The sequence below is a fragment of the Pezoporus flaviventris genome, unplaced genomic scaffold (assembly GCF_033815535.1).
Source record: "Pezoporus flaviventris isolate CSIRO_AGI_PZ_B2104156 unplaced genomic scaffold, CSIRO_AGI_Pfla_v1 ptg000018l, whole genome shotgun sequence".
Taxonomy (NCBI): Eukaryota; Metazoa; Chordata; class Aves; order Psittaciformes; family Psittacidae; genus Pezoporus; species Pezoporus flaviventris.
Window position 1 is genome coordinate 3,087,956 of NW_026892566.1, and position 72,089 is coordinate 3,160,044.

A 72,089-nucleotide genomic window follows, 5' to 3' on the forward strand; every position below is an offset into this window, starting at 1 on the left:
GTTTTATGTGAAGGCTACACTAAGGAAGTGTATATAGCAAAGAACATTCTTGTTAGAATATTATTTCTTCACACATGATGGTCCTAGTGTCACTGAAATTAAAATTCACTTTACCCAGGGCTTTTAATTGCTGACTGTCTGCATTAAGTAATCTGCTACTCACCTGCTCTGAATCACTCTCAGAATGGGGGTATTTTCTTGTTTATTTTTTTCAATTTCCATGTGCTGTGGAAAAATTATCTCTTGTTGTGAGGCAAGTTAATTAGCAAGTTAAATTTAGATCTGCTGTTCAATGGCATAAGCAGCAACAGTTTCCTAATTAGAGATTAGCACTGCAGGCACATGCCATATGTATGTTTGTAATGGCATCCTCAGAGAAATCACCTTGCTTAGGTTATTATTTTAAATCTTGCATAGCTTCTTCAGAAAACTTGAACATTGCATACTTTTTGTTCTGCTCATCCATCTGAACCCAGTTTTGTGATAGAATAACCCATCTTTGCACTGAAGTAGAACAACAGAAAAAAATCACTCTCTTAAGGTGAAGGGTGACTGACCATCTCTGGTATGTGAATGAGCCAGATATCATAGAAACATAGAATCATTCAAGTTGGAAAAGACCCTTAATATAATTGAGTCTAACCATTAATCTAACACTGCTGAGTCTACCACTAAACCATGTCCCTAAGCACCACATCTGCACTTCATGTTTGTTAAATACCTTCATGGATGATGACCCAACCACTTCCCTGGGCAGCCTGTTCCAGTGCTTAAATACCCTTTGGGGGAAGAGATTTTTCCTAATATCCAAACTAAATCTTCCCTGGCGCAACTTGAGGCCATTTCTTCTTGTCCTATCGTGTTAACTAGGAAAAGAGACTGACACCTACCTTTTACAACTTCCTTTCGTGTAGATCACCTATTCTCTGCAACCTCTAATACCAACCTACCATGAAAACACTGTGTGCAAAAACTTTCAGGTTGGAAAATGGCAACCCTAATGATTTTACTTAACGTGTACCCAGCAAGAAACACTGTCTTGGAGAAGAGAATATAGACAGAGAGCATAGGGAAGAAACTTCTTGCATTTAATATTTATGGGTTTCCTTTAAATGGAAAGAAACCCAAACCAAACCAAAATCAAAAACCTGTTTGATCAGCTTTTAAGAAGCAGAGTGAAGACTGTATCAGTGTTGATATTAATCATCACAGGGAAATACAGGGGTGAAGGACAAAGCTACACCACTCAAGGACTTAAAATCTAAACTGTATTTACCAAGTGAAATGGGTAATAGCAAGTTGATTTCTATTCCAAAGTTTTCATTCTCTCACACACAAGATCTGCAGAGAAGAAACACCAGTCAAGGCATTAGGTTTGGTTGTGACCAGTCCCATTGCTTTGGGGAACAGGTCACACATTTCAGTCAGCTGAGGTGTCTGTGTTAGGGCTGGTGGCCTGCCTTTTATGTATTCATGCTTGAGGTCAGCTTTTTGCAAGGTATTGCATACCTGTGGATGTGTAAGCTGTGAGAGGGTCTTGGTTATGATATTTACTTCAGACTTTTCCTCTTTCATAAAATGTGTCTTTATAATGTCTTAAGAAAGAGGAATTGAGTATTTTTAACATAAGAAATAGCAAGAAACATCAGAACTTGGTTTTGCCTCCAAAAAACCCTATAGGAATACAAGATTCTTCATTGATATTTTTCTTCCTGAAGTGGGTATGATAGTGACAGTATCCTGATGCTCTCTTTCCATGCTTTTCACTCAGTAAATTCTAACCTCTCTAAATGAAGGAATTTACAGAAGCACAATGTAGCAAGAAACATTTAAATGATCTTTAAGCCACATAACATCTTGAAGAGTGAGCTACCCATGGAGTCTTTACAAAATTACATATTAATCTGAACTTTATTTCTTGTAGAAAGTGTCCTTCACACCTCTATAATTTATCAGGTTTTACAGAAATTGTATTGGACAGGTGTTAATTTTCCTCATATAATATTATAGTGATTAATTCTAGGCACTGGTGTGAAAAGCCTGAGTATGACACTACGAGTCTTTGCAATTCCTCTATTTTCATTGCATAATATTTGAGCCTTTCTGCATTTTTTATTTAATAATCCAAATGTAGAGATGAATAGTTTGCATAAATGTGGTATTTGGATACCTAACTTTAAGTATTCTGCACCCAACCTGTAGCTGTGCCTGAGATTACACCAACACAGGTGCAGAACTCTGCACTTCGCATTGAGCTTCACAAGGCTGGCACTGGCCCATGTCTCAAACGTGTCAAGGTTCCTCTGGATGCACCTGTTCCCTCCAGTGTAACAACTGAACCACATAGGAGAGAATAGAACCAATTACATAAAGTCCCAGGAATTAAAATATTAATTCTCTCTTGTGAAAGTTAAATTTCTATTATTTTGTTAAGAAGGTGATGAGGGTTTTCTAATTTTTTCAGAGTTAATTGTATCTTAAAACTATACATGCTCCACTGCAAAGACATTACAAGGGTAAACTTGCTGTCAGTCTGACTGAGATTTTATAATGTCAATGTTTCTGAATAATAGTCAATGTTTCTGAAATGTTCTTCTGATGCATACAAGGAATGAAAATCTGAAATCTTCAGAACTGGAAGCTTAGCAGAACTTTTTAAACTACCCTGCCTCCCGCTAAAATGAAGATGCACTTGAAAAACCACCATCTATGTATTTAAGCAGTGTCCCACTTTGACATTTGTTTAAAATTAACCCTAAACAAATCTATCCCTGATATTCTGCACAGGTATACCCATAGTTGGAGAGGCAATCTGTGCCTTGGAGATGTATTACCAGGCTCTGATGCAGGTTGCTCTTCCAGCCATTTGTGCTGCTGACAGGTAGGGTACACTACAAAATGACCACAAGCTATCTGTATAATATGCACAGTTTATTGAACAAGCACACTAAAGCGAAGAAGCACACCAAAGCAAACAAGCACACTAATGAGAATCAGGTATATATCTCCATATATACAGTAAATAATGCAATGAGGCAAATCACAGATCCATATGTGGAGAGTAAAATATGTAGGAAAATTAGCAGTGCGTCAAACCATTACTGCATAGAGAGAACAGAGATTAAGAAATACATCACCAATTACCACCAAATCATCATCCAGGCCCACACTTCAAGCTCAGAAGCCCCAGTGCAGCTGATGCCAGGAGTCTCAGGTAATAGGGAAAATTCCTATGCTGTGCTATGGATTCAACCACAAGAGGATACTGATTTTACACCCTTAGAAAAACAACAAGCATTATGCCAGATCTGTAATTGTTTACTCGTAGGGCCATGCAGTTTCTCATGTTCTCACTGTTGTCTGCGCTGAGAGACTTGACCAGGTGTCCAGTGTAGCCAAGTATGAAGGTCATAGAACATCTGCACCCCTATGTTTTCCTACCTCTTTCCAACAAAGAGTCATGATGAACATAAAAATATATACTCTTCCAAATACACTTTGACAAAAACATACTTTGTTACGTCTCTCAGTCATGAGAATGAATCCACCTTCATCTAGGTTCCCATTCATTCCACCATTCTTTCTTCTGTTTCCTTCGCCTAAGCATCTCCATTTATATTATTATTTATTACATACAATATTCTTCTGGTTTGTTTATCTTTAAAATGTTATGGTTCAGCATTTCTACTTTAAGGCCTAAATATAGTGTTTCAAACAGTTAGCACTTATGTCCCAAACGAGCCACAACAGTAACTGTGAAGTAAAGCACAAAACACTGAGTGCCCCTATAAGACACATTCTATCAATATTGACAGGCACACCATTGTTGTTAATTTGATTTTTACTTCTATGACTTCATCAGTGTCCAGAAAAGACCCACATAGTTACATTTTCAGCTATCATGGTAATATTTGTCCTAAGCCTATTCTTCAAATATGAACCCTGATTTCTGAAATTTCATCACTTACAAACTGAAAAATTAACAGATCCGTCTGCTGCTAAACTCACCATTGGTCTGTCATGGACATTCCTGCCAGATATATGATTCTCATTCAACTTTATTACATTAGTTTCTGTTTGCAACAAGTAACTTTCATTCTACTGTCCTGGGTTAATGTATCTAGTTCACAAATAATTTCAGTAATTTCCCTCAAATTGATATAGTCCATATCAATTCGATATTGACAGTATTGATAGGAAATGAAAAGTATTGCTTTATAAAGTGGTTTGCCAAGATTTAACTGTGGCTGGAGCCAAAGCCATTACTGTCTCTTTCAATAATATTGTTCAATGACCATAAATCCATGCTGGAATAATTTTATTTGTTTGGAACACAGAGATATGATTGTGATTCAGGATCAAGTTCCCTCTGGACCTTTCTGTTTGCTAGAACATTTAGTCTGTGCTCAGAATAAAATTTGGCAGTGATTTGTGTTTTGTAGACATTAACTGTACACAATATCTCTCTGCCCCACCGGCTGAAGAGATCTCTTTAAACCTATGCAAATGGATAATGTCCACTACCATACATTGGTGTTTAGCAGTCTATATGTGGACAAAGATGGAATTTTGCTCATGAGGACATTTTTGTGTTGTTCTTGAGAGGGATATTTCTCTTTACATGAGCAAGGACCTGTTAAAGTATGCCATTTGCATTTCTTCCTATTTCATATTGAAATCTGGTTTGTTTTTAAGAACTGTAAAGGTCTAAAGATGCAAGCACTACCTGTAATTTCAGAGTACCTAGATATTTCCTAATTCCTGTGGCAGCTAAGTCCACACTTACTTCAGGAGATGCATTTCATGCTTTGAAAGGATTCTGCCCCAAGCTGCTGTGATAATCTTAAACTCTTTATATATATGTATTCCAGGTCATGCACCCATTAGCTCACTGTCATGATTGCGTTTTCTCTCCTTTTCTATCCTGTGTCATCTGCCCTGAAATCAGAAAATGAGAGAAAGGTTGGGGTTGGAAGAGTTAAAGATCATCTAGTCCAACCCCCCTGCCATAGAGAGTGACATCTTTCACTAGATCAGGTTGCTCGAAGCTCCACCAATCTGACCTTGAACACTGACAGTGATGGGGTATCCACAACTTCTTGGGCAACGTTCCAGTATCTTACTGGAGTAGAGGGGCAGAATCACCTCCCTTGACTTGCTGGCCATGATTCTTTGTATGAAGCCCAGGATACAGCTGGCTTTCTCGGCTGCAAGCATACATTGTCAGTTCATGCCCAATTTTTCGTTCACCAGTACTCCCCAGTCCTTCCCTGCAGGGCTGCTCTCCATCCATTCATCAGTCATATCATTTTGTTATATCCAGGAAAATACCTTGAAAGAAGAGCAGACATTTCACAAATTGGGGAAAAAGTAGACGGCTTAAGGAAAAGTGGCTGGGTCAAATGGTGTCATCTAAATACATGTGGGGAAGATATTCACCATTGACAAAACAATTAGTTTTCATGCTTGGGGAAAAACACTGGGTGAAGGAGAGAAGGACATGGAAAATACAATTTCAAGTTTTTCAGCACCTGAGAAGTAGCAGCAGCAGGAAATGGAGCACTAAGTGAAAGACATATACCGTATTTAGGATTTTCCTGTGTGAGGGAAGATGGTGTGAGTTCTGAAGGCTGCATTCACCTTCTGCTGGAAGGATGATCTATAACAAATGACAGCAGCAAGTTGCAGTAGTATGCAAGAAAGGCTAAAAGTGCCTAAGGCAAAGAACAGCTGATACAGTGGAACTCTGCAGAGAGTAATAGAGATGGGAACAGCAGACACCACCTCAGAAGTGGCAACTTATTTTAGTTTTTTCTACCTACCAGGAAAAAAAAACAGACCTCTGAACTGGAAGACAGTGATACTGAAGGGCAGGAAAACAAAACTTGACCTACCGTGTGTTTTGCCACAGAACTGGAGAAAGGGGAAAATCCTTCTTAAAGCAAATAACAGGAAAGCTATCACACAGCCTGCTGGAGATTTGCAGCAGGCCAATGCAGAAAATAGGCAGGTTGAAGTGTGTTAGGTTAAAGGTTGTTGAGAGCCTGTCCGCAGGTGACAGACTGGTCCCATAGCAGAACAGAAACCAAAGCACCAGCAACTTACCTTCCTCTTCAGAAGAAATGGAGGAAGATAAAAACTTTTAAAACTTTGCTGCTTGCAAAAAGCAACCAAAGAGTCAAGCAACTTTCAAGAGGTCCGGCCAAAATTTGAACCTCAGCTTGACCTCAGGAAATAGTTTCAGAGGGAGAGGAAGACACTATTGTGCTTGGGGATTCACTTTTTTTTCATTTCCAGTGCATAAGAAATGTTTGTCTTTGTTTCTAAATGCTTTCCTGAAAGGATGATGCAAAAGAAGCACATTGAAATTATTTCTGTCTCTCCTTATCTGTTTAAAATTTCTTTTTTTCTTCCTCCTCATTCAACCTCTAGACTGAAAGGCAGAGGGCAGGGGACACATGTTTATTCATCTCAGCTGACAACGGACCATCTGACAGTAGGAAACAAATCAGTTAATCAGATGGAATCTTAATTATGAGGCAAATGCTCAATTCTAAAAAGACAACACCTGCACAAATCTGTGTTTTTCTCAGTTGCAGCAAATCTGGACTAAGCCCTGGAATAAGACAGATGATTACTGTGTCGTTTCTAGTAACACAGAAATAGCTTAGCTGCTGTGATTGCTGCTTTCAGTGGTGCCAAGGTGAGATGGTAGCTCAAATACTGCCCAATGTTGCCTGGGCTTGAAGAATTCCCTATTCCTTTGGTTATGAAAGGTTTATGATACTGCTTAATGTAGTCCAAAGTACAGTAATTCAAGGTGTTTCAACGTGTTCACCCAGCCAAGATAGTGCTGCATCCAAGGCAATGATGGGCATGATTTCAGGGAGTTCTGCATGGGGTTCTGCTTCACTTGAAATGTTCTGTTTCTGGTGTTGTTTCTGGAAATGCTGCAAGGTGCTGGTCCACAGGCATTTCACCCTTCCTTTGACCGTGGATAATTACCATGTGCGAGTGTGTATGTAAGCCTTGATGTCGATATTTCTCACTTAGGTGTTTTAGCATCTATTTTTTTATACAGGCTGACGTTACTGAGTTGCGTTGAGGCTTCAGGACTGTACCTGCCCCATTGCTGTCGTTTTGACTTACCCTGGGGTAACCAAGCTTTATCTCTCAAATTGCAAATTACTGCAAGATGGAAAGGAACTAAAGACTTAACTGGAAAGCTGATAAGTTTCCCAAGTGTTTTTCAGTTACCATTTATGAAGATGATTTCAGTCCCTGTCTAATTCCATTTACCTGCTGGTCAGCAGCTCTATCATTTGTCAGGGAGATCTGCTCTTCTCATGCTTCGCACCTCATTAAAATTTCCTTTGCAAGAATGAAATCCTTGAGCCTCAGATATTTCCTCCTCTTTGTGCAAGCATGTTGAAATAGTGATCAAATTGATTTCTACACACTCTGTTTTAACATAATATTTGTGAGGTTTTTGGACTTCTTTTCCCTCAGACCACTCATTAAGAATTTTTTTCCCTTCCCCCTGTCCAGAGGTTTCTTGAGCTTCCTTGATCCATTTCTGGTTACTTGTCATTGCTGAATGTGTGGTTGAATCTTGTTGGGATAATGAATACATCTATGTGTATGGATAAATGCAAATTCACACTTAATGATTATTTTACTTATTTGGTCTAGTGGAAGGGCAGATAAAGTAAGTTTTATTTGTGTAAAAAGGTTTCTGTTTCTTGACATTTGTTTTAAAAGTTTTTGGGGTTTGTTTTTTTTTTTTTCCTTTTTTTTTTTTTTTTTTTTTTGCTGCTGTTCACTTTCCTGTCTGAAAAAGGCTCTGTGGGAAACCGAGGCAGAATCTGGGTTTACACACATGTTTACACACATGTTTACACATACATGGAGTGGACCTCTTCACTTTTCTCAGACAGCAAAAGACATTTACACTTCTAGGTCAACTCTGGCAAAAGAGAGACTGTTAACTCTGCTCTAGATGAATGGCTAAATCAAATTTGAAAGTAGGGGTATTTAATTGCATAGGGAAATTTAGCACGTCTGCCATTGGCCCATGTAAATGGACTGATGATTCCTGGAGTCAATGACCAGTTTTCTGGTTTGGATGTGCACAGAGGAAGAAATACAGCCAAGCATCTAACTTTATAGGTTATTAGAGAGTTTCAGAATAGCAATTTCCCCTCCTTTGCCTGTGTTAGGAAGCCCATTAAAGCATTACATTTGTTTTCTTAATAGCAAAATGAGCGGGAAGTACAAGCCTCATTTGTTACTGTCCTGAAATGAAAAACGTTATCAGTTAAGATGGTGCATGTAGACACACTTCTGCAGTTATCAGAACAAAAAGGCTTTTGAGACTGATATCTGTGGCTCATACAGGCCCTATTGTGGAGATTCCCACAGCCATAAATCCTGAAAGAAAGGCATTCCTGAGATAAATGTGTGTATTTGGAATATGAGCATGTATGGGGATACACTGCCTAGTTCTGAGAAATACAAAGCCTTTTGATTGCTCCTTTTAATTTTACTTCTGTGATTCAATGCACCAGCTAGTTTTTAAAGGGGAAACTTGTCACTTGCTGATGCCACATGACCCCAACAGCTGAATCTTGCTGAGAAGCCTGATTCTGTGCATGCAAGCTCCTTTGTTCATGTGTGTAATTTCATCTGACTCCAAAAGACAGCCTGTAGGAATGAAGCTAGCTTCTGTTAGGCAGATTTAGTAGAGTTTGCCACTTCATTAGCAATCCCCAAACTGAAGCTGTGTACCTGGAATCACACTCTTTCAGTGAACCTAGGGAGAAATAGTTACAGCACCAGTGCATCCACTCAGCTTTTGATAACTGTCCTCTTTGTGTTGAGATAAAGTTAACTCTCTTTGCAACAGCTGTGGTCACTCACAGCCTGCATTATTGTCTGAGCTTCATGGGCACAGTCTTCGCCATTTCCATTGAGTATCCCTCCCCCTCCATTTCAGAGGTTTACTGATCAGTCACAGTAAATGGAATCCAGTGAGTAACGGGGCAATAATGTTTGCTCACTTTTCTGCAGATCTTTATGGGGATATTGCAGAGGTTCTGCAGCCAAATGACTGAAGAGAGAAGACTGAGAAGGGAGTTCCTACGGTGACAAGGAGCTGCTAGTTTTTAAGAAGGCAAAGAACTGTCCCTACATGTTGGCAACAAGCCTGGTGAATAGTCAGTAAAATGTGAACCAAAGTCCAAGAGGAGTGAACCAAAATGGACACAGAACAATAAAGCCTGTATGGGCAGAAAAGAAAGCTACAGTTTTGCTCTTAGTACTGTTAATATAAGAGTTAATGGGAAACACAGGCTGTGAAAAGATTCATAGTGTGATAAAGGACATTTGTCTAAAGCTTGAGGGAGCTCTGTTTATTACCTTTAGCCATGAAGTTTGGAATTGAGCATCCCCAGCTTACTATTCAGCTGCACTCTCTAATGTTTAGGGATTTGTTTAGTTTTTTTAATTTTTGTTTTAAATATACCTCAAAAACTGTAACCACAAAGATGCTTAATTGTTTCTCATTTCTCCCAACTTTCACTAAATCTGTCTTCACATGCACAGGTGATTTGTGCCTAAAAGCCCATGTGCCTTGAATCACATTTGAAGGTCTGCTTGCTACAGTGAGAACCAGGCAGATTAATTACTTTTGCTGATTTCCACTAGAAGTTCCTCTAGGTGAAAGGTGTTGCTTGTTTCTGTTTAAATGTTTCAAGGATGAGAACCCATTTATGTAAATACTTTGTGAGCTGCCCACTGTTTGCACAGATTACGAGATCCTGGCACTGGATTTCAGTGAGCTGTTAGCTGAAACGAAGCTTTAGTCCATGTTGCACAGTTTGTATAAACCTTTCATAATACCCATCTCTCAGTCGTTTCCAAAATCTGTACCTCACAGAGATTTTTGCTTCTATATTTTCTTTCTCATAGCTTTTATCTTCAGGAGCTTTTCCTTATAATAGGTAGTATTCTCTTCCAGCTCTCACAGGTCTTGGAGAAAACTGGTTCATCTGCGATGCCAAGAAACTGGAAAGCATTTCATTACCTAAATGTCTCTTACTGGTTTTGTTCTGGTAAAGTTTCAGCTAAAGTTCTTGGTCCCTAAAGGAGATAGCACTTACAGAATTATGTGTCCTTAAATATCAGTTCCAAAGCAGAGTTAATAGGAATGGCCATCTGCAAGACACAGCTGGGACTGTTAATCCCACAATCCTGAACAGAATGCAAGCAAATAAGGATAGTTTTACTGTGTCAGGCTAAGTATTCATTTAGTTCTATTGTTAATTATCCTGTTTTCAAGAGATAAAGAATAGGTATAGAGAGAAAAACTGATGAGCAGAGCAAGCAGAGTGCTGCTATCCTACATTTTTTACTGCATCCAAGATTAAGTATCTCCTCAGTCAATTAAAATGCTTCTTTATTATAAAATAATAAGCAGGGTTTTTTTTTTTGAAACTATTATGTGTGAAACCTTCTTATTTAGAGAAAGCGTCCTAGAATGAAACTTCACCTGAGTGAATAATCTGAAAATAAGTGTAAATAACTTTGAGAAGACATATGCTGTTCAAGCCATGATACTGAAAGTACTCATGGCCACTGGGGTGCTGTTTTTTTTTTTTTTTTGTTGGCCTGCTTTTGAAACTAAAAGACAATTCCAGCATGAATATGGGCTCATGAGATTTACAAAACCTCAGCTATGCAACAAAGAACCAGGAAACTTGAGCCTGACTGTCACTCTGGAAGCCTCAGGTCATTGTATTTTGACAGACTGGAAACTGGGAGGCTGAGGGGCTCTACCTCTGAAACATTGCTCCAATGTGTTTCATAAGTCTGTGATCAATGACTACAAGGTAGATCTATTTGCTGGATGGATTCCTTGAAATTAAGACCATGTATCTTGGGGGCTCAGTCTAAATCCAGAGAGAAAAAGATCAGAAGTCACACTTTGAAACATAGCTTCCACGAGCTAAAAAGACCCCAAACTAGTTAAATTCTTTATGTATGTGCCTTTTACTTTATGCTTAAGCTTCTTTGTGTCACAGCTGACTGTAAACTTTTGCCATATTGTGTGTAGTGATATCCTAAGTATGTTCATGTACATTGCAAATCCTATACCTGTCAGGAGCAACAAAAATGGACAACCAGTTTTTCCAAATATGGTTAAGCATTGAAATCAAAGTTTCCAGGACCTCAAAACATCCCTGTGCATGAAGACTTCAAGGGGAGGAGGGAATAGACATTAAAACCCCACTTATCGTTGTCTATTATTCCACCTGAATGAACAACTCCTTGCTGCGCAATGATTACAGCGTATATATAACAAAATTATCAGTGAGTGCATTTGAGATTAAAAGGTAATTTACTTTAATTTAACAGTGAAGTTCCTTCCTTCCTTCACTGCTGCTGTGGGAATTAGGCACATTGTCACTGGTTACTAATACAGTAGAGCAAGGTGTTATTTCAAGTGGATTCTGTCTAACCATGCAGACTGTACATACCATTCTCTATGAGGTGAATTGGGTTGTTACTGCAATTTTAAGAAACTTGTAGTAGTAAAAAATAAAATTCTCATTGCTATTATGTATTTAAATGAACTCTCTGTCAATATTGTTATCAATCCTAGTCAATTACCTCGTGTTTCTGATATTTTGGCATGGAATTATGAAGAAAATGAAGATAAATAAGGTGAATACACATTGCCCTGGGCTTCCAAAGAAGTTAAAGGAGAAAGACTGCAATGTGTTTGAACAAAAGCAAAACAAGAGCAAAGCTGACTGGTTTTCAAAGCCCCAGACTCTACTAAAAAAAAAACCCCACAATGAATCAGATGACTAAGTTTTAGCCTTTCAAGTTTTCAGAGTAATAAAATGTACAAAAACTGACAAAGGAAGATGAGGAGGCTGGAGTTAGTGATCACAGATAGTTTGTCTAAATATACAGAGAAAGTTATGTAGGTTCTATACAAATTCATACTCATAAAAAATATGGGCAGGTTTTCTTCTTTATTTGAAATGACTGTGACTTTGTTTTAATTTTGTCTTTTTATGTCTTTTTTTAATCTTAATTAGAAATAAAATTGTAACTAGGATTTTTTTTTTTCTTTAGATAAAAAAATAATTTTATAGAGAGAGGCTGGCTTCTGATTGCTGCTTCGTATCCTGATGGCACCACAGATATCTGGAAGACATGCTGAGTTCTCAGTGCTAGCTGTCACACAATGTTACTTTGAAGACATAAAAGCAGGCAAATTTTATAAATATATAAATCAGGCTGTGGACAAGGATTTATATAAGGTAAAAGTTAAAATACCCAAGTCTATCAATAATTTCTCTGTCAGCTACTCCCTATTAAGGAAGAATGGGAGAAAGAAGTAGCCGTTTCTATAACGTGAATTAATACTTTGAAAGGTACTTGGATACTCCATATAAGATGAACAAAAGCTATAGAAGTGAGCTGAAGCCACTGCTATACTTAGTTTATCTCCTGGAAAAAAGCCCCTGCAAAAGATGTGCACAAGTTGACGATCTGTTATGTCAGGTGACTGAGTTGAGAGAAACAGTTAAAAGGATACACAGTGTTAGAGGAGCTCAGATGGAGATAGGAGGTTTCAGAACCATTTTCATGTAGCAGACCCCACAGCAATAAGGCATCTTGGGCCCCAGTGACCCACAAAAGCAGGACTCTGCTTCTGTTTACACCCTTCAGTATCACAACCATAATCAGATATGAAACATTAACAGCTATAGACACTCATGAGAAAGGTCTGGGAGGAGAAACCGGACCAGGAGCACACAGTGTATACCACAAAAAAAAAAAACAACCCAAAACAGTGCTCACTGTGAGTGATTCTCTGTTAAGGGGCACTAAGGTGCCCATCTGCTGGCCTGACAGGGAGACATGAGGGTATGCTGCTTCCCAGGACCTGAAATCTGAGGTGTTGCAAAGAGGGTAACATGCCATGCAGTTTATGCTAGATCACCATGGTCTTTCCAAACTCATAATCCAGCCACAAAATCCGCTTTACAACCTGAGAGATTTCATACCAAATGTACATGGTTATGCTTGCCTATAAAAGCTTGCCATAGACATCTCTGCTCAACCTTTGTCATTTTAGGCACATGGTGGCTACAGCTTACATCTAGAACTTCTTTGCTCATCTTATATGGAGCATTCAAGTACCTTTCAAAGTATTAATTCTGGTTTGCACCATAACCTAGTTTTTCCAAGGTTGTTATTTTAACAGCTTCAGCTTTGTCTGGTATTACTGATGTGGTTGCCTTGATACAGGTGACCTTTCATGATTTTGCACCCCAACATTCTGTTAAAATCATCTGGTTCAAACTGGCAGTATTTGTGTGCTGGTGTTCACCTTGCACGCTTGCTAGGGCAAATGGCTCCTCTGCCTAACTATAATTAAGTGCGCGATCACCTATGCAACTGAACAACAGAGTATCATGGTTTTCACCCTGTGTTTCTATGCTCATTCAGAATCCTTGTCCTTGAATATTTTCAAGCACTTTTTTGGTTCCCAGCAAAGGCCTTGGTGATGGGGGTCTGGTGCTCTGGCAAAACCTAGTGCTCAGCAGAGAGGAGGTTTAAGTTGTCCTGCTGCTCAGAAGAGAGTTATGGCTTGTCCTGCTAAAAACTCATGTGTTTTAGTGGCAACTTTAGACTTTGAACTTTTCTTCTCTCTTCATATATTGAAATTTGACCTCCTGATTCTTACATGCTAGTTTGCACACCGTATCTATTGCAGTTTTCTGAAAGAAAGCCACAGATTTAATGGGAAATTTTGGGGAATCAGTATGGTATGAGAAGAACTAAAATAGCCTGTAAATGTATGCAGAGTGAGGCTGGAGGTAAAAACAATGAGAAGATGTGGAAATATTTGTGGCATTTTCTTGAACTCTGGATCTGTTTACCTTCTCACTTCATATTTTTACTGCGGGCAGGAGTCTATCATTTCACAGGTCAGAGGACCATGAGACAGAAGTGTTGATACACAAGATGACAGATGTATACACCCTATCAGCAACCAACCTTATAAATACACTGGAGAAATGATCACTGGTATTAGAGGAGGTGACTCTACATGGATTGAAAGAACAAGAATGACATAACAGCCAGAATTTTCTGGCCTTTCTTCATGTTTTGTTGTACATATTATTGCAAAAGCTCAGACTGATGACTCATACTGACTGCTTGAGTTAAAGCCTCTGCTATTAGATCTGTTCCTAAAACAGGCTTTTGGGAGCCACAGAGAAGAGTAAAGGAAGTCAGAAAAATGTTACCCAGGCTTTTCACACTCAGAAGAGCACTCAGAAAAGTAAATATAGAATAATTCACACCATAAATAAGAAAGCAGCTGTACTCTTCCTGAAATAGCCCTGGAAGAGAATTTTGGGGAATGATAATTTTTCTCTTAACCACAGTGAGCCAACTTTCTGTGAGTATTTAACAATGGGTTTTCAAAAGTACTCTCTCTTACCCTTGCTCCCATCCCTCTGAAACTGGCAGTCCAGTTCTCAGTGTGAGGAGCAGCTTCTGCAGGACTTCAGCCACAGGTTACAGTCAGGGATTTCAACATGGTGAAGTAACAGATGTAGTTTAAGTGTCTCCATAGGTGAGAAGGTGTCCACTAGAGATGTACTTGGGTAGGTACACTTCCCAGTATAATGGAGACCCGATAGCTGACTGGCAGCTGGTGTTATGATGGTGATCTCAGAACTATTTACATGATTAATAGTGGAAAGAACAAAATTAACTATTTAGAATCTAAACCATCTCTAAGACTGCATTTTGGTTTTCAGAGCATTAAGAGTTACTGTACCTCATAATGAAAATACTGAGACAATGACATGGTTTAAGCCCAGCCAATAACTCAGAACCATGCAGCTGCTCGCTCACTCCCCTCTCCCCTTCCTTCCCCCCGCTCCTGGAGGAATTGGGAGGAGAATCAAAAGAATGTAACTCCCACAGGTTGAGATAAGAACAGTCCAGTAACTAAGGTATAACACAAACCACTGCTGCTACCACCAATAATAATAATGATAAAGGAAATAACAAGGGAAGTGAATACAACTGCTCACCACCCGCTGACCGATACTCAGCCCGACCTGAGCAGTGATCTGGCCCTTCCGGGTAACAGCCACCAGTTTATATAGTTGGCATGACATGCTGTGGCATGGAATACTTCTTTGGTCAGTTTGGGTCAGGTGTCCTGTCTCTGCTTCCTCCCAGCTTCCACTCCTCCCTGGCAGAGCATGAGACTCACAAAGTCCTTGGTCAGACTGAATATTTGAGCAGTAACTAAAAATATTGGTGTTATCAGTGCTGTTCCTAGGCTGAAAGTCAAAAACATAGCGCTGCACCAGCTACTAAGAAGGAGAAAAATGACTGCTACTGCTGAACCCAGGACAGTGAAAGCTGCTGAAATCAAGAGGAAGCACCCAATTCATCTGAGGATTTTTGAACAAGACTTTTCAAGTTGTCGTGGTTTAAACCCAGTCAGGCAACTCGTTCACTCACTTCCCCCCCGTTCTTGCCCTCCCCCTGCTCCCGGAGGGACGGAGAGGAGAATCAAAAAGAATGCAACTCCCACGGGTTGAGATAAGAACAGTTTAGTAACTAAGGTATAACACAAATCACTACTGCTACCACCAATGATAATAATGATAAAGGAAATAACAAGGGAAGAGAATACAACACCTCAGCACCAGCCGACCGATCACTCACCCCCCAAGCCCGACCAAGCTCCGACTGATACCTCCTCCAACCCTGCAGTCTCCCAGCCCTTCCAGCTAACTCCCAGTTACCCCCCACCCCGGGCATGACGTGCTGTGGTATGGAATACCTCCCCGGCTAGCCCAGATCAGGCGCCCCGTCTCTGCTTCCTCACAGCCTCCCCTCCTCCCTGGCAGAGCATGAGCCTCACAGAGTCCTTGGTCAGGGTAAACATCACTTAGCAACAACCGAAAACATCGGCTTCACCAACACTGTTCTCAAACTAGAAGTCAAAACACAGCACTGCACCAGTTAACACAAAGGAAAAAAAAACATGACTGCTACTGCTGAACCCAGGAAACAAGTGCTGTAGGTTTGTTTCTTTTTGTGTGAGACTTTCATGTTGTTGATTTTGAAGGTTTTTTATTAGAAAACACAATCTACCCTTGCCTGCATGCCATCTTTTGTGGAGGATGATCTAAGTTTCCCTGCCTGAGTTTGTGGGATATTCACTGGTGGGTAGGAGGTAGAAAAATAAGAAAAGATGATGAAACTGATAGTGGCAGGCTGTCTCTGTAATGGTAGATTTGTGGGGATTTTCCTTCCTTTTTGGAGGAATGAAAAATAGGGCTGAAGAATTGTAAGCCAATCCCCTCAATTCCTATTTTTTGGAAAAAGATTCTGGGAGTGAGAGGTGTGGTAAGGATTTATTTCCATTTTACTGGGAGAAAATGTGTTTACAAGAACATATTGTGCTATAAGAAAATCAGTAAGTCAACATGGATTTGAGAGAGTTTTTATGTTTTGCTGGTTTTTTTTGTTTCTTTGGTTTTGTTTCTTTGTTTTTTTTTTTAATTTATTTGACAAATCCATGCATTTTTTCTTGACATTTGTTAGAATCACTGTGTCCTCCTTGTTCCCATGGCTGTTCCCCACTGTTGATCAGTTTTGATCTGCTGAAAACTTGTTAACTGTGGACATCCAATACCCAGTGCACAGTGCAGTTCCTGTGTCATTGGAATATTACTATTTTATAATTGTGGAAACTATGTACACTGAACTTTATTACTATAGCACTTTCTCCTAGTCAGAATTTAGCATCTTAACCTACATATATTGACTCTCCTCACAGCAGGTTTTGCCCCTAAAGACCTGCCACTCAAATATTATACTCCTTATACCTCAAATGGGAGGGCATAAACTGATCTGGAAACTGAGTTAAAGAAGGACACTTTACTGGCCCTCCACGCACCTGGGGCACAAATGCAAAAAGTGTTTCTGTGAGTGAGAGGCAAACTCTTGAGCAGATGCTTCTTCATAGCGGGTTATTCCATCTGTGTCTGTCAAAGGATGTTTTCTGCAGAATTCTGTACAGTTGTATCAGCAAAGTGAATAGGAAAGGAAAAAAATCCTACTTTTCAGCAGTTTAAACTCCTTAATGTGAGACAAGAAAATGAAATGAACTATGGACAAGATCTTTAGGGGAAGGTGACAGACCTAATGTTCAAGCCTACAAAATGGGGGCATTGTCTATGGAAAAAAAAGAGTGTTTGCAGAAAAGACAGTTGAGGAAAGCGGTAAAGTCTGAAACTCAAGAGTCCCCAAGAATGAAAACCAGAATTTTCCAAGGCTTCTGTAAGGAATAATCTTCAGAAAATAATTTCTCTTTATAGTTCACTCTTCTGGGATTTCACTAGAGTGCCCTTTCAATTTATTCACACCTTGCCAGAAATGTAGGTCCTCCACATGTAAGAGCAAAGAGTAATTCTCCTGATTTTTAAATTACAGAAATCACACCTTTCTTATCAAATGCAGATCTGCTTGACCTGTAAACAGAATGGTAGGAAAAAAATCATGGTAATTTAGTTTCTATTGTGCATTCAGAGTCAATTAGAAAAACAAAAGGAATAGTCCAGTCGCCGCACATGAGCTTGTTTTTTAATAAAATAGATTAGCTTTAATCATTGAGGATATTTATACAGGAAAAGTTTTTGCATCCAATTAAAAGACAATCAAATAAAAACAATTAACAGGTTCAGTGAACTGGGATTCAGGAGGAGCCTCAATATTCTGGGGCAGGGGTCTCAGTAAGCCCCTCTATGAGGCACCTTCCTTGCTCTCTTTGCTACTAAAGTAAGAAAAATAGTTGCTCAAAAGTCTTTTCAAAGGAGTGAATATTGGAAGAAGCTACTTTCTGGCCACTTTTCTGTGCTAGCTTTTTTAGCACATGATTTTGCTGCAAGTAGTGGTATATGAAATGTTATGTTATGTGGATGGGGATAAAACTTCATTTTCCCCATTTCCCTATGCATCGTACACTTGTGCTTATTTGGAGACAATGAAAATATGCATAAAGTGATTTAGAATTGAGTATGAAAAAATTTCTCCCTCTGTTAATCTCATCATGTGTGTTCATGCTCCCCTGCAGAAAATAATATTTCTTTTTCCACTAGGATGTGCCTGCATCACCATGCTGCTGCTCTTCACTTTCTCCAGTAATGCTCTCCCTGGGGCAGTGATGCTGGAGGTAGTCATTCTCCTGCAGAAGGATGTGAAACAGTACCTCCTGATCTCCTGGGATGTTTTTATTTTATTTTATTTTTTTATATTTTAGTTAGAGGGAACTGAGCACTGCATGGGGACAGAAATTCATTAAAGCTCAGCAAATGCTGCTTGAGAAAAGAGGATTAAATTCTGCTTTGAGTTGAATTCTTTTCCACTTGGACAATTTTTAGACATGGGAATTTTGGTTGCTACAAAAAAAAACATTGCCTTATCCAGAATAATTTCATTGCCAGCAGAGAGCATCATCATAATGCTTCAGGGAAGATGAAAAAGCTTTATAATAGAAAGCAGCTGCTGAGTTTTGCTCAGGGTGATATCAGGTCTTCCTGTGGGGTACTGTGACCTTTTGAAACTATTTAACTGTTGTTAAAATACCTCACTCCTCATGTGTTCCTATCTGGTGACAGAGGATACACGGACATTGTTCTCAGAACAGTTGTGTTCTGAGTGGTGGCATCTGATTTCCTATGCTGGATTCCCATTAAGTGAGCTGATTTTCAGTCCGTTTTGATCATAGCAGCGCATTTAGTCCAGCAGCTCTCCAGAGGAAATCCCACTGTCCTTGCAGTCATTACTGCAATATTGGGAAGGTCAATGTGTCATGGCTATAAAAGGGATCTATTAATCCCTTATAGCATGATGAAATAGATAGGTGTGCTCAAAAATGGTGTTGCTGGTAACCAGCTGTAAACGGAAGCATTTTGATTGTTAAACTGGTGGCTGGATTGGGATTATGACGACTGCCTTTTCCCTGTGAATAAACCACTTCTTCTGTTGCTGTGAATTAGAACTGCTAAAGACATATGAGTCGGAGACATAATGTAAGATTAAAGAAATACAGACAGTGCAATAAAAGACTTTCAAGAAAGTGCAATAGCAGTTTATGGAAAATGTGCTTCTGGAGTCCAAATTAGTATAATTACTGGATGATTAAATTATGTAACTGGTCACATAAACACTCAGATTGGTCCTCTTGCCTCTGGAAGTTGGATCTTTCAAAGTAGTTTTTGGTGTAACTTTCTCCACATTCTGTCTAATATCAGTTCTAGTGGAGCTGAAATCAATGTTTGCTTCAGTTCTCACATTTGTTTTCATTTGTTGAAAAAGAAAAAAAGAAAAAGGAATTGTTTCTAGCTATTTTTTTTTAAGAAAGACAGATCTAAACTAATGTACTTCAGACTCTTCTCATATATTCTGATACACTTATGACAAATGCTCTACAGTCCTTGTGTAAGTCATAGCATGATTTATTAAGTTTATTTTTGTCTTTGTTTGCAAGGAAAATGTACTATTTCTTTTTCATTACAGGTAGACTTGGGGCGATATTAAGAAAATAATTTCATTTTCCAGGACTCTAGCATGAACTGTGATTATTTTCATTTTTCTGTTTTCAGTGATTTCTTAGATGACTCTCTCAATGCATTTGAAGACCAGCTGATAAAGATATAAATAAGCAAGGCTTCCCTTAACACAGAATTTTATATTGTTACTAATATTTCACAAAGCTGAGGAAAGTTTCATGTCTTTGGCTGATATTTATTCACAATAATGCACTGATATGCACTGTAAATGGGAAAGGTGTGTTTGAGACCTTTCAAGGGCTGACTATGTCAGTCAGCCTAGGATGCTTAGGCAGATGTTTCTGTCAATTAACTCATGGCTCATTAAAATCTGAGGGGACTTTCTAACATCTGTCCTGTAATTTGACCATAACTCAGGTCTATTGGCAACAGAACAACAATATTAAGAATGCACTGATCCTGCAAGGAGTGAAATGTGTGTTTTTTTTTATTTTATGTACTGTATGGTAATCCCATTAAATTTATTTAGCCTTTCAGTGCATGAATCTGGAGATGTTTGCTTTCAAGGCTAAAGACTACTTCAGTGCTAGCTTTTGAGATGTGGGAGGCAGGATTTATCCTGTTTGCCAATCTGATTGGTGGAAAGGAACCTTCACCAGCATCTGTAAGACAAATATTGGTATCCCTGGACTGATCATACTACCAAAGTTTGGTTGCCATACCATTCAAGAAATAAAGAATCCTATCATCCTTTTGTTTAGCAAAGGACTCTCAATAGGCCAGGTTTCTCCAAATGTACCCTTTAGTCATAAGCCACTGGCTTCCATTTATACAAGGGCTCACACTTAGCACACTGGAGTCTCAGTTGCTGTATTTGCAGCTGAGAGGAATAATGCCTGGAACCAAGATGACAGACGTACCTTCTCTAAATTCGGTTTCTAATCTGTCTGCTGTTTGATAAACAGCCCTGCAGGTCATTAAGAAGTAGAAATCCTCTTCTCTGAGCAGAAGACAATGTGACAATGAAAGCTAAAGAATAGTTCTGCAGCTGGATACTTATATGTCCTGCTGTTCTCAGAGTTTTCCTACTGTTAGCTCTTTTTTGAATACAAACTCTTCCAATCAACCAGCTGAAGGAAGAAAATACTGGCTCTTGCTTTTTAAGTTTGGGAGCTACTCCAAAACCAGTCTGCACTTTCAACTGAAGTGTAACTGGGTAGTGTTGAGAAAAAACATCAACTCCTGGGAAAAAAGACAAGCTTAAAATGAAGTGCCTTGGAACATGTGTTTGATTCTTAATGGAAAGCTAAAGGCTGAAAAAATAACTGTTTTGGTTTTGTACAATGATGTCTTACACAATAGAAAACCCCACACGTAAACACAGTGGTGGTCAGTAATGTATACCCCTGGGCAATAAGATGGTCTCAGACCTCTGAGGGACAGGATGGGAACAGGCATTCGCTCATTGAGACAGTAGAAGTTTCCAAGGATCCTGAAGGAATATGAAGGAGATTCTCAGACACATGAAAGAAGTATTTGACACATGTAAATATCACTCCTTGGTATGAGTGAGTTACTCCTTTCATTGCTTGGCTTTTTGCAAATGATGATCATGACAGAAAAAAACTGCTGCATTTTATCACCCTTTCACATTGAGTATGATAGGCAACAGTGTACAAACTGAAAGAAGATCTCTTTGACTTTAGCTTTTATATAGCATAATACAGTTTCAGAACTCTGTTTTATGTCTTCATCAAAGAACAATGCAACAGGAAAGCGAACTATAGATGTCAAAAGGAGATGTTACAGACAATTAAATAGGCACTTTTCTTGTCTGCATCCTGATAGAGGTGTGAATCTAAATGTAAAAGTGATTTTTCAAGGTTTCTAATGATGCACACCTTGCAGTAAATTTTCAGTGATGAAAAAGTAAACACAAAATGGTGTGATGTCAAGTGAAGCAGCACAGGCTCAAATAGGTCTGTCCACGTGGAAAGAACAGGAATAATTTAATCTAAACATTTATACTGTCCTTTATGCTGCCTCTCTGGGCTCTTTTTCATGACTCACACTCCAAATTTTCTTCGGTTACAAATGATGTAAAACACTTGTGAGGAATTTTCTGTGGAATGACATGGCAATTTAATCATTTATCTCTTGACCCCAAATTAACCAAGGATCAGCATAATTCTGGCAAATTTTGGACGTCAAGTACTAACGTTAGTATGCCTTGAGCTAGTTATGTCAGCTATAAATCACAACTTTACTAATCACAACTTTACTATTTATAGAATATTTTAAGCATGTATTATGCAGCTGAAATTATGAAGAAATAATTGTATTACTTTACAGCATATCATTTTATCTTTTCTGTGAGGTTTCTTCAGTAAGGTTAAGCCACAAATGGGAAGATTTAATCAATTATTTCTTCTTTCCTATTCTGTTATAAGAGATGTAGAACTTATGAAACTAATGCTGGCAAAATATTTGTGCATGTAAAGATACAGAACCACTGAAGCAACATGTTGGTAAATTGAACTTTCTTATCACAAAAACCTGTGTTTCAAGAGAAGAAGAGGGAAACATTGGAGCATTTTGGATTTTAGAAAAAGCACATTGAAAGAAAAACATTCATTGTGTATTATAACAGATACTATAATGGCAAAAAGTCAATCATAAATAATACTAATAAATTATTATTTATTAATTTATTTATTTATAATGGCATATTAATTGATAAAATAAATTATTTCCCTCCCTCTTAATTTGTTTGAAATATTTTTTTTGCAGACTTTCTCAGGTGAGGAGTCAAGGCAAAGGAGATGTTTTTCCTCCCCATTCTCTTCCCTGGCCTCCTACTAGTAGTGAAGAAGCTTCACTCCTTTGAACAGTATACCAAATATTGGCAGCCACATGACTATAACTGTCTATTCCTCCCTTTACATATGGAACAACTTTGTTACAAACTTTGCACTCTTTCATGGATGGCAAATATTTAAGAGAGATATTTTCTTTTAGTGTCTTTAAAGTACTAACTAGCTTGTTAGCCACGTTGTTATGCCTTAGTGTCTAGGTTTAAGTTCCTAAAAATCAGAGGTCTAATTTTCTTACGTGATTACTTGATCCCTTGTTTTTCCATTCTGACCTCTTTATGTGTTATGGAGTTCAGAAAGCAGAGTATGGGGGATAATTACAGAGGATTTCACATGGCTCTTCAAGCCATGTTTTCAGCTCTGGCATTTGAATGACTGGCAGACAAGGAAGTGTTTTTCTGGCAGTTATTTTCACTAGGGACGGTATCAAGCTTTCGATAGTGTGAGGAACAATGTGATTTCCATAACAAAGGGCACATAACGTCAGCAGTGGCATTTGAAACCATGCTTGGGAAATCATTCCTGCATAATTTACACACAAATGTGTGTAAAACATTTGCATACATCCTTTTACAGTATGAAGTTAACTATGCTGAGTTGAGATCTTGAAATTTACCTGTCTCTTGTATTGTATAGTCTCTGCTATCTGAAAGGGAAGAAACCTTATTGGTCACACAAGTGAGTTTCCAATTTGTATTTTGTTTGTGATAGATTTTGGCTGTCTAGTCCAAGCCAGTAAAAGAAATACTGATACAAAAGTTTGTTGGCTGAGATGTTTGATCTGGGGAAAACTGTTTGCTCATATTATGGAGGAAACCAAAGGGTTATCTAAAACAACGGAGGCAAATACAGAACAGAGATAAGAGATAATAACCTGTGACTTAGCCAACAGCCGATGAATGGTACTGTAAGCAAGATTTTTAAGATCATCTGTAGAAGTACTGAGTAAGCTCAGAATGCTACACTTAGGTTTACCTAGTGAATTTTACTACCAGAGGTATTTTAATGAGATGCAAATGTACTACTTGAAAAGTGAAGCCCTTTCCTATCTCTCTTTTCCTATCCCCTTATCCATTGAAACTGAAGTGAAAAGTATGCTGCCTTCATGGAAATGAATTGATTGGTATTTTGTAGCCCATGATGCAGCTAATCTGTTTGACTGTTTTGGGATTTCTGATATTTAGAAGCATCAGAAGGTGCTATCCCCAGAGGAAAGATTAATGGGAACATTACAAATGGACTGCATAAATTTGGGTAATGAAAATTAGATGGAAAAAACCTGAAGAATTAGCAGAGTGGTAATCCTGTCAAAGGTTTGCTTTCCAGCTTTTTTTTCTGGAAAAGATCTGTGTGTGGGTTTTGGCGGGATCAGGGTCAACTGAGTCAATTGCTGTTCACACAAACAGGATGATTACTTTATTTACAATTTGTGAGAACTGGGAAAACAGCTTACCTGATGATGGTGTTGTAAACATGGTCTTTGCAGCATCCCAGTACACATGAGCATTTCCAGAATAATAGGTTGTGAAAGCAACTGAAAAGCCACATACAAGCAGAGACCTACTGCACACAAGAAAACTGTTAATTATTTTTATCTTGATGTAACCTAAAATTTTAGATACCTTAATGTAAGTCCCAGATATGCTGAGGAAACATAGGTATTCTGAATAAAGGGGATGAAATGGCTTGTTTTTTCAAAACAAGGGCCTTTGTATTCATACTCACTACATGAATTCCTTCTATTTTGTCTGCTTTGTTTTTAAAGACACCTGACTACTTTAAATTGAATCAAACCACAGGGAAGATACCTGGTTGAGTTTTTTTTGCCCCTTCTATTTAATCAAATGGTCACTAATAATATACTAAATGCAGAATCACAGAATAACACTAGAGAGAATAACACTGGGGAGTACATTTTAATTCTTGTCAAATACATGCTTTTTTCAAGATGCATAAGAGGAATTCACAGGACCTCCCTGGATCCTTCTGTCAAAATTCATAATCATACTTTCCAAAATAAGCAACACAAGGATATCAGTAGCAAATAGTTTCAGTGACAGCTAAAATGTGTAAAATGTTTCTGAATTTGAGTTACAATTGGATGTTAATTTTTGTCAAAAATGGAAATAATTTTTTGAACTACAAACTGAGAAAATAATTTTTAGTATTTTGAAAGCAAAACATATTTTATTTGAAAAGAATATTTAGTAAAAGAAATGTTGACTGCGTAAAATAAAAATTAACTTTTACCTTCACATTCTTAAAGATAATATTCTAGATAGTTTATGCCTCTTTGAAAAGACTGTGAAGTTGTGTTAAATTTTCTTCATTAAGCCTTAGATTTTAAACCAGAGACTTAGCAGTAGCTGCTACTTGCTTCTGAGTGGTGTTTGCTGATCTATTATCTCAGCACTGATTGGAAAATAGGCTTTAGAAACTGATGTTGTTTGATTAAATGTTAAGTTTACATATTTTAAGACATTAAGTCTTAAAAGAAATTTTTAAAACAGAGAAACACACTGTAATGAACTTGGGGATTATCCCCTTCAGTCTATTGTGAGTTCCAATTAGAAACATAAAAGAGCAGTGTTTGGAGTCAAAGACTTCAATATAGCAAGCTTGAAAGTCCTTAGATAATTCATGTTTGTGTATAAGCACAGGTGCTTGAATTTTTCTCTCTGCTTGTTTTTTGAAATTTTTTTTTTTTTAAGTCTAAAAGTGAATTCCTTAATAGATTCTGGACTTTATAACTATACAGAAATCATGCTTTCAAAATGTTCATAGCATAGTCTTAATTCTGCCACTTAACACAGTATGTGAGCTTATAACAGTGGAGTCAGTGGAAGTCACAGCACATCAGCAAATTGAAATGTCATGCTGATGGTTTTGTCTCTGTGAAGGTGACAGAAGTCAGTCATGCAGCTTGATGAAGGTTGTTACAGTGGAATCACTAAATGTCCAAATGAATGCAACCTTGCAAGGGTCTCTGAAATTTGTAGGTCTTAAGGAATTTTGTGGATTGGGGCTGATAATAGCCTGGTTCCTCCATTTGTGTACTTTCAGAATTTGTTTGATACAGAATTACTTTTTCTGCATCTAAAAAGCCAGCAGGAAATAAGAACACTTGAATACCATAAAAAAAAAAAAAAAAAATAGATCTATTTCATGGTATTTGACTGGAAATCCTACCTCTGGTAGAGGCAATGTGAATTATTGAGTGACCCAAGGCTGGTGGAGTAGTTTTTCTATAGAATTAGGTTACCTGTAACACCTGTAACTGTAGGGATCTGGTTTCAACAGCACAGGAATTCGGGTTTGGTTTTTTTTTTCGGTTTAGAGTCATACATGAGAAAATACAAATGAACTTTAAATTTCCTTTTTATTTAATACTCTGTGACTAAGGCAAAGAGTGCATTTAGGCACCATTTTTGAAATACCATGAAATCAAAACTTGACTCTTTGCTTCCAAAAGGAGAAGTCCGTCTTTTTCATTATTCTTGAGAGATGCTATTTTACTTTGTGCTTTTTATTTCTAATTGATGTAGAGTTTGAAATTCTTTCAAATGCTTTGGAAGATCTTTGGGAAAACATAGGTAATCAAGAATGAAACCTCAAAACTTCTCAGCAGCATGGACACTGAGTTTTGCTTCCCCCTTGGTGAGAGGCTGGCTCTGCCCCAGCTGGGTCTGTCCCTGCTATGGGATAATGGGGTTGAGGACAGTGAGGAGCTGCAGGATAGGAGGAGGGAGAGTTCTGGGCTGTGTGTGTTGCCAGCTGCTCCACCTAATTCTCTGCCTGAGTGAGACAGCCAAAGCCACTGGCAAGGGCATTGTTGATCACAGGTCTTTCTTCTTCTGAAGATCTTTCTTTTTTCCTTCATAGCAGGAACAGCAGCCAAGCGAGGCTGTTTTAGCAAGCCAGTGGTCAGAGGCTTGTGCTTTTTAATGAATTATGGCAGTCTTAGTCTGACTTAAGTCTCTCAGGCTACGTAGGACCTCTCTTTTACAAGCAATTATCAAAGACAAGCAGGTTTGTGAGTGCTGGAATCAGTCCCAGGAAAATTTGTTTGCTTTCTTATGTTTTACAGCTTTTAAAACCCCCAGTTTATTTGTTTGTTTTAGGTTGGGTTTTTCTAATAGAAAAAATATGAGGTTTTGTTGCTGCTATCACTGTTTTTACAAACCATAACCTCAGTCACTATCCTGTACAGCAAATACTATAAGCAAAAGGAACAGTTCTGATCCCAAAGAGAGTATCTCTGAAGCAAACTACTAAATTGTGCTAAGATGTTTTCCAAAGTTCTGCTTGAAATGGCTGGGACAAATCGCCATGGATGAGACCTGGCAGCTGGAAGAATACATGGACACAGTCCTTCATCAATCTCAAACAGCAAGTATGTACACTGAATAGAAATTATTAAGATGGCCAGAAATTACATAAAAGCTGCTATAGCTATACAGGAAAGTATGCATACAGAACAAAAGGGAAAATTATGTTAACAGGGACTAATAAATGACCCTTCAGAAAAGAAGATAAAAGTATTCTGTCCCCATAAAATTACCATGGATGTCAAGTGGTTTGTGTTTCTCCTTTAAGTGCCCCGTTAATATACCTCAGTACAAACCTAGCAGGTTACTCTTGGATCCCTGCCCTTTGTGGAGTGGCCAGCCCTTGCTGCTAGCTGGCAGCAGATATGTGGTAATTGTGCTTAACAAGGCTCAATTTCTGCAAGTAGAGTGAAAAGTAGTTTACTTCTTTCAGAGTGTTCAGGTATCCACATTTCTAGGTGAGCATCTCATGGATAGTTGTGTAGGTGGTGTAGAAATGAAGGTAAATATACTTGATTCTGAGCACAGTAATGCAGATTGTGGAGTTTTCTGTCCTCCTGTGTAGCAAGAGTTGTTGGGGAAGTTTAGTGAAGTTGGAGAAACATTGGTACCCATAGATGTTTCCTCTTCTTACTTTGTAAAATTATCTGAAGGTTATTATGATAAAATAGGTTGCACTTTAAATAAATTTTTTGCAAAAGTAAGAATGGGCTAGTATAAGTTCTAATGATGGTTTGTGTTCATCTTACACAGCAGCAGAGCAAAAGTCAAATGAATATCAGGAAGAGAGGAAAATAAGTCCACTTGGAGAGTAGACTGCTGGATGAGGAAAGTGGTGGCCACCTATAGTGTAGAAAAAGCGATTATTTTCTTAAACATATGTGAAGAAGAGTAATGCATAGGACAGAGAGTCTATTTCTATATTATTCTGGCTGTGAATCAAGGAGGATTGCGATTTTAGAGCTGAACTGTGGTCTACCTTCATCCTGTTTATATATGTCTGCCAGTCAAACTGCTTTGACTTTTGCATAGCTTCTAAATAACACATGCCCATTATTTTTTTGGTCTCTTGGACTTCTGGAGGAACTATGTGGTGTGAGCATTTTCTGCATTTATTTATTATTCTCTTTATTTGCCTTGAGCCACTCAGCCAAAAGTATCTGGCTTTTATACCTCAGGAGCTGGGCAGAATTCTAGGGATGATATGCTTTGTTGTATGACTCTAGGATCTTTTGATTTATAAATATCCATTAATTAAGGTCACTGTGTTGCAGTCCTGGAAATCTCTCTACTTTAAACTTCTTAAAGGGGCTCTGCAGAGTGAATAGTGACATTCAATTGAAAATCTCCTGTATGACATCTGTTAAGCTGGAAAGACAAATAAATCTACATAAGACACAGATGTAACTGTGAGGTAGCAGATGGTTCATCTGCTGAAGGGGTGACTGAAGGTGCTGAAGGTCATTGTCTTTGTTTATGGGTTTTCAGATTGCCATAAAAGAAGGTAAATTGTTGCTAGTGTCCTAGGCAGTTTTCTTGAACAGAGTGAGAATCCAGCACAAACTCACAGAAAGCAACCTTTGTGCACATGCACACATGGGTGTGTAGGGGGTGGAGGTAGACAGATGAAGGGACTGAGCTGAACATGGTGAATATGACTTGCTCAAGGTCATAGCAGCAGAACTCTCTCAACCCCTGAGACCTTACTACTTTGCTGGAGGACTCCAAAACCACTTTGGTCCTGCAGCATTCTTAGCACAAGTTAATGTATGAGAAAAAAAAAAGCTTATGTCAACAGAGAGGAAAAAAGGCGAATTCCTGTCAACTAAACGGGTCTTTCTGGTGAACATTGTGATCTCCAGTTAAAGTAACATACTGGAAACATTTTTCATAAGACAATCTGCAGCAATAAGAATCTTAGCAGAAAGTATTCAGGTTTGCATCATGTCTGCATGCATGCTGCAACTTCCTATGGTATTTCAATTGCTGAGGTGAGCAGCTCGAGAGAGGACGCCTGCAACACTGGCACGGGCGGGGGGGGGGGGAGATCAGCGTCCAGGAGCCTCAACTCAGAGCGACAAGAGCCACCGAGGGAGCCTCAAGTCCTCGACAGGACCTGCCCAGGAGCCGGCAGCTCAGCTGACGAGAGCGAGCAGCTGACTTACAGGGAGCGGAGCCAGGAGCAGCGGCACCAGCCCTGACTGGGTAAAAACCTGCCCAGGGAGCGCGAGTGACCAGGAGGGCGGGGAACAGAGGGGGTGGAGGCAGTTTGCGCGGGCAGGCGAGCGGGATGGTGAGCACTCGTTGTATGACCAGGGCCCCGTCCGGGAACTCTGCTCTGGCTGCCCCGGCGGTAGCCAGCGTAAGCACCCAGACAGAGCCGATGAGAGGGGAGGCTGCAGTGCAGAGCTCGGGGAGTGCCTGCACTGGTCTTTGTGAGGGGAGGGTGCACACAATGGGCAGGGCTGCACTCGGTGCTCCCTGGTGGAGGTCCTCCTGCAGCAGGGGCTGAGCTGCGGGATGCTGTTAATAGACTGCGAGATGTCAGGGAGGCTGAGAGGAAGCAGGAACCCTTGCTCCTGGCCCAAACTGTGCAGGGGCCTCGAGCTTCACCTCTAGCTCATGAAGGAAAGAAGGAGGCCGTTAACCTGGGAAGCTGGGAATTAGTGACAAAAAAAAAAAACAAAAAAAAAAGAAGGAAAAGGACAACCAAAAGCAAGGGGCTTCCCCCTAAATCCCGTGTCCCCACGCAGAACTGCTTTGCTACCCTGCAGGGGTCTAATGAGGAAGCACACTCGAGCCAGAAACAGCTGGCTGATGCACTGGTAAAGAAGATCTCTACTGGTGCTGCTAGGAAAAAGCAGCGGGTCTTATTAGTAGGGGACTCTACTTTGAAAGGGACAGAAGCACTCGTCTGCCGGACAGACCCCGTCTCAAGGGAGGTGTGTTGCCTACCAGGGACACGGATCAGGGATGTGGCGAGAGGCTGCCTGCTCCAGTAAGTCCCACGGACTATTACCCACTCCTGGTGATACATGTGGGTGCTAGGGATATAGATAGTAGTAGCCTGGGGAACATAAAGAAGGACTACAGAGCCCTGGGGGAGGTGGTTAGGGGCTCTGGAGCTCAGGTGGTCTTTTCATCAACTCTCCAGGGTACAGGGGAGGACCTAAAAAAAGCTAGGAGGATTAGCCTGGTTAATAACTGGTTAAAAGGGTGGTGTCATAGTCAGGGGTTTGGGTGTCTTGAACACGGGACCCAAGCTTGTAGGCCAGGTCTACTGGGGGCTAGTGGAGCTGCTCTAAGGGGGGAAAAAGCAGTTTTGGTAGGAGGCTTGCCAGTCTGGTCAAGGAGGCTTTAAACTAGATGTGTTGGGGGAGGGGGGCATCATTCCATTCCAACACACCCAGTCAGTTGCCAGCACCTATAATAAATGCTCGGAGCAATGTAGAGATATCCTAGCCGCTCCAGCCAATGAGCCGGCTTCATTTGGAGCTTGACTCAGATGCCTCTATACAAATGTCCGTAACATGGGGAACAAACAAGAGGAATTGGAGATGTGTGCACGTCTATGGGGGTATGATATAATAGGCATCGCAGAAACATGGTGGGATGGCTCCTATGACTGGAGTGTTGGAATGGAAGGTTACAGGCTCTTTAGGAAAGACAGGCCTGGCAGGCGGGGAGGGGGAGTTGCCCTTTATGTTAGGGATAGGCTGGAGAGTATGGAACTCTGTCTGGGGACAGGTGAGCAGTCCACAGAGAGTTTGTGGGTCAGGGTTAAAGGGAATATAGCTATGGGAGACATTACTGTGGGGATCTGTTAAAGACCACCTGATCAAGGAGAATCTGCGGATGAAGCACTCCATAGACAGATAGGAAAAGCCTCACGCTCGCAGGCCCTTGTTCTCATGGGTGACTTCAACCACCCTGACATCTGTTGGAAGGACGGTATGGGCTGGCACAAGCAATCCAGGAGGTTCCTTGACTGTGTGGAAGACAACTTCCTTCTGCAAGTAATAGAGGAGCCAACAAGGAGAGGTGCCATGCTTGACGTTGTGCTCATCAACAGGGAAGGGCTCGTTGGAAATGTCCAGGGCAGGCTTGGATGCAGCGATCATGAGATGCTCGAATTTGAGATCCTCAGGACAGTGAGAAGAGCGTGCAGCAAGCTCACTGCCCTGGACTTCAAAAGAGCAGACTTTGGCCTCTTCAGGAACCTGCTTAGGAAGGTTCCATGGGATACAGCCCTAGAGGGCAGAGGGGCCCAAGACTGTTGGATGATATTCAAGGATCACCTGCTGCAAGCTCAGGAGTGTTGCCTCCCAGCCAGAAGGAAGTGCAGCAGGAGGGCCAGGAGACCTCCTTGGATGGCTAAGGAGCTCCTGAGGAAAATTCAGTTGAAAAAAGAGGCTTATAATAAGTGGAAGCAAGGACAGGTGGTGTGGGAAGAGTACAGGGATGCTGTCCGAGAAGCTAGAGACCAGGTTCGGAAAGCTAAGGCTCAGTTAGAATTAAACTTAGCTAGAGGTATTAAAGATAACAGGAAGGGATTCTACAGGTACATAGCAAATAAAAAACAGACTAGGGAGAATGTAGGCCCCCTCAGGAAGCTCTCGAGAGAACTGGCTACACAGGATTTGGAGAAGGCTGAGGTTCTGAATGACTTCTTTGCCTTGGTCTTCACTGGCAAAGGCTCTGACCAAACCACCCAAGTCTTGGAAGGCAGACGCAGGGACTGTGAGAATGAAGACCTTGCGTCCACTGTAGGAGAGGAACTGGTTCGAGACCATCTTAAAAATCTGAACATGCACAAGTCCATGGGTCCTGATGAGATCCATCCGCGGGTCCTGACGGAGCTGGCAAATGAAGCCGCAAAGCCACTGGCCATCATATTTGAGAAATCATGGCAGTCAGGTGAAGTTCCCGATGAATGGAAAAAGGGAAAATATATATATGTATATATATATAACACCCATTTTCAAGAAGGGGAAAATGGATGACCCGGGGAATTACAGACCAGTCCGTCTCACCTCTGTGCCTGGCAAAATCTTGGAGCAGATTTTCCTGGAAGGCATGCTAAGGCACATGAAAAACAACAAGGTGCTTGGTGACAGCCAGCATGGCTTCACTAAGGGGAAATCCTGCCTGACCGATTTGGTGGCCTTCTATGATGGGGCTACAGAACTGATGGACAGGGGTAGAGCAGTTGATGTCATCTACCTGGACTTGTGCAAAGCGTTCGACACTGTCCCACATGCCATCCTTGTCTCTAAATTGGAGAGACATCAATTTGATGGATGGACTATGTGGATAAAGAACTGTCTGGATGGCGGCACACAAAAAGTCGTGGTCAATGGCTCAATGTCCAGCTGGAGACCAGTAACGAGTGGTGTCCCTCAGGGATCGGTGTTGGGACTGGTCTTGTTTAACATCTTCGTCGCTGACATGGACAGTGGGATTGAGTGCACCCTCAGCAAGTTTGCCGATGACACCAAGCTGTGTGGTTCGGTTGATATGCTGGAGGGAAGGAATGCCATCCAGAGGGACCTTGACACGCTTGTGAGGTTGTTGCCTTTGCAAGGCGTGGTGACCTGGTTCAGGAACGGCACGGCGACCAACCCCAGGCCGCTCGGGCCATCAGCTCACAGACACCAGTGTGGTGGACGGCAAATGGCGTTTATTACTTCACAACACAGCGTTATATACTCTGGGTTTACAGCGTCACTTCCGTCTGCTTACATCACAAGCTACATACTATTGGCTATTAAACAGGGGGCTCTATCTTGGGGGCTCTATCTTTCCGTACAGTGCGATATCTTCTGGCCACCAGGCCCTAACTACCTACATGAGGTGAGCTGATGCCAGCCTCATGAAGTTTAACCATGAGAAGTGCAAGGTCCTACACCTGGGTTGAAGCAATCCTAGGCACAGCTACAGGTTGGGCAGAGAAGAGATTCAGAGCAGCCCTGCACAGAAGGACTTGGGGGTGTTGGTTGATGAGAAAATCAACATGAGCTGGCCGTGTGCGCTTGCAGCCCAGAAAGCCAACCATATCCTGGGCTGCATCAAAAGGATCGTGACCAGCAGGTAGAAGGAGGTGATCCTGCCCCTCTACTCTGCTCTTGTGAGACCTCACTTGGAGTATTGTGTGCAGTTCTGGTGTTCTCAACATAAAAAGGACATGGAACTGTTGGAACAAGTCCAGAGAAGGGCCACGAGGATGATCAGGGGACTGGAGCACCTCCCATATGAAGACAGGCTGAGAAAATTGGAGCTGTTCAGCCTGGAGAAGAGAAGGCTGTGTGGAGACCTCATAGCAGCCTTCCAGTATCTGAAGGGGGCCTATAGGGATGCTGGAGAGGGACTCTTCATTAGAGACTGTAGTGACAGGACAAGGGGTAATGGGTTAAAACTTAAACAGGGGAAATTTAGATTGGATGTAAGAAGGAAATTCTTTCCTGTTAGGGTGGTGAGGCACTGGAATAGGTTGCCCATGGAGGTTGTGAATGCTTCATCCCTGGCAGTGTTCAAGGCCAGGTTGGACAAGGCCTTGGGTGACATGGTTTAATGTGAGGTGTCCCTGCCCAAGGCAGGGGGGTTGGTACTAGATGATCTTAAGGTCCTTTCAACCCTAACAATTCTATGATTCTATGATTTCTAATGTGATTTCAAAATATCCTTTGAGCTCACAGCAAGAATCTCTAATGAAGACCTAAAGTCGTTGCTGCAAAATTTTAGTCACACCTTAATAACAAAAGGGGAATGGGGCAGGGGGAGCATATTTACTGGGTCTGCTTATAGTCTCTAGTTGCAATATTTTCCTTGAACTCTGCTCAAAGAGGAATGGGTTGGATTATTTCCATTTCATCCTTATTTATTACATATCACCATGGAGCACTGTTATGAAGCCAAGAAAGTCACTAGCTTCTCCCCTATGGCTATAGAAACTTTGAGGACTGGCTTGATATGCAAGTTAAGTAACCTGGGAGCAGTTTTGGGGCTCTACTATTAGTAAATGCCTATGAATACGTGGTTAATATAGCTGTAGATATGGTCTGAGTTTTCCTTGTGTTCTGCCCAAGTGGAGCCTGGAAGCTATTTTAGAGATGAACCACATCTCCTTGTGTCTGTTTGGAGAGCACGTAGCACACCGGGGTAGCTTACAGCTGTAGCTCTGCTTGTCATCAGGCAAAATAATCTTCACTGTCAGTTCCATCACTGAGCTTTGCCTCTCCATGCACATTTTTCTGTTCCAGCAAGGGCTGTGATACAGTGTGGTACAGCGTGGTACAGTGTCTATCTCGGTGTCTTCAGTGCATTTACTGCCTTTCCTTTTTCTGGAATAAAAGCTTTTATTTCTCATACTTTTACAATCTATCATCTTGGAAATCAATCTTCTCTTTCAATTTACTTAATATTACTGTCAAAAGTCATCAACTAGAGAGCATTTGGTGGTGAATAGGAGAAATTTTTTCAAAAATCCCACTCCCCTCAATGATGAGTGAAAGGGACAAAATATCGCGTACAAATTATTTTTTCTGCCATAGTAAAATAAAAGCAGCCTCCTGAGAGACATTAGTAACTGTTGAAAACCAATACTTACACTAGGTAATTTATCTTCATGTTTATAAAAACCACAATTAAGTATTTTTAAAATCTTCACAAAATTATAATTTAAGATCTGTATCCAATTTTTCTGGGGGCAGGGAGGAAAATAAAATAATTTTAAAAGCTTTTAACGTCTAGGGATTTCTGTTGCTTGTTTCTGTTAACTAATATATACAGTAAACTCCTAAGTCCTGAGTGACTCATGGCTGTGCAGATGGTGAGCTTCCCTCCAGGCTCACTGAATTAATGGAGTACGAAGGATGCTGCATAACCACCTCCACTGATCCCATGTAATTGTCCCCTGTTGTAAAGCCAGAGGGTGTGTGAAAACCCCTTCTGGAGACCCAGCTGCAGGTATACTGTGTTTTAGAGACAATTGCATTTTTTTGGGGAAGCTTGTCCTCTGTCCTCATGTGTTAGAGCTTGTCTGATGATAAAGAAGGGGAAGAGCAGCTTTGGTAGGAGGCTTGCCAGACTGGTCAAAGAGGCTTTAAACTAGATGTGTTGGGGGAGGGGGGCACCATTCCATTCCAACACACCCAGTCAGTTGCCAGCACCTATAATAAATGCTCAGGGCAATGTAGATATATTCCAGCCACTCCAGCCAATGAGCCGGCTTCATTTGGAGCTTGGCTCAGATGCCTCTATACAAACTCCCATAGCATGGGGAACAAACAAGAGGAATTAAGAGATGTTTGCATGTCTACAGGGGTATGATATAATAGGCACCACAGAAACATGGTGGGATGGCTCCTATGACTGGAGTGTTGGAATGGAAGGTTACAGGCTCTTTAGAAAAGACAGGCCTGGCAGGCGGGGAGGGGAAGTTGCCCTTTATGTTAGGGATAGGCTGGAGAGTATGGAACTCTGTCTGGGGACAGGTGATCAGTTAACAGAGAGTTTGTGGGTCAGGGTGTCGTGGTTTAAACAAAGACAGCCATAAATCAGTGACTCTCTCACTCCCCCCCTTTTTGGCCTCCCCTGTTCCTGGAGGGATGGGAAGGAGAATCAAAAGAATGCAACTTCCACGGGTTGAGATAAGAACAGTCCAGTAATTAAGGTATAACACAAATCAGTACTGATACCACCAATAATAATAATGATAAAGGAAATAACAAGGGAAGAGAATACAACCCCTCACCACCCGCCGACCAATAACTCGCTACCCCAGCCTGACCAAGCACCAACTGATACCTCCTCCAACCCTGCAGTGCCCCAGCCCTTCTGAGTAACTCTCAGTTATATCCTTGGCATGACATGCTGTGGTATGGAATACTTCTTTGTTCAGTTTGGGTCAGGTGTTCTGTCTCTGCTTCCTTCCGGCTGCCCTTGCTGCCTGGCAGAGCATGAGGCTCAGAAAGTCCTTGGCCAGACCAAACATTTGAGCAGTAACTAAAAACGTCAGTGCTATGAGCACTCTGCCCAGGCCGAAAGTCAAAAACACAGCGCTGCACCAGCTACTAAGAAGAGGAAAAAAATGACTGCTACTGCTGAATCCAGGACACAGGGTTAAAGGGAATATAGCTACGTGTCCTGGGTTCAGCAGCAGCAGTCATTTTTCTCCTTCTTGGTAGCTGGTGCAGTGCAGTGTTTTGACTTTCAGCTCGGGAACAGAGCTGATAGCGATGTTTTGGTTTGGCCAAGGACTTTGTGAGCCTCATGGTCTGCCAGGGAGGAGGGGAAGCTGGGAGGAAGCAGAGACAGGACACCTGACCCAAACTGACCAAAGAGGTATTCCATACCACAGCACGTCATGCCCAGGATGTAACTGGGAGTTAGCCGGAAGGGCTGGGAGACTGCAGGGTTGGAGGAGGTATCGGTCAGTGCTTGGTTGGGCTGAGGGGGGCGAGTTATCGGCCAGCTGGTGCTGAGGTGTTGTATTCTCTTCCCTTGTTATTTCCTTTATCATTATTTTCATTGGTGGTAGCAGTAGTGATTTGTGTTATACCTTAGTTACTAAACTGTTCTTATCTCAACCCGTGGGAGTTTCATTCTTTTTGATTCTCCTCTCCGTCCTTCCGGGAGCAGGGGGAGGGCAAGAAAGGGGGGGAAGTGAGCGAACGAATTACCTGACTGGGTTTAAACCATGACACTATGGGAGACATTACTGTGGGGATCTGTTAAAGACCACCTGATCAAGAAGAACCTGCAGATGAAGCACTCTATAGACAGATAGGAAAAGCCTCATGCTCACAGGCCCTTGTTCTCATGGGTGACTTCAACCACCCTGACATCTGTTGGAGCAACGGTACTGCCTGGCACATGCAATCCAGGAGGTTCCTCGATTGTGTGGAAGACAACTTCCTTCTGCAAGTAACAGAGGAGCCAACAAGGACAGATGCCATGCTTGACGTTGTGCTCACCAACAGGGAAGGGCTCGTTGGAAATGTGACACTCCAGGGCAGCCTTGGATGCAGCGATCCCAAGATGGTTGAATTTGAGATCCTCAGGACAGTGAGAAGAGCGTGCAGCAAGCTCACTGCCCTGGACTTCAAAAGACCAGACTTTGGCCCCTTCAGGAACCTGCTTGGTAAGGATCTGGTGTCCTCAACATAAAAAAGACATGGAACTGTTGGAACAAGTCCAGAGGAGGGCCACGAGGATGATCAGGGGACTGGAGCACCTCCCGTATGAAGACAGGCTGAGAAAGTTGGGGCTGTTCAGCCTGGAGAAGAGAGGGCGGCGTGGAGGAGACCTCATAGCAGCCTTCCAGTATCTGAAGGGGCCCTATAGGGATGCTGGAGAGGGACTCTTCATTAGGGACTGTAGTGACAGACAAGGGGTAACGGGTTAAAACTTAAACAGGGGAGGTTTAGATTGGATATAAGGAGGAAATTCTTTCCTGTTAGGGTGGTGAGGCACTGTAATGGGTTGCCCAGGGAAGTTATGAATGCTCCATCCCTGGCAGTGTTCAAGACCATGTTGGACGAGGCCTTGGGTGAGATGATTTAGTGTGAGGTGTCCCTGCCCATGGCAGGGGGGTTAGAACTAGATGATCTTAAGGTCCTTTCCAACCCTAACAATTCTATGATTCTGTGAATGAAAGGAGATTAGTTGAGGTATTTGGAGGCTACCAAGGTGAAAGCCAAATGGGTGATGCACTGTGGGAGGACAAAGTAGCTTCATTCAGGGTTAAGTCTCCCAGGGCTGGTTCCTACCTTGGAGGGGTCTTGGTGTGAGCAGTGTTCTGCCTTCCTTCCACTGTTGTAGCTGAGCATTTGCTACTTCTATGAAGATTTTGAAGAAAAGAAGTGAAAAAAATTCCAGTCACACCCCCCTAAAACCAATTAAAAAAAAAAAAAACAACCTGCAACCAAAAGCCCCTTACCCAGAAAGACACTGAGGGGCTGGATCATGTCCAGAGAAGGGCAATGAAGCTGGTGAAAGGTCTGGAGCACAAGTCTTGTGAGGAGTGGCTGGGGGAACTGGGTGGTATTTAGTCTGCAGAAAAGAATTCCGGGGGGGGGGGGGGGTTGTGTGTGTGAGGAATATTATCACTCTCTATGACTACCTGAAAAGAGGTTGTAGAAAGGTGGGGGACAGTCTCTTCTAAGTAACTATTGACAGGAGAAGAGGTCTCAAGTTGCACTAGGGGAGGTTTAGATGGGACATGAGGAGAAACATATTCACTGAAGAGGTTGTCAAGCATTGGAACAGGCTGCCCAGGGCAGTGGTGGAGTCACCATTCCTGGAGCTATTTAAAAGACATGTAGATGTGGCACTGAGGGACATGGTTTAGTAGTGGACTTGGCAGTGCTGGGTTAATGGTTGAACTAGATGATCTTAAAGGTCTTTTCCAACCTAAAAGATTCCATGATTCCATGATGATATCATGATCTCTACAGTTGATGAGTAAATGTCATTGCATGATGATTTGCAAATATTTAAGCCTTGAACATTTTGTTGTAATGTGAGGTAAAAACTGAGTACACAGATGGGATCCATGCTGTGAACTGTGTGTCTTCTATACTTGTTCAGTCCAGTCTTACTTTCTTCACCTCACATACATAGTTCATTTTACCTGATGTTTTAATCTCCTTTTATAGCTTTGATTAATGAAGAGTGTGTGTGCTTTGTGTTAAGGGAAAAAAACCAGGAGCTTGATTCCAAGTCTAATTCAAATTTAAAGGATTCAGCCTTGTAGAATATCAATGAAGCAAAAAGAATGAAAAAAGCAAAAGGGGAAAATGGTAAAAATGGATAAGGAGAAGAATTAATATTTTGAGACCTCATGCTTTTCTCTTTGAAAAAGTACATTTTCACAAGTGCAATGAATACTCTCCAGCTGGAACTTTGGAACTGGTACTTAATTTGCATTGTCAGCAGTATTGCAGGTACCAGAAATGCTCTCACAATTTTGACTTCTTTTCGTCTCTTCTTTAAATCCCATTTTCAAAGACAGGCCATAATAGTGGCCATGGTAGTGCCCCAATTATTATTATTCCCTCTCCAGGTTCCATGAATCTGGAACAAGCTGTTGATACTGAGCCACTTCCTTTTCTTTCTCAGTGTGGGAGCCGGGAAGAAAACAGCTTTATTACTGGCAGCTCAGAGGAGCTCGCTTGGTTTGGCTGCTGTGCAAGGAGGAGGGTTTGCTTCCAGCTAGTCCAGGGCAGTGGATAATTTCCCTGTTGACTTTGCAGACATTGATCTTCAGTGTGACAGTTGTGTTAATGGAGATACACCAGCATAGGTACTGCTATGGGTAGTGAGACTGTCAGAAAAACACAGGTCCTCCCAGAACCAACAAGCTTCCATCTGGAGCAGGATACAAAAACATAAAATGGGGTATAAACGAAACCTAGTCTAACCCAAAGCAGTCAGTCTTACGAACTATTTTTATTCATCGTTCCAGCTCAAGAAAGCTCCAAACCCTGTTTTTCTTATATCAGAAAGACACCCCCAATAATATCTTGCAATATCAGCACCAGCTTCCTTTTTCTTTGTGCCTTTTTTTTTTTTTTTCTACAGGTACAGAGCAATTTGGGAAGCATTTAGTGGTGATGTATCTTTTCAGAAAGTGCAATTCCTGGTTTAAAATGAAAATAGTTACTCTCTCACACTCACACTCTCTTTCACACTGTTGTGGTTTAAACACAGCCAGACAGCTTGTTCACTCACTCCCCCTCCCCTTCTTGCCCTTCCCCTACTCACAGAGGGATGGAGAGGAAATTCGAAAAGAATGCAACTCCCACAGGTTGAGATAAGAACAGTTTAGTAACTAAGGTATAACACAAATCACTACTGCTACCACCAATAATAATAATGATAAAGGGAATAAAAAGGGAAGAGAATACACCTCAGCACCAGCCGACCGATAACTCGCGCCCCCCCAGCCCAACCAAGCACCGACCGATACCTCGTCCAACCCCTGCAGTCTCCCAGCCCTTCCGGGTAACTCCCAGTTACATCCTGGGCATGATGTGCTGTGGTATGGAATACCTCTTTGGTCAGTTTGGGTCAGGTGTCCTGTCTCTGCTTCCTCCAGGCTTCCCCTCCTCCCTGGCAGACCATGAGGCTCACAAAGTCCTTGGACAAACCAAAACATCAGTGTTATCAGCTCTGTTCCCAGGCCAAAAGTCAAAACACAGCACTGCACCAGCTGCCAAGAAGGAGAAAAATGACTGCTACTGCTGAACCCGGGACACACACACACAGAGCTCACTGGCTGACAGCATGAGTTGTTGTGCATATCTACAGATGGTAGTATCGCGGTAAATAATACGTCCAGGCGGAATAGTATCAGAATTGAATTTAGAATCTGGAGCCAACTAGCAAATTGCCTCTCATTATTTCTTTCCAAGGCACTTAGCAGACAAAGAATAATCACCTAAATTGAAAGGGAGACATTTTCTCCCCTTTTGGGGAATTGGAGGAAAATTCTACCTATGAAGAAAAATCACAATACTATAAACAATCTAACCATTAAGTTAATGGATATAGATCAAACAGACTTGGAAGAAATCTTTCAGGTAAACCAAATTGTTCAAGTATAAGCTCTTGAACTATCAAGTTTATCTGTGCCTTCTGAACACAACATTAAAACAACCTCTGAATCACCAGCTTCAATGGAATCAGGATCGGAAAGACCCTGAGCAGCCTTGCCAGCATGGGATTTGTTCTGGATGGTTAAGCCAGGCAGATACAAAGTAAATGAATGATAATACACAAAAAGATCAAGACTCAATAAAACTCAAAAATAGCTTAAGGGAGGTGGAAAAGTCAGGAAACAAAGCAAGGCCAATGCTGTGGAAGTAATCCAGTAAGTCAAATTTAAGTAGAAACAAATATATATTCAGTTTTGATGTTTTGGCCATGCTTTGATGAAGTCTTGTCCAAAGAGCTTGTTAGACAGAGCTTTTCTGTGGGTGTTATGTTAAGACTTACTTATTATCCAGTGGTATCAATCTGCTGATGAATACCTCGAGGCTTCCTTCCCTATCCTACTTTGGGCCAAGTCCACAGGCAAAATGAACCTGCATTTATACAAGGCTGATTTAAGTCATGAAGATTCATACCTGAAGTGTGGGAAAATTCTCATTTGGGGAAAAGAAACATTTAAAATTGATTTCAGATTTTGTTTACTGAAGATCATTTTGTTTGGGATTAGCCTCCCTCTAAAACAACTAATTTACTGGATGGTGAGGAAGTCCAGTGAGTTTCAGCTGAGTTATCACAGAAGTTTGTGGTCACAGCAAACATTAGAGATCCCAGCCAAAATCAGGCTATCCCCTATGTAGAAGCTATACAAAGGAGGACCAGTTGAATCTTTACGGACATAAAATCAAGCTGAGTCACTTAATTAAAAAACCCTGAGCCTAATCCAGATAGCATCTGGTCCAAGTACCGGATACATCTTTTAAAACTTCAGTACTTGTTGAATAAGGGAGGCTTTCTAAACATGTTTTCATAGTTTACTTTGTTTTGCTTTTGCTTTTGTAAATACAGCTACAAACTAGGGAGTGAATCTGCGCTTACTTAAACAGTTGTCTGGGGTTTTTACCCTGCTTTGTAAGATATTGTTTTTTCAGTACCTTAATCATATCTTATGTTTGGTTATCATGTTAGTGTATGCTAAATAGGGAAATATATGAAATGCTGAATGTGGCTGAATATTACTCAATATTACTGAATATTATGGCATATTACTGAATTTAATATACCTTTCCTCCCTTTTTTACTGCTATATTCTGTTGGAGTGCTCCTTTAGTCCAGCAATATGAAACAACAGCAGCATGTGTTAGGAAACCAGTTATCAACTTGCCTAATGTTTCCATGCTGCAATCACTCATCTGTCAGCAGCCAAACGCTAATGTGACATCTGTTATAACTAATTCCAATCATTATCCAGAATCTCCCTGCACACAAAAAAGAATTTCTGCTTAAAATATAAATTTCACAGAGAATATGCAATTTCTGCAAACATAATAAAGTTTTTTATTAGAAGGCAAAACGTCAGATGGATAAAGGTAATGCCCTTACAGGCTTCCAGCCAGCATTTGGAACACCTGAGGCCATTTTCCCATATGTTTATCTAAATCATTCCCTTAAATCTTCAATGAGATTCCTGACTGCAACTCCAAGATTAAGCACAGGCAAATTTCTAAATCAGTATTAAACAGATGGAATTACAGTTATGTCTAACTAATGCATTAAATTGTGATCTCTTATTATAGTAAAAAAAATACCGGTGGTCACTAGAGAATTAACCATTCCACTTTACCTGGTTTTCATCGATACATTTTATAATTAGTATGATAGGTGCTGGTAGAATATTTCATCACTGGCTTGTCAGGATGAAATTCTGCCTAAACTGTATTTGTATCACCTAAGTTCATGCACCATCTTTTTGCACAAATGCACAAAGGCTATTGGCCCAGTTAAGCAACATGCCAAAAGTGTTGTCTATAAGCATACCTACACATTTAACTGCTATTATATTGAAAAAGAGATACTTTTTTTCCAAACTTCAGACTTTATCTTCTCATTTTACTGCTTCTTTATCCCACTGAAAGTGAATGAGGGGATGGCACTGAATATGTTTTCTGGTAAAGCATGGCATTATTTTTCATAATTGTGTTGACTCAGTTACAGTACATTAAAAACTTTCAGCACAGTGAGTTACAGAAACCAGCCCAGGACAGACCTTTTGCCAAAGTTTTTGTGATTTTCCCCACAAGACCATGAAAGCTTCACGCTGGTAAAGACCCAGATTCCACCGTCTATGAAGAACATGTACTGGAGAGACAGAAACACGGCATATTTGAGATACCACATCTGCTGTGTGGACCATAGTAGTCATAACTGAAAATGGGTATTTTAATTTTGAGGCAGGATGAGAGTCAGCAATTGTCTGCTTGAGGAAATAAGAGCAGGAAAAATCTTCAATGACAGCATCTGCAAGGCCAAGAGTATGTCTAATTAGCATAGGACAACTTGAAACAAAAGATCAGTTCACCTCAGGCAGAAAATCTCTTTCCAAATGTACAAGCTACTTTCCTCGCTGACAAGCTGTCTTCCTTTCATAATCAAAACCACAACTTTGCAATGCTGTGGCTAAGAAAAAATGTTGATAACTGCCGACACGGAATAAATTATTCCTCTACGCTGTCACTTACATTTTTTTGGTGAATAAACACCCTGATTTTCTTTTATTGCTATTTATCATTAAATAAATAAACAAAACTCAGTCTGTGCCTGTCAGTAGCCGATTTTTTTTTTAAATAGCATTGTAAGGTTTTAATTAATATTATCATAAGTTTGCACGAAACATATAAAATGTCATGATAATACGGTAAATATATTCACACATTCTTTTAATTTAATGTTGAAAAAATCTTTTGCAATAATTCAAAACTACTGAAGAAAGTGCTGGGATTTTCTTTTCCATTTTAAACCTGTCGTTCCAGGTGACATACATCTGCAGATGTTTCAACTCATTTACATTTTTAATAGAATTGCTCCATCAAAACCAAATTATAAATTCTATTACATATATCTATGCCCTCAAAAGAGTGCACAGAAAAAAAATGTTAAATCAGTAAATTATTTCAATGCTCCCTTTTTTACATAATTTATAGATTCTTTTTTCAGCCAGATCAAATACAAGAAGCAATATATTGCTTACCACACCATGAATCTATATATTAGTGATACTAGTTGTCACTAATAACACAGGGCACCTGAAATTGTTGTCTCTTTGAAGCCATAGGTACATGATCAACTAAATTTCTCTTCGTTAACTTTGGTGAGACAAAGGCTTCCACCATGATTGTTTATCTATTTATATCACTTTTCCTCCAAGCAATAATCATTAATCAGTTGTCCATTAACTGTTGTTTACTTTAATGAGCGTTTAAGGACAAATAAGAGGCTTCATCCATCTATTCTGTGTTGAAACAGTAAGTGAGTGATTTGTTAAATAATTCCAGGTAACACATTTCTGAGTGTTACTAGTCCTTTTTACTTCTAACACACTTTCAGGTTCAGCTTATTTCTTGTACCTGCAACATCCTTCAGTCAAATATGCACCAATTTAAAGCTCTTGAAGTAACTCAAATCACATCTATCTAGGGCTTTCCCTTACCAGGGAAAAAACAGCACTGGAGACTGCAGTTTTCTGTGGTGCACTGCAAGAATGGTGTTCAGCACATGCACTTTACCATAGAAAATTATTTATGGTGTCTCTAGTCATGATTGCATATATTTTAATGGGTGTTGTAAATATGATGCAGAATGGTGTTCATAACTCTCATTAAATGGTTGCAATTAGGCAAAGAACTGCACCTAGACATGACTCTCCTGGGTTTGGGAAGGATTTGGGGGTGTTGATTTATGAAAAGCAAAACATGACCCAGCAATAGAAAATCATCCATATGCTGGGCTGCATCAGGAGTGTGGTCAGCTGGTCAAGGGAAGAGATTCGTCTCTCTGCTCTGCACTCATGAGATCCCACATGGAGTACTGCATTCAGCTCTGGGTCCCCAACACAAGAGGGATGTGAACCTGCTTCACCAAGTCCAGAGGAGGCTGTGAAGATGATCAGAAGGTTGGAGCATCTCTCTTATGAGAGACGGGCTGAGGGAGTTGGGCTTGTTCAGCCTGGAGAAGAAAAAGCTCTGGCAAGACCTTAGAGCAGCCTTCCAATACCTAAATGGGGCCTACAAGAAATCTGGAGAGGGCCTTCTACAGGTGTGTGACAGGACAAGGGAGGATGGCTTTAATGAAAGTCAGTAGACTTAGCAATAAATTTTTTACTATGAGAGTGATGAGATCCTGGAACAAGTTGCCCAGAGAAGTTAAAGACAGGCTGAATGGGGCTTTGAGCAACCTGGACTAGTGGAAGTTGTCCCTGCCCGTAGCCCATAGGGGGTTGGAACTGGATAATCTTTTATGTCCCTTCCAGCCCAAATCGTTCTATGATTCTATAATTAATCAGCAAGAGTTAAGGTCCATAGGTCTGCAAATACTGTAAGCCAGGCAGTTCTGAAGAGTCAATGTTTAGATATGAGTTAATGTTAGCAATGTTGCCCTGAATGTATTTCTGCATTCTTCATGGTTTATGAGCTAACCTACTTTCACTGTCTTTATTCAGTTTTTCATTAAAAAAAGAGGGGTTCAACCTAATCTCTCATGACTAACATTATATTCCCTGCCATGTAAGAATGAGACAGTCATCTAGCCTTAACGATTAATGACATTTCTTTAATATAGATTGTTTCAGGTACAGACTGTGCAATCATTTGCTTGTCATTTTGAATACTTTTAATGCTAATCCTTCTTTGCATAGTGAGGTGGTTTTAACTTTTTAACTCAGACAAGGGAAGAGTAAAGATGCTTCCACAAATTGATTTTATTAGATTGTGAGTTTCAACAGCTCAAAGATAACTGCTGGTGCAGGAGATACCAATTTAGCAAAAATCTGGCATAGATTTTTTTAGATAGAAAATGCAGGATAGGTGAGGTAAAGACTTCATGACTACTCTAAGTGACTTACTAGTAGCAGCTCTCTTTGGTATGTGATTTAGTTAAGCTCCTGAATCATTGATTTTATGGAAACTGGAGGCTTCTTAGAGAAAGTTGTCTTAATGCTTTTTGAATGCTGATGACATCTCCTTTTTCACTCTTGTTATCTGATATTTACCAGGAAAATACCTGAGGTTTCTTCTTACAATCTAAACTCTCTTTATTTTGTAAACATATATGAGCAATTGTAATTTTAACCCAGGAGACAACTATCCAGAGATTCATTAAGAGGGTACACCAAGAAGATGGCCACAAAAAGGATGGAGACTGCTTTTACAAGGAGTCACATGGCAAAGATGAAGGGCAATGGGTACAAGTTACTCCTGGGGGGATTCCAGCTGGACATGATAGGAAAATTTTTTACAAGAACACCCAATCATTGGAATAATCTCCTCACGGAAGTGGAGGATTCCCCACGGCTCAATATTTTTAAGATTTTTTTTTTTTTATATATATATATTCTGCCCTAGCTTCTTTTCTGTTGTCACTCTTTGCACTGGAAGGAAACACAAGGAAGGACTTGACCCCAAAGCTGCTGACTTCACTCTGCATCCCCACGTCTGTTTGGCAGGGTACTGCATGTGCAGAGGTGTGGGAGAGCCACAGCATAATTCAGTGTGGAAGGCGACAAGTGGAAATGACCATCAAAGGGCTCTGACTGACCAAGCCGAGCATGGCTTTAGGACTGATAAACATTGCTCCCCTGCTCAGTTGGGAACAGGCAATCAGAAGGAATCATGTTGAAAGGGCCAAGAACAGACTAAGGTGGTAACTTGCAGACTGCATTGTGTGCTAAAGCTCTGAGTTCTCATTCAGATCAGCTCTGTTGTAAGAGAATAAGAGAATATTCTTGTACAATTTCAGCTATAAAATGGCCTAATTTTATAAAGACAGAGTGAATGGCAGAATTTTTACATCTGCACTTCAGTTTTATAGCTGAAACATTGCTCTTGAGAGACAGGGCAATTTTTCATTCGTCTATAGCAGGCTCCACTGCAACTTTTTCCCGTTCCCTCTACAGTTAACAGGAACCGAACCTGAGGAAGGAGGACACAGTGGAATTATTCCTTAATGTTCCCAGGTTTGGGAATGGAAAAGAAGATTAACAAATATATGCTATTTTTATCTTCTGTTCCTTCCCCCCCTGCGCTACTGCTGTGAGTAACCTCTTGCAATGGAAAATGTAATGTCAGTCCTTTTTCTTTGAAAATCAATAAAACCATGCCTTATTTGTAAAGAATGACGTAAAGTCACTGTTTTTGTTACATTGCTGTCTGTGTCAGTGTGTGGAGCAGGAAAACTGTAGTTTGGAACATAACAGTTCTAGTTTACCTAGAATGACCTCCCAAGTAGTACACCATGCAAGCACATATTTTCCATGTGAAGTGATAGGAGATGTTTTCTGGGGAAAGACAGGAGGATTAGTCACACATTTCAGTGCGTGTATCTCTGAGACAGCTGTATTCCCACTTAAATTGTACCAGGAAGAATTTGTCTCTTGCATGTAATCATAGGATTAGACACGCCATAGAACTGTAGAATAGAATCATAGAATAGTTAGGGTTGGAAAGGACCTTAGGATCATCTAGTTCCAACCCCCCTGCCTTGGGCAGGGACACCTCACACCACCAGGGATGGAGCATTCACAACCTCCTTGGGGAACCCATTCCAGTGCCTCAATACCCTCACAGTAAAGAACTTCTTCCTTATATCTAATCTAAACTTCCCCTGTTTAAGTTTTAACCCGTTACCCCTTCTCCTATTACTGCAGTGCCTAATAAAGAGACCCATCCTTATAGGCCCCCTTCAGATACTGGAAGGCTGCTATGAGGTCTCCACACAGCCTTCTCTTCTCCAGGCTGAACAGCCCCAATTTTCTCAGCCTGTCCTCATACAGGAGGTGCTCCAGTCCCCTGATCATCCTCGTGGCACTCCTCTGGACTTGTTCTAACAGCTCCATGTCCTTTTTATGTTGAGGACACCAGGAATGTACACAGTACTCCAAGTGAGGTCTGATGAGAGCAGAGTAGAGGGGCAGGATCACCTCCTTCTACCTGCTGGTCATGCTCCTCTTGATGCAGCCCAGGATATGGTTGGCTTTCTGGGCTGCAAGCACACACTGAAGCCGGCTCATGTTAAGTTTCTCATCAACCAACACCCCCAAGTCCTTCTCCACAGAGCTGCTCTGAATCTCTTCTTTGCCCAACCTGTAGCTGTGCCTGGGACTGCTTCGACCCAGGTGTAGGACCTTGCACTTCTCATGGTTAAACTTCAAAATGTTGGCATCAGCCCACCTCACAAGTGTGTCAAGGTCCCTCTGGATGGCATTCCTTCCCTCCAGCGTATCAACTAAACCACACAGCTTATTGTCATCACAAACTCGCTGAGGATGCACTCAATCCCACTGTCCATGTCACTGACAAAGATGTACAAGACCGGTCCCAACACCGATTCCTGAGGGACACCACTTGTTACTGGTCTCCAGCTGGACATTGAGTCATTGACCATAACTATTTGAGTGTGCGCATCAGCCAGTTCTTTATCCACTGAGTGGTCCTCCATCAAATTGATGTCTCTCCAATTTGGAGACAATGCCATGGGAATGAGCATGTACTTGAGATTATTTTGAAGGTGCTTTTATAGTGAATGTCCATTCAGGAAGGGGAATAAAGATGAATTTTTCATAAATCTCCCTATAGAGTTAAGTAGAGGAAAATCCAAACTCTGGCTTACCTGTTTTGATAACAGAGGGAGGTAAGGTTGAAAATCCTGAACAGGAAAAGTGGGTTCTGGGGAAGCTGTAGGAAGCAATGTTTGGAGGGAGAGAGACATTTTTCGCGTTTAGAAGTTGAGCAGGAACCAATGAATGAAGGCATGTTTCAGGGGCTAAAAGTGGAAATTTTGAATTTGGAGTTGGAGTGGAAGTTGGAGTGAACTAATGAGGAGTTGCTTGCAGCCTACCCAGTTTTAGCAGTTCATCTACCATAGATGGCCTGTGGGACAGCAGTGTCAGTGGCACTACAGAGACTGCCATTTTGCATTCAGCACACACCATCACACTCTGGGGAGTACTTTACAGGCCTGGTAATGTTTGGGCTGCTTTTTTTTGCTGTTTTCCCCTAAAAGAATGTTTATCAGTACAAAGCTGTAGCTCTTTCCTAAGTACATTTGATAAACAATTTGCAGACAAGGAACATATAATACCAAATTTACATATCTACAGGTTCTTCAACCCTGTTGATGTGAAGCTGTATTGTATTTTATAAACTGCCTATGTGAGATTAATACTGGAGTTCATGACGAAAGGTGAGCTCCCAGGTCACAAAAAACAGCACTCCTAAAGCAATCCTTCAAACTTTCAGGTCAAGGTATATCTTTTTGTGTGTCTCTTTCCTGAAAATAGATTCAGAGTTTTCAGGAGCAATGAATCTTCTAGATTTTTGCTTGCTATTTTTGAATACTTGTTTGGGATGGTAAGGAGATCCCCTTTGTGTTTGTCTCGAACTCAGAAGGAACTGACAGGTTGTTAGGTAGTTATTGCTGGGGTAAACAGCAGGGAGGCAGAGCAAGGGATTCTATTTCATGAAGGTGGGGGATGATGCTTTCCTGTGTTGTCTGCTCTGAAGCTGAGAATATCAACAGCCCAGGCAACAAATTGCTCGGGGACAGCACCACAGTCCCTGCAGGCACCTGTCGGGGCACAGCATTTACTGGGTCCTGGTGCTCACCAGATACCCCTGCAAATGAGTATCCACCTGTGGCAGGATTCCAAGAACCTGACCCTATAAAAAAGCAGCCTTCCTCAGCCATGTGGTATGTACCCCTCTACCCTAGACCCCAGCAGACTCACTGACTAAAAGGACCACAATTGAAGGGGCTGCAACTGAAAGAATTTCCACTTGCTGGCTTAGAAGATATTGCTGGATCCAGAGGGAGGTGATCCTAGTTCTTTGTTTTATCTCCTTCTTTTATTCCTTTCTCCTTTTCTCTTTCTACTTCAGCTCTTTTATAAGAACAAGAACCTGCCAAGGTTTCTGTTTCTCCTGACACAATTTTAAGGAAGTTGCAACAAAATTACTGTTTTGTTTTTCAGCCTCTGGAGAGCCTGTGATTTCTCCCATGGTCTGCAGAGTATGGTAAAAGATCACCCACCTCTTCCCCCCCCCCCCGAGCAGACAGGACACTTAATTGCAAAGCAGTCTAGAGATACCTTTCATGAGATCATTCAGGAGTAACTAGCCTGTCCATCTGTGAGTGATGACTGCTGGAAACTGAAGTTAATAGAAAGCTATACTAAGTATGCAACAAATTGAAGCTGTTGTGGCAGTGACAGAATTTCTCTGCTGTACACACACCCCTAAGCAATTAATAACTTAATTCTGCAGTTTTCAAAGGCTCTCTTTTCCCAAGGTGAATGTAATTCTTTACAGAGAAGAACAGGTGCATCCTCACTTTGAAAGGTCTAAAGAAATTTTATTTTCTGCTTGGACCTCTCCTGAAGCTGACTGCACAGAAAATCATCCAGGTAAGCCTTACTTGGGTTTAGGTTTGGAACTTAAGAATTTTGAGATACAGAGAAGGATGATGTACAAGTGTTCCCATCTGGGAGGTGCTTCTCTTGAGTTTCATTTCTAGCTTCTAGATGGTTTATGGAACCTCCAATATATCTTTCTCTAAATGCTAGAGGGACAGAAAGAGGCAGGCAGGCCTTCACCTCCTACTACTGCTTCAGTATGACATAGCCTTGAGAGGAGAGAGATAGAATTAAAAAAAAGTAAAGCCTAAACTCTCTTCTGGCAGTGGTAGAAAGGGCTTGTTTTGTATTGCTAGAACACCATCTACCCATTTCCTCACATGTGTGAGACCTTTGAGACAGATGTCACATAAGAACAGGAATTGCTGCTTTATGGTCTGGTGTATCCCATCAAATAAAAACTCACTAGAAAGAAGATAGTTTTGTGCTAGTACTTTCATCTCTGACAGCTGCACACGCTTGTGACTCACAAAACACCAATACAAATAAAACACAAGCAGCTTTGCTAAAGTGCAGCCTGTAGCCTTTAGGTCATGTTCAGCCAATTAGGCTTCAAGTTTCTGGTGACATCTTATTAACTTAGGATTTGGAAAATGTCACTGAGAGTGTCATGGTTTAAACCCAGCTGGGAACTAAGCACTACACAGTTTATATACTGTGCATGACGTGCTGTGCTATGGAATTCCCCTTTGGCTTGTTTGGGTCAGGTGTCCTGTCTCTTGCTTGCTCCTGGCTTCTTGTGCCTCTCCTCACTGGCAGAGCATGAGAGACTGAAAAGTCCTTGATGACGGTAAACACTACTTAGGATTAACTAATACAGTATGTGTCATCAACGTTATTCTCAGACTAAAGACAAAATACAGCACTGCACCAGCTACTAAGAAGAAAATTAACTCTATCCCAGCTAAAACTAGGACAGTATTCACGCCTTATTCCATCCCATACACATCATGCCAGTCCCCACATTTCCTATAATCATCTTTCCCATCTTTTGACCTGTCTATCTATCTGTCTGTCTAGATCTAGATATCTAGTTATACTTACATACAGATATCATTCCTTCAATCTGTGGACCATTTCTTCAAAAGTTCATTGAGCTAATTCAGTCTATGACTTGGGGCTCCATCTGTCATAACAGTCTCTCAGAGCAGGAAAGGTAGATGGTGTGTGGTGTTGGATTGGTGCATGCTGAAGCCAGTTCCAGTTCCATCACTGCTGTATCTGTCCAGTTTTATCTAAGTTCATTCTTCAATAATGTGGTGATCAAAAAGTAGTCTGGTTCAGATGCTCAGATCTGGAGCAGTAAAGACAGGTGCCACAAGGTCTCCAGCTCAGTGGTGAGCATATAGCCTTCATGGACTTTGGACTTCCCCATCTTCCCTTTACCCAGTAGGTGCACACAAGTCCCTGAGAGAAAGCAATCCCATTAGTTGGTTTGCCTTTGCTTGAGGCTGGAATAACTCAGACTGTCTTCCCTAGCAGATCTTTTATGTGCACTACACAAATTTATGCCCCTCTGCAGTATGTAAAAAGTTCTGACTGGGCTGGGCCAGCCCTGTTGGCAGATCCCTAGTGTTGACTAAGCAGGTGGCTTTTGCTAACTATGTATCCCAATGTCTGAAAATCCCACCACCTATTGCTCTCAGTGTAGTTTTTAACAGGCCATTGTACCATTCAATTTTCCCAGGGGCTGGTGCATGGTAGGGGATGTGATATACCCACTCAATGCCATGTACTTTGGCCCAAGTATCTATAAGGTTATTCCAGAAATGAGTCCCAATTTCTCACTCAGTTCTTTGGGGTGCTGTGTCTTGCCACATGTCTTGTTTCTCAAGGTCCAGGATAGTGTTTGGGCAGTGGCGTGGAGCACAGCGTATGTTTCCAGCCATCTGGTGGTTGCTTCCACCATGGTAAGTACATGGCACTTGCCTTGGAGGGTCAATGGGAGTGTGATACAGTCAATCTGCCAGGCCTCCCCGTATCTGCACTTCAGCCATTGTCCTCCATACCACAGAGGCTTCAACTGCTTGGCTTACTTAATTGCAGCTCATGATTCACATTTATGAATAACCTGGGCAATAGTATCCATGGTCAAGTCCACCCCTCAATCACAAGCCCCTCTGTATGTTTCATCTCTGCCTTGATGGCCTGAAATGTCATGGGAAAGGAAGTTTTTTCAGGAAATACAACAACCCTACCGTTATCTCAGCTGAAGCAAACGACTGTTTAAAGTCAGGTTATTATGTTCCAGGTTCTTCATCTGCAGGAACTGGGAATTTGGCTTTCTAGCTACTCTCAATTAGGGCCAATGGAGGCAGTCTCCCTAATGCCTGTTCTGCGTCATTGCACTGTAAATACCTAATCCTGCAAGGTATCAAGAAATGTGAATGTTTTCAAGAAGATGAGTGAAGCAGTGCACTCCCTGGGACTACTTCTCATTTAATTGTGGAATATTGTGTTTAACAAGAACACTGTGAAACTAGGTCTAATTCTCTTATGAAGTCACTGTTTTCCTATAAATACAGAGATTTCAGGGAGGGCGATTGCCTCTCAGGGAATAAGGGGACTGTGAATAAAGTGACTATTACATTATTGCAGTGCCTGATAAAAGAAAACAGAAGATAATATGTACTGAGAAGGAGAAAATCAGCTGATTTGTCAGAAACATGACTCAGCAATGGGAAGTGATAGGTGCAGGACTGAAGACTTTATCGTGTTAAACTATGTGTACACAAAATTACTCATAGAAATAACCAGAATACAGACAGAAAAAGAACCCTATGTAGAACAGAGATTTTCTTTATTATGACTATTTGGTATGGATATTGGATTCAAAAGCCACTGCGTCTGAAAAGATAAAAATGAAAATGCCCATCTGCATTGTTCAGAATATTACTGTGTGTTTCAATTCAGAAATTGCAGGAAGCTATAAAGAACATCTGTTGTCAGATAGGACTGTTACTCAGGACTATCAAGGTTCTGAAAAACAGGCAAAATCATTAGACTGTGTCCAGTACTCATGCAAAGTCAAAATAAACTTTACCTCTTTCGACTGCAGAAGGGTTATTCTAGTTTTAATTTTCTTCTAACAAAAGAATCTATTAAAAACACAGTGGTGAGCTGTCTCTCAGTAGGAAACAGATAGTTACACTGGAAGATTTGTTTTTTTCCTGTCAGTGGGCTAAAGGCACACTTGAAATAGAATTGTGCTGAAGGCATTCCCCATAGCAGGATCAGAGCATCCTCAGTTCAAGTGCAAAATTCGAATGACAAAGCAGTGGTAGAAATCATAACTCAAATGAACAAGACCAGATGAAGCACAGGTACTTGGTCTTAATGTTTCCATGAACTAGTTGTTTATTGACACTGGGTAAAAAATAAACCTTGGGTTTGTCAGCTGTGAAAGCACAAAAACATGAACAATGGAGCGTAAAGTTGAGCACATATTTATCAGTAGTGCCTCAATGATCTGTAATGACTTTTGCATGCAAGAGCTTTGAAATAAGGAGATTTCCTTGGTTGATTTCACGTTATTAGCAAAATGTGCAACTAAATATCAGTTTATACATTAATGTGTGCCACTAAACACCCCACTGATAGCACTGAGCTATCAACTTTATTTAGCAGGAATTTACCTTGAAGAGCTCATTTGTGTGCACTTTCTTATGACAGCTTGGACCTGTTTATTCTAACAATTTGTAAAATAAGGGGCAAAAGGCAGAAACCGTCCTCTGAAGAGTCAATGTGTATCATGGTGAGAGGTAATTTCAGCTTTTCTTAGCAAAAAGAATATAAGGAACCTCCACTAAATAGAACAAAATTTGAATTGCTGCAATAATTGAAGGTAGAGGTGCCCAATTACACATGGTAGACAGCAGACACTGGGATATACACATTGCAAGTGTTTCTGTATCCCAGGATTAAATTACATTTCTAAATAACCATAACTTGTAAAAAGAAAAACCCCAAACTTCAGCCTGATCTGCTGTGACAGCTGCAAGCAATATTTTGTAGTTTAGAACATACAAAGAGGAAAGATACAGAAATATTACAGGGTCAGATTCTCAGCACATGCTAATCTCTCATAGGAGCAAATCTGATTCAGACCAGTTGAAATACTTCTTGGTTGCAAGTCAGAAGTTTAAAACTCCCACCATGGAAGGCTCTCCTGCCATAGTCATCCATTTATTGTCCTCTATTAACAGATAATGATGTTTGTGATAGTTTAAGCTTCAGTTCCTTGAGTGGCAGATAGAGCCTACATGGCTTCCAGAAAGGTTAGAGTGAGACAGGGGAAGACTGCATCTTCCTGAGAGAGCTAGCAACACTTCATAAAGCATGATTCAGTCCATAATTACATAAAGCAGGAAAACGGTTTTCTTTTTCCCCAGCTTGTCTTGCTATAAGTCAGGACAATAAACTCAATGTAGAAATAAACTCAACATAGGTATAAACTAACAACTCAGGATTTTCATTTGTCTGTACAGAATAGCTTAGAGCATAATCATTTGCTAACTCTCTTCTCCATATTTCCAAATTCAGGAATAGCATTCCCAGGCAGACAGTGGTCTCTACAGAATGGCCTCTGTCAAAACTGGTTTGTGTGAATCAGAATGGCTGCTAGCCAGGAGTCCCCTTTTGTTTGTGTCTCCTGTGACCAGCATAGCTCTTATAACTATCAGTCATTCTCTGGGCAAGCTTTATTTCACTTGGAGAAAAAACACACTTAGCTTGAAAAAATTTGAAAATTTGTATAGAAAGACAACCTCAATAATAAGAAAGTTGTGATTTTCTTGGTACACCTAAGATCCCTCGGGGTCTCAGGGTAAGGGTGTCCCTTATCAACAGCCTCGTTTGCATTAGCCTGGCTTGGTGTCCACATGGTGTGATACTCAACCTCTTGTGTCAATCCTAGAGATGTGAAGGGCTCTGGAAAGCTGGTCAGCCTTGCACAAGGATGGCATGGTTTGTAGGTGGTTTTCATCATTTTATTTTGAAGAAATCATCCTGCCTTCTCTGGGCATGTGTAGCAACTACAGGGAGATATTGAAAGACTCATAGAAGGCAGGTGTAACAAGTAAATTTTTACTTTTTAAAGACACATTCTGCTCACTCCATCTTTTTCTTCTGTTTTTCTTCTGTGCTCCTGGGCAAAAGGTCATAAGTTAAATGTATTTGCTTGGAAAGTCATTTCATGAATAATATAATGAATTGGAGAATTAAATTTCATTATATTAAAATGTCTGAGATCTGTAACAAGGTTTTTAAAATATGTCATTTTTTACATTTGGTGATTATGTAAGAATTAACTAAAAACTACTTCCTGAATCAGGACCTTGTCTTCCAGCAAATAATTTTGAGGAGGTGGAAGTATGAGAAGTGACTTCTTACTTCCCTGTTATGTGCCAGTAGTGAACTGTATAATGTATTTTCAACTTTACTTGTGGTACATGACCTTGTAAGTTCTTGTATTAGCTATGGAGCTTATCAAAGCCAGAGAATTAGAAAATGAAAAGAAATAAAATGCAAGAATTTGCTGGTTTGGGCTAGTAATATAAACTCTTTTAACATTCAGGGGACCACATGTTAGATCTTTATGTATCTCCTTATTCATATCCAGTGATCAATTTAATACATTCGGCTCTTTAAAAAATATTTTATAACAGTGGTTTTTACTGCAAATCACCTTTTTACTACATTAATTAGCAAATGAAAGCAATTCTCTTTAGTAAACGAAACCAAACAAAAATTAACAACTCTAGACATAATTGCCCTCTCTCAGTCATTTTTTTCCTATATATCATTAATGTAATTAAATATTTAACAATGCTGAGAATGACAAATATTTAACTCCATCCTCAGCAGATTTTCTCCACTATTTTAGATCTTCCACAGTTTGAAGGCTTTCAGTTTTCCTGGGGCCAAAGGTTAAATATTGATCACTAATGGTTTGCTATTCATGTGCATACATAACTTTTCATTAATGCATTTTTATCAATGATTAAATGGGTGATCTTCCCAGAATTTTGTGTCCCTGTTTGCAATTTCCTTGCATCCCTCCGATTTTGCGGTTTGTTTGCTTGTTTTCTGTTTCTGAAAAACAGCATGGTCTTACGTGCTAGTTAGTTGCAAGTTCAGTAATTTCTATCCCTGTTTCTAGGCTCAGCTCTCATCTTAAGTTTATTTATATTACTTCAGCAAACTTTTAAAATGCACAGAAGTCAAATGACAGCCATCACAAAATTGAAGGATCTTGAAAAAAGGGCTTCAACGTAATGCATTTCATGTCTTCATTGACCTTGACGATAGGTGAAGATTTGTCCATATCACTATGAAGATGAAAAGCATGGGTATTGCTTTGAGTTTGCAGCTAGCACGCTTGCTTAATTACCTTTCAACAGAGAGGATGTTACCTACTCTGATGTTCTTCCTGGACAATTTGGTAACACCTGTATTTGAAACCTTTGAAACATAATGTAGTTGTTTATGACTGTATTTGACCTACTGGAAATTGTTATTAAAATACTAAGCTTCTTACTATTAAATTTGTGATGTTAGATGTCAATGAAACCATTCACATCCTCTCCAAACTAAGATGCTCATTGCAACACCAAATGGGTCATCTGTAGAAGGAGCATGCCCCATGTAAATATATCATGTCTTTAAAGGGGAATTCCTTGAAAATTCATGGTTTAGTTATGAAGTTCTATCAGAGCCATGCACAATTGTGGAGGTGAGGGGCTTACAAACATTCAGTCAAACAGTGATTTTTTTTTTTGTTTAGTGTCTTATCTATCTAATGTATGTAAGAAGCCACTCCTAGCAATAAGAGACTAGTGGGAGTGTAATTCATTAAGCCAAGGAAAAAGAAACTCCAACACATTTTTTAGCATTTGCAGGGAGAAAGAACAACTCTTCACTGTGATCATCTACATTCAATAAAAGAGATAAGCATGACCAAAAGTGCCATGGTGCTCTGATAATGGAGAGTACATGGATCTCTGCAGAACAGAAGTATATGTTGATGAGCTCTTGGAAGCAGCTTTCTTACTTTCTCATCGTCATCATGTGTTAACACATTTCTCTTCAGTGAGTCTAAGCCAGCTGCCCTTTATCTATGAACAGAAAAGGAGAGCCCAGTGGTGTCTTTATTAGGGATATATTTATATATCATTTGGATTTAGCTAGAGAAAAATGGTAGAACCATCTACTGCTGTTGTTCAGTGACGAAAGGTCAATATTCTGGATGCCCTAAAAGGGAGAATAAACATGAGCATTTAATTAAGGTGTCTGTTCATTGCTATAGGAGGAATGTACAAGCCCTGAAAGAAACAGTATGCTAGAGATTGGAAGGGACCTCGAAAGATCATCTAGTCCAATCCCCCTGCCGGAGCAGGAACACCTAGATAATGTTACACAGGAATGTGTCCAGGTGAGTTTTGAATGTCTCCAGGGAAAGAGACTCCACAACCTCCCTGGGCAGCCTGTTCCAGTGTTCTGTCACCCTCACTGAGAAGAAGTTTCTTCTCAAGTTTAATTGGAACCTCTTGTGTTTCAGTTTGTACCCATTACCCCTTGTCCTATCATTGTTTGCCACTGAGTAGAGCCTGGCTCCATCCTCGTGACACTCCCCCTTTATATATTTATATACACTAATAAGGTCACCCCTCAGTCTCCTCTTCTCTAAACTATAGAGACCCAGCTCCCTCAGTCTTTCCTCATAAGGGAGATGCTCCACTCCCTTAATCATCTTCGTTGCCCTGCGCTGGACTCTCTCCAGCAGCTCCCTGTCCTTCTTGAACTGAGGGGCCCAGAACTGGACACAATATTCCAGATGGGGTCTCACCAGGGCAGAGTAGAGGGGAAGGAGGACCTCTCTCGACCTACTAACCACCGCCCTTCTAATACACCCCAGGATGCCATTGGCCTTCTTGGCCACAAGGGCACAGTGTTGGCTCATGGTCATCCTGTCGTCCACTAGGACCCCCAGGTCCCTCTCCCCTACACTGCTCTCTAACAGGTCGTTTCCCAACCTATACTGGAACCTGGGGTTGTTCCTGCCTAGATGCAGGACTCTACACTTTCCCTTGTTATATTTCATCAAGTTATTCCCTGCCCAACTCTCCAGCCTGTCCAGGTCTCGCTGGATGGCAGCACAGCCTTCTGGCGTGTCAGCCACTCCTCCCAGCTTAGTGTCATCAGCAAACTTGTGATAGTACACTCAATTCCCTCATCTAAATCGTTGATGAATATATTAAATAATACCGGTCCCAGTACTGACCCTTGAGGCACTCCACTAGTTACAGGCCTCCAACTAGACTCCGCCCCATAGACTACAACTCTCTGGCTTCTCTCCTTCAGCCAGTTCACAGTCCACCTCACTACCTGATCATCCTGACCACACTTCCTCAATTTAGCTGTGAGGATGCTGTGGGAGACTGTGTCAAATGCTTTGCTGAAGTCAAGGTAGACCACATCCACCGCTCTGCCATCATCCATCCACCGTGTTATTTCCTCATAAAAGGCTAAGAGATTGGTCAAGCATGATTTCCCCTTGGTGAAGCCATGTTGACTGCCCCTCATAACGCTCTTATCCTTGATATGCCTTAAGATGGCACCAAGGATAAGGTGTTCCATCACTTTCCCAGGGATGGAGGTGAGGCTGACCCGTCTATAGTTACCCGGGTCCTCCTTCTTGCCCTTTTTGAAGACTGGAGTGACATTTGCTTTCCTCCAGTCCTCAGGCACCTCTCCCGTTTCCCAAGACTTGGTAAAGATGATGGAGAGTGGTCTAGCAATGACTTCCGCCAGTTCCCTCAGCACCCGCGGGTGCATCCCATCTGGACCCATGGATTTATGGATGTCCAGATTGCTCAACTGGTCTCTAACCCATTCCTCATCGACTAAGGCAAACCTCTCCGTTGACCTGACTTCATCTAAGGTCTCAGGGGTACAGGGCTCTTCAGGACTGCCCGCAGCAGAGTAGACAGAGACAAAGAAGGCACTCAGTAACTCTGCCATCTCTGTATCTTCTGTCACCAGGGCACCCATCCTGTTCATCAGTGGGCCTACATTGCCTCTGGTGTTAGTTTTGTCTGCCATGTATTTGAAAAAGCTCTTTTTGCTGTCCTTGACCCTTCTCGCCAGGTTTAATTCTAAGGAGGCCTTAGTCATCCTAGCTGCCTTCCTACATCCTCTAGCAGCAGCCTTATATTCCTCCCAAGTGGCCAGCCCCTCCTTCCATGACCTGTAAACTCTCCTCTTCCACTTGAGCATACCCAGCAATTCCCTATTTAGCCATGCAAGTCTCCTGGCCCTCTTCCTTGACTTCCTACGTGTCGGGATGCTCTGATCTTGAGCTCGGAAAAAGCAAACCTTGAATGCCAACCAACTATCTTGGGCCCCTTTACCTTCAAACAGCCTTGCCCATGGGATTTCCCCTAGCAATTGCTTGAAAAGGCCAGAGTTTGCCCTGCTAAAGTCCAGGGTTGCAATTCTACTTGCTATTCTACTGGTCCTACCACACAAGATCCTGAATTCCACCATCTCGTGGTCGCTGCAACCAAGGCAGCCCTCAACCCTTACTGCTTCGACCAGACCCTCCTTGTTAGTGAGGATGAGATCCAGCAGCACTCCTCTCCTGGTTGGCTCATCCACCATTTGCAGGAGGAAGTTATCATCCACACACTGGAGGAACCTCCTGGACTGTGGCTGGGCTGCTGAGTGGTCCTTCCAGCAAACATCAGGGAAGTTAAAATCCCCCACAACAACCACAGGCTGTGACTGTGAGGCCGCTCTCAGCTGCCTGTAGAAGACCTCGTCAACTTCCTCACCCTGATCTGGTGGTCTGTAACAGACACCCACAACAGTATCGCCCCTGCCAGCCTGCCCCTTAATTCTCACCCACAGACTCTCAACTCGCTCGTCATCTGTCCCCGGACAGAACTCGGTGCATTGTAGTTGCTCCTGCACATAAAGAGCAACCCCACCACCCCGCCTGGCTGGCCTGTCTTTTCTGAAAAGGACATAGCCCTCCATGACTATATTCCAGTCATGTGAGCTGTCCCACCACGTCTCTGTAATTGCCACCAGATCACAGTCTCTTAACACAGGTTTCCAACTCCTCCTGCTTATTTCCCATGCTGCGCACATTGGTGTACAGACATTCCAGGGAGCGAGCTGAGCACACCGATTTCACCCTAGGATTATAGGAGGCCTCCCAGTCTTCATCAATTCTGGAGTGCTGCCCCACTGGGGCAAGCCCAGCTACAACCCCATCCCCCTTCGAATCTAGTTTAAAGCTCTCCAAATGAGCCCTGCTAATTCGTGCCCCAGCATCCTTTTGCCTCTGTGAGATAAACCTTTCCCACTTGTCATTGTCCAGACTGGTGCCCTATAAAACCAGCTGTTATCAAAGAATCCAGAGCCCTGCCTGTAGCACCAGTCTCGAAGCCAACTGTTTATGGACTGAATCTTCCCATTCCTTGCCACATCATCAGTGGAAGATGGAAGGAGTGAGGAGAAGATTACTTGAGCCCCAGACTCTTTCACCATCCACCCCAAGGCCCTGTAGTCTTTCCTCATGCTCCTCAGACTGCGGGAAGCAGCTTCCCCCTCACCTGTCCAGAAGACCAGCAGCGGGTAGTAGTCTGTCGGGTGCACCAGGTTGGGGAGCGCCCTAGTGATATCCCTGATCCGGGCTCCAGGCAGACTACACACTTCCCCATGATGAGGGTCAACTCTGCATATCGGGCCCTCTGTTCCTCTCAGAAGGGAATCCCCTACTACAATGACCCTTCTTTCTTTCTTATCAGAGGCAGTCTTGAGGTGCAAAGTTGACCGCCTTTTCCTATGTTGCCTTGTGGGCTGGCCTTGCCCCACATTCTCACCTACCTCTCCTTCAAGATCCAGGGCCTCGAACCTATTACGGAGGGACACCTGGGGAAGCAGGGCAGGAAGGGGGGAGGGTTTCCCACGACGCCGAACTGGAACTCTCTTCCAACCCTCGTCGTCTTTTTGGTCCCCTACCTCTGCGCAACAGCTACAGGGCAGGGGCTGTCTCGGGCCATCCCCCTCTGTGTGAGGGGGCAGGGGGTCCTTCCCCTTTTGGGGGGTATCTCCCTGGAACCGTTCCGACTGGCACGCCAGGGAGTTACTCCACCAGTCGATCTCCCTTTCACACTCCCTGATGGTCCTCAGCGTCTCAACCTCCTCCGTAAGTCTTGCCACCAGGCTAAGCAGATCTTCTACCTGCTCACACCTCACGCAGGTGGAATGCTGTCCTCCCTCCCCCGGCAGCAGCAGGCTCTGGCACTCCCTGCACCCAGAGACCTGAACAGCCACGGTTTGGGGCGGGGTCTCTGACTGAGTTGCTGCAGTCACCTTACTGCAAGCTCTCTTTCTGGAGGCGACCATATTGGTCCGCAGTCGGACACCAACAACAGGGTCAGCAACACGACCTGCTCGCTCCTCCCTGCGCCTGGTGCCTCAGAGGCTCTTCCAAGGCAAGCGGCAGAGGGGTGGTCACCGTCACCGTGGGAACGCCCCCCGCCACGTCAGCCGCTCTCTCGTAAGGGCTGCTGGGGCTTGGGGGATCGGGAGATGTGGGGACCCGCGATGTCTCTGCGCTGTCCCCTCTGATTTTCCTCATCTCCGTTGACCCTCGCGGTCGCTGAAGCGTGCCGGCTGCGGCTCTAGCTAGGCTAGCTCCCATCAGCTGACTGAATGCTAGTAGCGAGTTTAAGCCGCTTTTAAATCTCCCGCCGTCACCGTGAGAACGCCCCCCGTCACATCAGCCGCTCTCTCGCAAGGGCTGTTGGGGCTTCGGGGATCCCCGAGCTACTACTGACATCAGTCAATGCCGCAAATGCTCGGCCATTGCCCTGCCGTGGGGACCTGCCAGCCATATTTTCTGTTTTCCTTAAGGGACTGAATCTGTTTCAGGTTTGAGTATCTCAGGAAAATGAAACCATCCATTGCATGTTTTCTCCATGAAAAACTGATACATATTTATGTTAAGAACTGGTTACTCCAACCCCTTCTACAATATATTGGGGCTTTTTCCAAAATATATGTTGGAGAACACTGACTCCATATGTGATATTTTCCCTCTTCAGCATTATTTTTCCTAATTTCTACACCTCTCACCTAAAGTGTGTGAAAATCTTTTTTCCTTAATTTTATTAAACATAAAAGTGACCAATAAAAAATACAGCAAGTGGAATCCTTTGGAATTCATAGCAAATTTTTGCCTGCTTTAGATATTAATTAAACTGCAGACAGCCAAAAAATCAGGATATCTTTTCTTCAAATAGAATCTTAGTAATGTATATTGGAACAGCTCTATTTTTAAATGAGGAATAGTTATAATAATCCTTAGGACATTTTCACCTATGTTACTAGCCAGATTTTTCTATTTTCTTAATCAGAAACAGCTCCACTCCTACAATTACTGTCATGACATTGTGCAATTTCAGATCATTGTGACAGCAAATCTGATAGACTGCTTAATTCCCAGAGATCCTGATACCCCACCAGCATCCCTGCTAGCTTAGCCATTGTCCCAAGTTTAAAGGGTCTTCGTTCTACTTTATGCAGTTAACAGAACTTCCCCCAAAAGGCATTAGGGAATGTATATTCCCGGACTGTTTTGAGGAGCTATGGATGAAATAGCCTGCTCAAGCAACAAACAGCTTGTTCACAACTGGTTCTTCTCTTCTTTGTTTGCCCTGAAAAGGTGGAATAATCTGTATTCTTCATCTGGAAAAAATAACAGACATGCCAGGCAAGCTGTTAGCCTGTTCATAGTATATGACATTCCAGGAGATGCTTGTTCTATGCTGTAGTGTAACTTGCTCTATGGAATGAGAGTTAAAAACAAGACAGAACACAAAAAAAACTAAAACAAATCAAAACCAAACCAAACCTAATTTTTTATTAACAAGTTCCAGTGAATAAGCAGCTGCTATTCTTCTACAACTCAGTCTCTATGTAAATACTTCCTCTAGAAATCATTTTAGAACAACTGTGGAGAAAGACTTGAGGGCGTTGGTTGATGAGAAACCTAATATGAGCTGACAATGTGCACTCACAGCCCAGAAAGCCAACTGAATCCTGGGCTGCATCAAAAGGAACATGACCGGCAGGTCAAAAAAGGTGATCTTTCGCTGTCGTGAGACCTCACTTGAAGTGTGCAGTTCTGGTGTCCTCAAGATAAGAAGGACATGGAGCTGTTGGAACAAGTCCAGAGGAGGGCGACAAGGATGATAAGGGGGCTGGAGCATCTCCTGCATGAAGACAGGCTGAGAAGGTTATGGCTGTTCAGCCTGAAGAAAAGAAGCTGTGTGGAGACCTCACAGCAGCCTTCCAGTATCTGAAGAGAGCCCACAAGGATGTTGGAGAGGGACTTTTCCTTAGGGACTGCAGTAACAGGAGAAGGGGTTAATGGGTTCAAACTTAAACAGGGGAAGCTGAGGTTAAACATAGCAAAGAAGTTCTTTACTATGAGGGTGATGAGGCACTGGAATGGGTTGCCCAAGGAAGTTGTGAATGCTCCATCCCTGGCAGTATTCAAGGCTGGATGGAGTCTTGAGTGACATGGTTTAGTGGTGTCCCCGCCCATGACAGGGGGGTTAGAACTAGATGATCTTAAGGTTCTTTCCAACTCAAACCATTCTGTGATTCTATGAACTTGTTCAAATGCTCTTAGTATCTCTGAAAGGCATATCATAATTTAATTAGTCTAATTTCTACCTCAGTGCTACTATTGGGATGACATAACTTGAAGCATTACATGAAGAAGAAAAATTAATATTTTTAAGCTTAAAGGTATAGATATTTTTTTAAAAGAAATCAGGATTTCAAAATATTAGAGGCTGTGCAATTCCTTGTCAAAACAGGTTTTGTTCCAACAGATTAACAGTAATGGAAATATTTTACTGGGCTTTAGTCAAATACTGTGTGCTGGCATTTCATTTCTAATTCCTTGTAAATAAATGGGTACACCAGCTTCATATTACTATGTAAGATCATGAGTTTTGCACTTCATTAGCATTGTACCTTGGTTGTTTTTCATTAAAATAAGCTGGATGACTTAAACTGTACTGGGAATACATTTGAGTTAGAAGGTGGTGTTTGTTGGGTTTTATTTGTGGTTTTTGGTTGATTGTTGGGTTTACAGTTGATTTTTTTTTTTCCCTGACTGGTGCTATACTGTAAAACCAACATTTTTGTGATGTAGTGCCTTAAATATTCTTATGTTTAAGTTAGTATCCTTCGGGGGATTTAATGACTGCTTCTGATTCTTAGGATTTGATCAAATGTGCTCTGGTTTAACAACATTGTAGTATTCAACATTTTTGTTGAATTACATTTTGTAATAAATATGTGTCTCTCCATCCTCAGTTTTGACTGAGGAGACAAGTATTTTTCACAATCAAAACAATCAGGAGTGTGTGATGTGGGTCGTAATTAAACATAAACTGCTTTAAAACAATTCTTTACCAGCCATGAAATGGAGTGATGAAGCAGGAGTTCACTCATTGCCTTTCTCTGGAGTCCTGGTTTCTGTTCAGGCACTCTTCCAAGACCACATTAATATCAGTGCAGCTCCTGGAGAGAGGAGACTGCTCACACACTGCTGAAATTACTCTGAAAACCTTGAGCTCTCTCTCTACGAGATGACGACATAAGCAGACATGCTTGCTGCATTTTGGGGAATTCTGCAAAACTTACTGTGGTTTACCAGGTAGATAAACTGCTTATTTAACAGTCGTATCACCATGTGTTACACAGAACACAACAACCATGCGGGATACCATGATACTCTTCTAGCAGGTGCATGCCTTCATCATTGATTTTCTTGTAGAACTGTCATGGTTTAAACCCAGTCAGGTAACTCGTTCGCTCACTTCCCCCCCCCTTTCTTGCCCTCCCCCTGCTCCCGGAGCTCTCCCCTTCCCCGCTCCCGGAGCTTTCAAGTTGCCACAGTAACACCACTCTGGCCAATAAGTAATCATTTCTCACTTGTTTACCACCCTCCACAGGCTATGGTCTTCCCTTATGCTGGTGTTTTCTCTCAGTTTTTCCGTTCTTTTTATTCTCGAAGGATTATGAGATTTCATTACATTTTGCACAGAAAATGACAGAATGAGTCTAGGCTCCCTAACTTTTACATATTTACATATACAGCAATGCTTTTTGAGGTCTTTGCAGAGCTGCTGTCTTTGCTGTCTAGGGAGTATAAAGCATGAACCTGAACAACCTGCGTCACCAGATCAGAAGATACAAACACGCTGATCTTGCAGGCCTCATATGTTAACAGAGTCACCCTATCTGTTGATCAGAGCATGGCAGCTTATTCTCAGTATTTCAAATTAACACAGGCATTGGCTGGCATACACAAGCCTTTACCGAAAATTGGCAATCCCAAGAACTTTCAAAGGTTTATGTTTGTATGTTCTTGAAGTGCATTTTTCTAACTGCTGCAGGTGCTGTGCCTGACAATTGCAGAATTAGGACTCCAGTGTAACTTTGTGTCACTCATGTAGTGACCCACTTCACCATAAGAGATAAATAGCAATATATTTACTGATATAAACCAGCTATTTAACAAGACTTAATAGTAAATGAAACAGAGATTTAACAAGATTCAATGGCAAAATAAACTTGAATATTTATTGCATAGAGGAGAGGGTCACACAAAACTGTCAGGGATACCCTCCTCTTGAGTTACGAGGTTCAGAAAGGACCCCTTGCATTCTGAACTCCTGCTCAGAGAGTTCTCTAGGTGCAGCTGGATCCAGACTTATCTCAGACTTTGTACACCTTTTATGTCTAAAGGATTATATGTTTGCAGTCAATCCTTTATATCACTTAGCTAGGATTTCAAAGTTTAGCAGGCTATGAATCACTTACAAAGAATCTGTTGTGGCAAGGAAGAATACCTTGAGGGGTGTCCCTACTCAAGGGGAGATCCTGGTGTGCAGTCTGCTGACGTGCAGGAAAGCTTAATAGGCCCTGCGTTGTCTGCTGTCTGTGGAGTTATAGTCATGTTTGCATACTGACTACAGAAACCTTACTTGAATTGGACCTGGTTGGGAGGTGGTTGTACATCTTTCTCAGATTAGCCCTTGGCTGATGTATTGTTATCTGTCTTCCCTGAACCCACTTTGAGTCTGATGGGGCCATCAAACCCAGAGGCATCTGTCGTGGTTTAAACCCAGTCAGGTAACTTGTTCACTCACTCCCAGTGAGTGGCGCCGAGCTGACAACAATCAAGGCCCGTGTCCGTCTCCCCCCCCCTTTGCACCGGGGCTCTCCCCTTCCCCGCTCCCGGAGGAACGGGGAGGAGGATCGAGAGAGTGCAACTCCTACGGGTTGAGACAAGAACAGTCCAGCAACAAATCACCACCGTTACTATCAGCTAAAAACAATGATAAGGGAAAATAACAAGGGAAGAGAATACGATACCACCGGCCAAGAAAACGAGTTCCACCCGGAAGCTCCTGTCCTTCCGGGTAACTCCCAGTTACCCCCCACCCCGGGCATGACGTGCTGTGGTATGGAATACCTCCCCGGCCAGCCCGGGTCAGGCGCCCCGTCTCTGCTTCCTCACAGCTTCCCCTCCTCCCTGGCAGAGCATGAGCCTCACAGAGTCCTTGGTCAGGGTAAACATCACTTAGCAACAACCGACAACATCGGCTTCACCAACGCTGTTCTCAAACTAGAAGTCAAAACACAGCACTGCACCAGTTAACACAAAGGAAAAAACATGACTGCTACTGCTGAACCCAGGACATTATCCACCCCTTATTCCATACCATTCACGTCGTGCTCAGATCCCACATTTTCAATACACCATCGCTCTCCCACATATATACATTCATATACATACAGACCAAGAGGAAAAAATCATTTTCTTAGTGCATGGACCAATCCCTATAATGCTGCCGAGTCCATTCGGTCCATGATGTTCCAAGTTCATTCTCTGTTGGGATGATGGCTGGAGGGAAGTCAGGGCCAGTCGCTGGTGACCTGGAGACATCTAGTTGATGGGCTATAAAAGCATTACACAGCAGGCAACAGCATACAATTGAGTTCACTGGCTGTTTTCCCCTAAAATCAAATCCCCTTGAGGTATACATCGGACTTCCCCATCTTCCCGCATTACCCACCAAGTATATCCAGGTCCCTGAGCAAAAGCAATCCCACGAGTGGGTTTGCCTTTACATGAAGCAGGAATAACCCAGACTGTCTTCCCCAGCAAATTCTTCATATGCACCATGGGAACTTTGTCCCCCTCTACAATATGTAAAAGTTCTGACTGGGCTGGGCCAGCCCTGTTGGCAGATCCTCTGGTGTTGACCAATCAGGTGGCCTTTGGTAAATGTGTATCCCAATGCTTGAAAGTTCCCCCACCCATCGCTCTCAGTGTAGTTTTTAACAGCCCATTGTACCGTTCGATTTTCCCAGAGGCTGGTGCATGGTAGGGGATGTGATATACCCACTCAATGCCATGCTCTTTGGCCCAAATATCTATAAGGTTATTCCGGAAATGAGTCCCATTGTCTGACTCAATTCTCTCTGGGGTGCCGTGTCGCCACAAAATCTGTTTCTCAAGGCCCAGGATAGTGTTCCGGGCAGTGGCAGGGGGCACAGCGTATGTTTCCAGCCACCCGGTGGTTGCTTCCACCATGGTAAGCACATGGCGCTTGCCTTGGCGGGTTGGTGGCAGGGTGATATAGTCAATCTGCCAGGCCTCCCCATATTTATACTTCAACCATCGTCCTCCATACCAAAGAGGCTTTAGCCGCTTGGCTTGTTTAATTGCAGCACATGTTTCACACTCATGAATAACCTGGGCAATAGTGTCCATTGTTAAGTCCACCCCTCGGTCACGGGCCCATCTATATGTTGCATCTCTGCCCTGATGGCCTGAAGTGTCATGGGCCCACCGGGCCAAAAATAATTCACCTTTATGTTGCCAATCTAAGTCCATCTGAGCCACTTCAATCTTAGCCGCTTTATCCACTTGTTGGTTGTTCTGGTGTTCCTCAGTGGCCCGACTCTTGGGTACATGGGCATCTACATGACGTACCTTCATCACCAGGTTCTGCACCCGAGCAGCAATATCTTTCCACAGTGCAGCAGCCCAGATGGGTTTACCTCTGCGTTGCCAGTTGCTCTGCTTCCATTGCTTCAACCACCCCCACAGGGCATTTGCCACCATCCATGAGTCAGTATAGAGATAAAGTACTGGCCACTTTTCTCGTTCAGCAATGTCCAGGGCCAGCTGGATGGCTTTCACCTCGGCAAACTGACTCGATTCACCCTCTCCTTCAGCAGTTTCTGCAACTTGTCGTCCAGGACTCCATACAGCTGCCTTCCATCTCCGATGCTTTCCCACAATACGGCAAGAGCCATCAGTAAACAAGGCATACTGCTTTTCACTTTCTGACAGTTTATTATATGGTGGGGCCTCTTCAGCACGCACCACCTCCTCCTCTGGTGACATTCCGAAATCTTTGCCCTCTGGCCAGTCCATGATGACTTCTAGAATGCCTGGACGACTGGGATTTCCTATTCGAGTTCGTTGTGTAATTAGTGCAGCCTATTTACTCCATGTAGCATCAGTTGCATGATGTGTAGAGGAGACCCTGCCTTTGAACATCCAGCCCAGCACGGGCAGCCAGGGTGCCAGGAGGAGCTGTGCTTCAGTGCCAATCACTTCCGAAGCAGCTCGAACCCCTTCATAGGCTGCCAGTATCTCTTTCTCAGTTGGGGTATAGCTGGCCTCAGATCCTTTGTATCCCCGACTCCAAAAGCCGAGGGGTCGACCTCGAGTCTCCCCTGGAGCTTTCTGCCAGAGGCTCCAGGTAGGACCGTTCTCCCCAACTGCAGTGTACAGCACATTTTTTACATCTGGCCTGGTCCGGACTGGTCCAAGGGCTACTGCATGAACTATCTCGCGTTTAATTTGCTCAAAGGCTTGTTGCTGCTCAGGGCCCCATTTAAAATCATTCTTCTTCCGGGTCACATGATAGAGAGGGCTTACAATCGAACTGTAATTTGGGATGTGCATTCTCCAGAACCCCACTGCCCCCAAGAAAGCTTGCGTTTCTTTCTTATTAGTTGGTGGAGACATTGCTGTTATCTTGTTGATCACATCTGTGGGGATCTGTCTACGTCCATCTTGCCATTTTATTCCCAAAAATTGAATCTCCTGTGCAGGTCCCTTGACCTTACTCCGTTTTATGGCAAAACCGGCTTTCAGCAGGATTTGGATTATTTTCCTCCCTTTCTCAAAGACTTCTTCCGCTGTATCGCCCCACACAATAATGTCATCAATGTATTGCAGGTGTTCTGGAGCTTGCCCCTGTTCCAGTGCAGTCTGGATCAGTCCGTGGCAAATGGTAGGGCTGTGTTTCCACCCCTGGGGCAGTCGGTTCCAAGTGAACTGGACACCCCTCCAAGTAAAAGCAAACTGTGGCCTGCACTCTGCTGCCAAAGGAATTGAGAAAAATGCATTGGCAATATCAATCGTGGCATACCACTTGGCTGCTTTGACTCTAGTTCATACTGAAGTTCTAGCATGTCCGGTACGGCAGCACTCAATGGTGGTGTGACTTCATTCAGGCCACGATAGTCTACTGTTAGTCTCCATTCTCCATTAGACTTTCGCACTGGCCATATGGGGCTATTAAAGGGTGAGTGGGTCCTGCTGATCACCCCCTGACTCTCCAGTCTACGGATCAGCTGATGGATGGGAATCAGGGAGTCTCGGTTGGTGCGGTATTGCCGCCAGTGCACTGTTGTGGTCGCAATTGGCACTTGTTGTTCTTCAACTTTCAGCAACCCCACAGCAGAGGGATCTTCTGAGAGACCAGGCAAGGTGGACAGCTGCTCAATTTCCTCAGTCTCCAAAGCAGCAATGCCAAAAGCCCACCGGTACCCTTTTGGGTCTTTGAAGTACCCTCTCTTGAGGTAGTCTATGCCGAGGATGCATGGAGCCTCTGGACCAGTCACAATAGGGTGCTTTTGCCACTCCCTCCCAGTCAGGCTGATTTCAGCCTCCAGCACAGTCAACTCTTGGGATCCTCCTGTTACTCCAGAAATATGGATGGGTTCCACCCCTTGACAGCTTGATGGCATCAGGGTACACTGTGCACCGGTATCTACTAGAGCCTTATACTTCTGTGGGACTGATGTGCCAGGCCATCTGATCCACACAGTCCAGTAAATCCGATTGTCCCCTACCTCCACCTGGCTGGAGGCAGGGCCCCTCTAATGGTCGTCACAGCATTGGACACTTAAGTCGTGTTGAAAGGGATTATTCTTCGTTATCACAGGAGCTGGAGTAAAATCAGCTCTTCCACTCCATCTGGGAAACTGCTCACCAGAGACTGAAGCCGTAGCTCTCATGGGACGATCAGTCTTGGCCCTTGCTCCCCTCTTCAGTTCACTCACCCGTTCCTCCAAAGCTGAAGTAGGTTTTCCATCCCACATTCTCATGTCTTCTCCGTGATCCAGCAGGTAAAACCATAGGGTACCCCGTGGCGTATACCTTCTGTATCTCCTCTCTTGAATAATAGGACGTCTTTTGTTAATAGCTGAGACGTGTGTTGGTACATGTGAGGAGCTGGATAAATCAGATACATCGTCCCTCAATTTGTTGAGGTCCTGGGACAGTTTTTTCACAGCTGAGATGATGGAAGGAGTGAGATTGTCTTCGAACTCTCGGAGTTTATGAACCATTTCATCCACTGTTAGTGGTACTATGTCATTCCAGGTCACTGTTGCCAATGAATGGGCATATGATGACGGTGCATTCCGTGTAAGTTTTCGCCACATGGGTCGTGTACATTCAACTTCATCTGGATCTATAGGTGTATCCCCGTTATTCGGCTTGATGTGATAGATCATCTCTACGATGGCCGATTCCCTCAGAGACTGGATGCCTTTGTCTATAGTAGTCCACTTGGCCGAACGACTCGTAACATCGTCCTTGTACGGAAACCTTTCTTTCACAGCTGCCAAGAGCCTCCTCCAAAGGCTGAGGGACTTTTTCTCTCTTGCAATTGCTTTGTCAATTCCCCCTTCTCTAGCAAGTGATCCCAGCTGCTTGGCTTCTGTACCTTCTAGTTCGTGACCATCGGCCCCATTGTCCCAGCATCGGAGTAACCAGGTGATGATGTGCTCCCCTGGTTGACGGGTAAAATCTTTTCGCATATTCCGCAGCTCGGTTGAGGTCCGAGGTCGAGAAGTTACCTCTTCTTCTTCTTCTTCGTCATGTGATGATGACTCCTGATCAGATTCTGGACCGGGTGGTGAATTCATTGGTTCTTCATCTCGCTTCACCCTTTTTGCCTCCTTTTTGCTTGTTCTCTTGCGTACAGGGGCAACTGATATTGGTACGAATTGGTCCTCTGGTTTGGCTGCAGTGATTATCACTGTGGTTTGAGTAGCGACTGTACTTGTTGCTGGGGGTGGTGTAGCTACCGTGCTGGGAGCTGGGGTAACCGCGCTGTCTGTTGCAGTTGAAGTTTGAGCAGCTGCTGTACTTGCCACTGGGGTAGCTGCGCAGTTCATTGCAGCCAAAGTTTGAGTAGCGACTGTCGCTTTGCCCTCAAATCCGCCGATATTCTTTTCCTTTTGAAGGTGCTGGATAGTGTTGAACAAGGCCCTGTAAGCATAGGCCAAGCCCCAGCACGTTGCCGTGATTCGTCCATCTCTGGTATGGCCAGAATGACCACACACCTCATTTAAGTGTTTTACTAATTCTTCTGGATTTTGCAGTTGTTCGGTAGTGAAATTCCAAAATACTGGAGGGGCCCACTGACCTAGATACTTGCCCATACTATCCCACACACCCTGCCACTCATGGCTGTCCAGCCTCTGGGAAAATCTCTCGGTCCTCCTACATCGTCTTTTGACCCCAGACAAGACCCAAACCTGAATCTGCTTAACTCTTGAAATCAGTAGTGGGCAAAACACACTCTGTATGCGTGTTAGCATGGTGATTCCCATCACCATCAGCAAACAAGTCTCAACAGCATTAAAAGGCCATTCAAAAAATTCAAAACTCTCAAAT